At 46.4% G+C, this 60,969-nt stretch overlaps 1 pseudogene across 1 annotated transcript; it reads right to left on the bottom strand.

Annotated features, from left to right (window-relative positions):
* Positions 1–402: 402 nt before the first annotated feature.
* Positions 403–41,447, bottom strand: LOC144102454 (cytochrome P450 3A8-like; annotated as a pseudogene). The gene is made up of 14 exons (XR_013308211.1): positions 41,232–41,447; positions 30,080–30,179; positions 26,865–26,917; positions 26,633–26,729; positions 25,456–25,581; positions 16,044–16,302; positions 14,008–14,138; positions 12,019–12,085; positions 10,999–11,071; positions 9,991–10,099; positions 8,545–8,636; positions 5,934–6,074; positions 4,795–4,957; positions 403–724 (listed from the first exon to the last, which is right to left on the bottom strand). The product of XR_013308211.1 is annotated as a cytochrome P450 3A8-like (transcript).
* Positions 41,448–60,969: the final 19,522 nt, after the last annotated feature.

Genomic DNA, 60,969 nt, shown 5'->3' with positions numbered 1-60,969 from the left:
CTATAAAGAAAAACAACATCTTCACTGTATAGCAATGCCAAAGTGATCTCTCCGAATGTTTGTCTGCATAGAGGGAGCGAATCAAAGCCAAGAGAGCAGATTTGTGTATTATGCGCTGCAGCTGCTGGGTTAGCGACCAGTTCATGACCGCTTCACAGTAGTCAGTAGAAGCACATTAAATTTTCCTTAGAGTAATTGTCTGCGACGCTGTGATCAAATTTACTGGCTTATCCAGGAAAGTGCATGGCAGGCAGGAGCGACGCTTACGCCAGCGTCTTGTTTGGGCCTTCATTAAGTTAGGATATAAGGTTGGAAGTATTTGCTACTGACCTAGTTGCCACAGCACAGCCAGCAGTGCACGCACGCTTCATTCGAATGATTCAGTGGACCTTCATAGTGCAGTCCAATTGTATTGAAACTTTACAACGGTTTCCGAAAATGTTTAGATGGTAGGAACACAGGCATAACGTGAGCAGGCGAATAATCAGGTGGCGAATTTTATCTGAGCAGATCTCTTCCGACAACGGGGTGTGGCTAGATGGGATATTATTCTGTACAGTGAAGCGACGTTGTTAACGTCCTGCGATGCTGCAATGACGCACAGCCGATGAGTCGAAGTCAATTCCGATTTGAGGACGTGCAATCTTCAGATCTTTTCGAACTTTATGTACGGACCGTGCCGTGGCGCTGAAACTGTAGCGTGAAAGCGAAGCTCCAACTCGTTCTGCAATGAATTGAAAGGACACACAATCACGCTGTGGACTGGGCATTTCGCGCGGGCGCTGTATCCCACGTCCAAATAAATAACGAGATGTGGTGTCCCTGTAATGCACAAGGACTCATTTCGTATTGCTTTTTTTTCACACCTCTGTGCCTTTCAGCGCTACAAACGCCGTTTCTAAGGCGATGCGTAGAACCTACACCTCTCTAGACACGTTGTTTCCTTTGCTGGCTCAGAGAGAGCGAGAGAAACAACTTCATTACGACGCAGCATTAAGTGTCGAGAATGCGCTAAGCAAGCGAGCTATGGAAAGAAAAATGATAGGTGTAACGTTAAGATACCGCAAGCGGGCAGAGTGGGTGAGGGAACAAACGCGGGTTAATGACATCCTAGTCGAAATCAAGATGAAGAAATGGGCTTGGGCAGGGCATGTGATGCGAAGGTCAGATAACCGCTGGTCCTTAAGGGTAACGGAGTGGGTTCCAATAGAATGGAAGCGTAGCAGGGGGCGGCAGAAAGTTAGGTGGATGGATGAGATTAGGAAGTTTGCGAGCATACGGTGGCCGCAGCGGGCAGAGGACAGGGCTAATTGGAGAGACATGGAATAGGCCTTTGCCCTGCAGTGGTGCAGTCAGGCTGATAAAGAAGGGTGACCGAAGCCAGCTTGTGTGTCTGCTGGTCAAATGTCAGCCACGCCCACCAGGGTGTGGGAAGAAAGGTATGGGTAATGGTGCCGATGAATGGCAAGGGGACATAACAACAGGAAACGTTACAGATTAGGATACGGTTACGGACAATTTAGGTGCGCAGGGAGGCTCGGCAACGATAGAGGAAAGAACGGGCAGGCTTGAGGAGTGCATTTAAGTGGATGCCGCATAGGATGTTTAGTTGGGGCGGGGGGGGGGGGGGGGGGGGGAGAAGAGAGAAGCGTCATGAACAGGAGAGACGCGAAAAGTTTCTCTAATGTTGTCGCAGGGTAGATTTTACTTCTCGTTTGTCATTTAGAGTAGTGTCCCACGTTTGTGGATAAGGCCAGGGGATCTCGGGCACCTGGCTTTTGAAGTTCGCTGAGAAATCCACTGCAGTGAGACTGAATAGGGACGAAATTTGGTGAGTGTTTCTTGTAGATCATGTCTTAGTTGCCCAGGAATACGACCCATATGAATTGTGAGTACATGTAGCTTTCATCCAATGGGTGTGTATGGCAAAGCCGGACGGGTTAGCGGGTGCTTTGGAGATGTGTTGCATATTGGTGACTATCAGGAAGGTTTCTTGGGTAGCTGTAGGAAGGGGATCAGTGTAAGGACCCAGGGTGTAGGACACGGTCTGGTTTTTTTAGACATAATAGGCTTTATTTGAAGGGGGTGCGTTTTAATTTTACGCAATTGCAAAAATTTCACTTCTTTCTTGCCACTGCAAAAACATCTGACGGCGATGTTTTTTTGCGCGTCTCCATTTTCCCCACACAGGCGGGTCCTTGCCATGTTTCAACAGCGAACACTTAAAGCAATGTTTAAGGTGGGTTCCGGCAAATAAAACTATTTTCATTTATATTCACAAATTTTAACTAAATTGGCACGACATGGCAAGACATCGCTTATGCCATGCGCTCGCTTGGAGGACTTAGCCCTGCCGACCATTTGGCCACCGCTGGCGCCGGCCAGCGACAAAAATGCACCGTCTCCGTTTCATCGCTTTTCGGCATTTCTTCACCCACACCCAAGCTTAACGGCGGCATCTAATCTCATGTGGCAACGTGAGCCCATTTGAAGACCCGTTGGCCCACGTTGCGGCACATTATCTGCGGCACATTATCTGAGGGCCGGCTATTTGAACGGCACTTCCCAGCGAAGCTTCCGGGGCACGACATCGCTTTGGCCATGCACTCACACCCGTTCTAAGCACAGGTCAGCTATCTACAACCTTCTAAATTGCAGTGCCGTGCCCCACTGACTTCTTCTATACCTTGCGAAACTGTCGTGCTCAGTTTAATTCCGTTTTTGCTTCACTGCGTGATGATCTGTTGATGCTTTGTGGACATGCCGAAAGGAACCCTGGCTCTTATCCCGCAGTAAACGCAGCATGTACGGATTCCGACAGTGCCGATATTTCTGAAATTTATGCAGTGGTTAAACGTTTGGAACTGAATGAGGCTACATTGCTTCAAGAAGTGGAAGCTGTAAAAGAACAGCAAAATGCACTGAACGCGTCAGTGCAAAGTCTCTTTAGCAGAATGGCTGTCCTGGAAAGTGATATGCATTCACCGAGATAGATTGAAACTGATGGGGCAGCCACCGCTCCAGGTGCTGTTGTCGTTTTGAGTCAAGATTTGGTAAAACTTTAGAGTGTCGCTTGATGATGCGAACAACAGATCTAGAAGAAACAACTTGCCGATATTTTGGCCTGAATGATTCCTCCACGGAAACTTTGTGCGAATCAGAATAAAATGTGCGGGCTTTCTGCCAAACGCAACTGGGTGAACACGTTACTTCCGAATGCATCGAGCGCACTCACCGGCTTGGTAAATTCCAGAAAAGCAAAAACTGCCCTATCATCAATAAGTTCTGTAGTTTCAAGGATGATGCGCTCATTCTATCGCGCGGTATCAAATTTAAGGATACTAGGTTTACAATCCGTGAAGACTTCACTTGTGCCATCAAAACTGCTCGATCTAAATTTGTATACATCACGCAAAAGTCATGAAATGCTCTCAAACTACTTTGCGATAAGCTACTCGTCAATAAGATATGCTGCGTATACGATTCTGCTCGAGACATGATTGTTGAATTTAAAAATAGCAACGGGTGAGGCGCCTGTGCAATCGGTATTTAGTGCGAAGTCAGCATAAAGGGTGTTCAGCTCGCCATATTTCTGAGCTTATATTTTTTGGTCGTAAACTGCAGGAGCATTAAAAACAAGAACGATGAATTCGCTACTCTTGTCTCTTCCGTTAAACCACAGGCGATTATAGGCACAGAGTCATTGCTTGATGATCCTATTCTCAGTTCTGTAATTTTTCCACGTGGTTCTCACGTTTACCGTTTCAATCGCCTATACGTGGTGGTGATGTCTTTCTTCTCGTCGATTCGTGCCTACATTCACCTGCTCTGGTAATTCCAACTCAATGCACTGAATCTGTTTGGTGCAATATCCTTTTCACAATAGGCGGTTTCTGACAGCTGTTTTTTTTTACTGTCGTCCTGCTTTCACTTCCACTGAATCATATAGATAACTGTCTAATTTTCTGTCCACAATAAATAATGACCATAGTATCGGCGGTGACTTCAATATGTCTGACGTTCAGTTAGTGGCTGCAATAAGCCTGTCCTGATTAGCTTATCAGCACTTTCTTCAGCCTTTCACGAGTTAGTTGCAAATAATCTTTACCAGTTTGTTGCTGATCCTACTAGGCCTGGTAACAGCTCTTCTGTCCTAGACCTGCTTTTTTCAAACCAGGCGTCGCTTGTGGGTGACTACTCTGTCATCCCGGGTATTAGCGACCACGACTGCGTTGTTGCCCATGTTCGAACCATGTTGTTTTCATTTCCACACGTTCGAGGAAGGTTTACCTTTTTGATAAAGGCGATTTTACTTCACTATCAGATGAGCTTGACAATTTTCTGCCTGAATTCAGCCATTTAAGTCATTCCTTAGATTGTAGTCGTTTGTGGGAGACATTCAGCTACACCCTAAAGCAACTAATTGACTAGCACATTCCTTCCAAAGTTTTGAAAGCGAAAAGACGCAGAGATAAACCTTCGGTTACTCCGGAGGCTAATCGATTGATTAATAAGAGTCATCGTCTCCTAAATAGCTACAGGAAACATCGCATTTCTAGAATACGTGAAATCTTACGTTGTCTCGGAAAGGATATTAATACAGGGAATAGGGTTTCAAAAGAGAAATATTTTTTAGAATTAGGTCCGAAGTTGAAGAACACCAAAATAAATGTGGAAGTGTTTGAAAACAAACTGCAGACAATCAACTAGTATTCCGAGTCTAAACAATGACAATGTACTTATTACGAAAGATTTGCATGAGGCTTGAGGAGAGCCACAGTGTGGACTTTTTACCTTTTGTGACTCCCCGAGGGTTATTCTGTACCTCTCAAGGATCCTCGCCATTGTGTACATGATTTCCAGCAGTGCTAGGCGCTCGCCGATGCAGTTTCTGGGCCCCGCACCGAAGGGTTGGTAAGCGATAGATGGCCTGGCTGCTGAATTTTCTGGCAGGAACCTAAATAAAAAAAATATGCGATCTATCAATAGGGAATTATTCAACAAAGCAGTCAACAAATAAATCACAGTCAATCAATAATCAAGTAAAGTAATTAATCACACGCAAAGAAATGTGATCATGCCGACGAGCCTCCTGTCCACAGCATGTGTACTTGCTTAAGACTTGGCTAGTTTGCGCATACTGACGTCTGAAAGAGGCCGTCCTGTCGACCTCAGTGTCATCGTCCATGTAATTTCGCGCTGCATTTAGTCATGAGTAGAAGCATGTGACACTGGCTTTTATGTGTGGTTCTAGAAATCTAGCCGCACTTCTCGAGGGGGGAGCCGGCCACACAGCGGACCGAACACTAAATGTTCAGCTCCGAAAACCGTACCTAACGTGACTCAAGGAACGGTACAGCGCTGCGCAAAGCTCGTCCGTAGCGGTTCTGCGCACAGCGCGAGCAGTTTACTCATTCGCGTGATAGTTTCTGTTTAGAAATGACACGGTCCACCTGCGAATCCTCCTAAAGATTCCAATCAAAAGGAGGAGACACGCCGCCTAATTTGTCTACGACTACACTGCGCACCAGGTATTGAGCAACATTTTGGAGCGAGAGCTCCACTACGCCGTGTTTCGCCAAAGTCATCGGGTGTTGGAGCTTGACCTCCAGCAGCAGGAGCGCCGGAGGTGTGGCTGTGACGTCAGACCACGTGAGTCACCGCAGCCGCCGTGCCGCTGCTCCAACCGCGGTGCGCCGACCGCCGCTTCCCCAGATGTGGTCATGTGATTATGCATGTGACTTAGCGTTCGCTTAAGGAGGCCACGCCCCTTTCGCATGTAGTTTCGCCATGGATGGGAGCGCGGCTGACAGTGCGCCCGAAACGCCTCCGTTTCAAGCGCCTAACCAGGCGTAGCCAAGTGTAATGGAGCTTTCGCTCTGTCTAATTAGGTTTAGATGAGCCGAACCATTGCCAAATTTTTGTTCACGCACCTGTCTGGGTCGAACTTTTCAGGCTTGGGCCAGTAACGAGGATCCATGTGGATCTGCACTGTCGGAGCCAGGATAGATGTGCCAGCCTTGTACTTGATGCCGTTGTATTCGAAGTCGCCTACGGCGCGCCTTGTGGTGAATCTGCGCAGTACGAGTGATATTCAGAGAGTGTTAGTACGTAAACACAACAGAAAATTTCCTGTCATAACAACACATTTTCAGTAGTAGTTTTCTTATAGTAACCACAAATAGTTCTACAGTAACAACAGAATTTTCTGTTTTACTGCGCTACCTTTTTTTGTTACGACAGAAGTAGAAAAAGAATAGTACAGTACTACAGAAAAACATGTGGTTAGAACAAGGAATATAAAATTTTGTCGATATGTTTGGGCCCGATTTTGTGGTTCCTTTTTTGACTGGGAATTTACGCCACATCGGTAGAAGACTATGGCACACATTATGATTATAACCATTATACTAATAATCATCAGCAGCAGCTTAACCACGTTCACCTTCTCGAAAAACGCAACCAAAGCTTTGCCGTCACAGCACGTTTTTTTGTGGTATTTTTGGTGAGGAACTAATAACAATTTTTTGTAGTAACAGCATGACTTTCTGTATTAGTGTGCTGTCTGTTGTCGTAGCGACACAACTTTGTTAATATGTTGGAAAAAGTACTACAAAAGGACAAATTTTTGTCACATTTAGGGCTTGATTCTGTCCATTTTTTTGACGGGCCACTGTAGGAAAAACTCCTACATCGCTTCATTAACCGCAGCAGCACATCCATTCGGCCCAATATTAGAAATGTATTGGCAAATACCAAAGTGAAACCATCTGTATGCAATACTGGGTCGATTACCTGTGCTGCTTGGGGACCCTGTGTGCCATATGTGGCCACTCTATTCAGCAAAAGTCCTAATCTGGTCCCTCTATATGACACTCTGCCACACCCCGCTACACTTTCCGTACCTTAGACTCCACTCCGTTACTGTCTTTACATTACACACCCTGCCAATGCCCATTTCTTGTTGTTGTTGCCAACTAGGAGATTACCCTTATAGAATGGCCTATATACTTTATATAGACTTCTTAGTATAGGTTATAAGAAGTCTATATAAAGTCTATAGGCCATTCTATAAGGGTAATCTCCTAGTTGGCAACAAGAACAAGAAATGGTCATTGGCAGGGTGTGTAATGTAAAGACAGTAATAGAGGGGAGTCTAAGGTACGGAAAGTGTAGCGGGGTGTGGCAGAGTGTAATGCAGAGGGACCAGATTAGAACTTTTGCTGAATAGAGTGGCTACAAATGGCACAGGAAAGGGTCCCCAAGGAGCACAGGTAATCGGCCCTCTATCGGATACAGATGGTAATCTCTACTGCCTTCTTAAAGATATTTGCATGTCTATGCATAGCCTATAGACTGTCCATAGAAAAGTCTACTTAACGTGTATGGTCACTAATCTATTGATTGCATATAGACTGTCTATAGAATTTGTTAACAAAATATATATGCACAGAATTCTATGGACAATCTATAGGTGTCTCCAGAATATTCTGTGAGGGAATTAACTAGAATTTGTTCTCCGTCTCATTCTGCTCTCTTCCTGTCTCTTAACGTCACGCATAAAACTTTCCATAGCTCACTACGCTGTCCTCAGCCTAATTTCATGCGTTTTCATTGCGCTCCAAGTTTCCGCCGCTTTGGTGAACAGTTGAAAGATACGACGGTTATGAAATTTCCTGTTGAGGAATACTGGTAAGCTGGTACTAACCACGTGGTAGTACTCGCCAAGTGCACTCCAACAAAAGGAAACTAGTATCAGGCGCATGTCATTGCTAAACCAAAGCTGTATCGTTCAATTTGGGCTAAAAGCGGCGCGCAACCTGACGGTAATGTGTCGCACATAGCTTATTGTACGTAGATGTTCTAATTGACAGCTCGCGTCATATGAATGTAGGTTGACACCGTGCATCACTTTAAAAGCTAAAGCTATTTAATTTGTTGTCAAAATATTGACAATGACAACGTAATACCGATTAAGATTATTGCACTTAGTCTCTTACATTATACATAAAAAGAAAAGCGGCGTTTGCGAAATAATTGGTAGTGACGCTGAATTCAGGGCGCAGCTCACAAAATGCGCCAGGTATTTTTATAAACAATAGCTCGCTCACGTTGCTAGGAACGAAGTTAGGGCAATGTTTTGGCAGCCGCATTGAGAAATGGCCTTCCATTAGCTTTCATATGAGCTTATTTTTTGAAGCGAAAAGCTACACTACGCTAGGTAAAGCAGTCTTCGGGTATGCGGCACAACGACCTTGAACGACCTTCAGCCAAACCAAGGATAGCCATGTATTACCATATCTAGTACAGTTATGGTGTCGAACACTTCACCTCTGACCTTTACCCATGCCAATTAGTTGACCTTTGGTATTGGGTGACCTTTGGGTTGACCTTTGACCTTAAGAACATCCGATGGGGTGATGTGAAGCCACGTGAAGAGTAACCATGTGTGCAGCTTTTCCCTAATTCCAGGTTTACCCAAGTTAAGCCACTGCCAATTTTTGTGTTATGTGTCAGGTATAGTTAAAACAGCTCAGTACTTACACTGTGCCTGGTGAATAGATCCTCATAGTTTCTTGCACCACATTTCTCGTGTACTTCTTTCCCTGCATGACCGCCGTGTAATCCAGTTTTCCCTGTTGGATTAAATTGCAGTTAATATCCTGTATACTTTCGAAGAGAGTACCGAGGCCTACAGGCCCCGCACTTGTTATATTTGCATGCTTACATTCCTTCAAAGCGGGTCAGATCTTTAATTCGCCACTAGATGAGTAGCATGGAAGGTGCAGTTTCGGTGGTGCTATATTCTTGAATCTACTATTTATTCATTTATTTGGTTATACATAAGGCGAACCAAAAACTTTGGCCCTGTCAGGAGGGGCTTCGAAAGGGCCACAGACACATTATTTTATTGCGTGTTTTCATTTTTCAAACGGTGACTTAAAACATTAGAATACATGGATCATCCCGTGGTCTTCGTCTTCGACCGCTAAATAATTTCAATAGGCAGGGATTAACCACGGTTATACCCAAAGGTCGAACAATAGAATTTTGGAAATGACCTGAGCATAATCTTTAGGTCGCCATCGTGTCGGGCACGCTCAATTATTGTTGGACATACGTTTGGGTCCAAATCGGTCAAGATCAAATTTCGAGGGTGGGCCGGGTCAAACTTCTGGAAATTACCCGAGCCAAATTTGGAGGTGGCCATCATGTTGGGCACGCTTAGTTATGGCTGAACATCGATTTACGTCCAAATCGACCGAGGTCAAATTTTCCTATCCGGACCAAATCTGGATGTCGCCATCGTGTCGGGCACACTCATTATCTTCGGACATAGGTTTGGGTCCAAACGGGTCAAGGTCAAATTTCGAGCGTGGGCAGGGCCGAATTTCCGGAAATGACCAGGGCCAAATTTGGAGGTCGCCATCGGGTCGTGCGCGGTCAGTTATGGTTGGACATCGATTTAGTCCAAATCGGCGAAGGCTAATCTGTCAGTCTAAGTCAAATCTGTTGCTTTTCTGTATTACTCAATGTCAAACCAAGGTCAAATCAGGCATGGTATGGTGAGTGACTTATGTTTTCGGGAGAGCTACCGCGCTAATAGGCAGCCTTACACAGCGGTAGGCCGCAGCCGTCACCGGGGCATAAGCTGGCTATCCATCATTTCCCTGCGCACAGTGGTGTGTACACTGCTAATCATGTCATAACTCATTGCTGAATGACTAATTGGGACAAATCCGGGTGGAGGAGCTCTGCCTCATAGGGCTTGTGGTTTTCAGGGGAGCGTAGAGGGATAAAGCTGGCATCTCAAACGCGCCGCAGCTATAGGCGCGGGTATAAGCTTGGTGCACGAAGAAGTTTCATCTTGATGTTCACTTGAAATGAGTTACCAACACATAGCCACAGTATGTGAGATGTAAGGCTTTCACAGGAAGTGGGCAACTGCTTTCGGAGCACTTCCTAGTTGACATTTTTGAAGGTACTTACATGTTGGTTGATGACTGAGGTGACTTCGTCCCTGACCATGTCTTGTACGTCTTGGTACTTGGCGAGAACGTAAGAGACGAAAGCCAACGACGTTGACGTTGTTTCAAACCTATTATAAAAAAGATAGAACTACTTAAATTAGGCGTGGTTCAACCTGGCTGAACCTAGTAAGACGAGCGAAAGCTCTATTAAGGTAAGCACACGCCACACGCTGTTGTACAGCGAACGGCGCTTCAGGCGATTTCCGGCCGTTGCGAGAGTGCAGTCGGCTCCGCATACGCAGTTGTGGCGAGGCGCGGCGAGTCACGTGATTTGATAGTTACGAGGCGAGCGAGCGCCGTCAGCTCAACGGGGGCAGCTGTGGCGAGGCGTGGAGAGTCACGTGGCATGGAGTCGGAGCCAAGCTCCACTTTTCCTGGTTTGAAGGTCAAATTTCATACCCACGTGACCTTCGGCTTTGCACAGGAAGAGTAAAGCTTTCGCTCTAAAAAGCTGGAGGATGTTTTTGCCTGTGTGAAAACGCTGATCTTGCGCACGTCGGGAACGCTGCGACATTCAGCGGTTGGTAAATAAAGCGTTGGTAGGAATTAAAATATCTATGAAATGTTTTCCTACCGAAAATGCATCGCTCGCTCTGGCGTTCATGCTTGTCTTATGACGTGAAACTCAATTAGATGACACAAAAACACTTCGCTTGAGTGCACACGACAGAAGAGAAAGATTGACAAGATTGGTGCAGGCTACCTAATCTATGCCAAGCGTCAGCGATTACTGTAAGATATACAAAACAGCGCACTTGCTTTGAGACAAATGGAAACCTCACCACAATTACCGGTCACTCTCATATTCAAATACATGAAAAAAAAATTAGCTTACACCGCGCATGGCTGTCGAAGCCAGTGTTTCTTTTCGTTATGCGACATATTCAAGAAATTTCACCCACCTCACCACAAGTTACAACATAAGTCAACACAGACTGCTAGTCACCATAACGCTTTAAGTACTTACGCGGCCAGCATTGTCACGGTCGTGTTGACTTAGACTTCCAGCAGACTCATGCCGTTCGTGATCTTCCCATTGGCTGCATTTTGAGAGAAGAGAAAGTTTTTTTGGTGCGACATTTGGCAGTGAAATACTCGAGTGGTCAATGAAAAAAAGAGACAACAGTTGCCAGCATAAATTTAAGGGAGTATTTATTTTATTCCTTTGTACATATTGCAGGCCCGCAGAAGCTGCTGCAGAAGAAACGATAAGATATGCATGATCATCACGAGCAACTTTAATTATGCCTACAAGAAAGCCGCAATACAAATACACAATGCACAGACATCTTCGACTTTCAATGGCATCCACACAATTGCTGAAATTGCAGTGCAGGGCAAAGAGTTCCAGCTTTCTTTCTATGATACCTGGGAATACGCTGTGCCTAACAGTAACAGTGCATGCGAAAATAAGAGGAATATTTAGTAGAATGATGTGCCATGTGGCTGGTAGTTTGGGAAAACTAGCATATGTCTTGAGTGTTGGGAAACGTGACGAGTTATACAGCATAAATAAGTACTCTGCGAGATACAAAAAGTATTTGGCGTGCTTTGCTCAGGTTGGAGTGCTATGTTTCGACGAAGATGTGCTGCATATGAAAAGCCCTTGTCAGAGGGATTTATATTTGGCTATTCCTTCCAACAGGAAGCCACGAAATAAAAAAAATATTCGTTAGACCCGGAGCTCCTGCGGACGCTATTGTATCCTGTAGAGGCTGTTTTTTGTCTCCGCAGATCGTCCTATTTTATTCTTCTATCAGACATACTATCGAGGCTACAGTGGATAGCAGAGTTGTACTGTACTTAGCCCCATAAATCATTCGCATTTAGAAAGAAGGTACAACGAAGGCCAAGGTCTTTTTGTTTTTTAATCGACAGCATTGTGGACGAGATTTCAACACTGGTATCTACAGGGTAAATCTGATGACCTTGAGTTTGTGGTTAAACATTTCAAATAGCTTTCGGCGTGAGAAATAACAATAATTACCTTGCTTTTCCTGGGTATCTTCTTGATGCGCGTCGAGCATGACCTGAAGAAGGTCCGGTTTTCGTGCCTGAACACGGAAGGAAACCATTATAGCTGCCGTGGCACCTTTTGGTCAGAGACATGGTCACTCACTCATGCTATATGAAGTGTCAGTCGCAATTACAGCGGGAGCATGAACTCTTCAGATTGGAAAGTAAGCGCTGCATCTGCGAGAAGGACGTCCCCTTCCTGCTTCTGCAATTTGGCTCTAACCAACCTTAGGATGAGTTTAAGGAGTTTGCGGGGATAAGGCGGCCGCAGCTGGCACAGGACATGGTTAACTGGAGAGATACGGGTGAGGCCTTTTGCTGTGAAGTGGATGTAGTCGGACAGATGATAATGACGAACCTTCAGCGGTGCAGCAGTGAAGTTCTGGGCGTCTTTTAGACGCTGCTTTTCTTCAGCATGTGCTTATAGCTGCAATAGCTGAATGGCTCGTAGCCTATTGGACACTAGCGTACGAACATTTTTTGTACCCAATTTTTTTTTGAAAGCGAAATTTATTGCCCCAGGGCATCAATAATGGGTGAAGGTGTGATGAATGGTCTAATTGAATGAAAAAAGGTTAGCTGATTTGATGAAGTCCTTCCTTCACACCGGCGTTATACAAGCATATTTATGCATTTTTTTTTCGCAACTTCAAACATTCTTTGCTGCCGCGCAACCTTTCTTTTATTATCTTCAAACGTCGGCCTCTTCATGCCACAGGTTTCGACATGTGGCCGAAGAACCGACCACTGATATGCGGCGCTATGTCCACACACATCTGTTCTAATGCCACTTGTCCCCAATGCCACTTCCAATTCTGACGTAATGGGGACTCGCTTTCTTTTAGCTTCCCATGTCGAGCATTTTGGGGCCAAATTTTTGAAAATTGGATTACTTTAAGGCACTGTTATGGAAATATTAAGCTAATGGTCCATTATTCTCATAAGTAGAAAATCTCTCTTTTAAAGTGTTTCCATCAATCGCATCGAACAGTTAAGACTGCCATCGAAAACAAACGGAGAACGCTTTTGATGACAACAAAAACGTTAATAAAAAAGAGACGTCTTTAGCATTCCGTGTACCGTGTTATCGTTACCGGTACCGGAGTGCCGGGATCCCGCGCGCAGCCAATGCGCATGCGCAAATCGCCTTGACGGTGCCAGTTGGCGCCAGGTACTCGGCAGCCGCACGTAAGCGTGCAGCACTGGGACCAATAAGTGCGTGCTCACCGGCGGTGTGCGGGCTGCTAAAGGTGCCTAAATATACAAGACTGCCGTCAGGTGATGTACAGATATACTGATTGTTGTATTGAAATCTTGCATTATATGAAAAAATTGTGTTCATAAACGGTGTCCCGCTCAAAAATGCTTTTGTCCATATTTTCTGGGTGTGTTCTACGACAGGTTTAAGTTCCTTGACCTTTGGTAATCGATAGCGATAACGTTGTAGATCAGATGCCTGCGCGACCTGCGCCCGTTCTAGGCACATGCGGTGTGGGTTTCTAGGGATGCAGTCTGCGTCTGTTGTATTCGGCCTTGTCGTAACTGGTATCTTAACTAGCGATCAGGGAGGATGTTTTGACCAGCTACGCTCAATGCAGCGCGTAGCATTTTGCTCACGAGGTCCATTCGGTCTGCATGGATACCCACACGCAATGCCTCGATCTGAACCCTTCAAGCCGTTCCTCCTTTGTCAAACACATCCTTAATTAAGCGTATTTATTTTTAAACGTATATTCAACGGCTCTGCATCGTATAGTACTCACAGAGTTTCGCATAGTGATCTGTGCTGAACTGCGTGTTTTTCCTCTCATAGCCATGTTTATGTGCGGTTCCTAAGGACAGTAACATGGTTACAGTTTCCTACAGCCCGCGATTATAAAAACAAGTTTTTTTCCCCAGCTGTTAACCCTCATGGGTGAAGCAGCTCCTGGTCTAGTGGAAAGAAACACTGCTCACTCACCTTGGGGTTTCTAAGTCTAAGATCCACGACCCTTATGGTTTCTTTGTTGAAGGCGCTGTAGCTGAAGGAGCCGAGCTTTTCGTTCAGCCATAAGATCGGGGCTACCACATCAGACAAAGTCGTTGTGGAATCTGCAAAGAGACAGAAAAAGAATTAGGCGAAATGCGGATGTGTGCGCTAGCATGATATGTTTCAGTGCTGCGCAAATCTGATAGGTTATCGTGGTTGTTGGTGTGTGTGTTGTTTCATGCAAAAGTGAAAAGAGGACAGGGGAACACATGGACATGGTGGACTGGTGAGCTGTGGCGCAATGGCGCAAGGCAAGTGCTATGGCCGGTGTTGTCATTAGTGGGACTTGGTTTGCTTGGCTAGGGTTGCGACTCACGTTGATCTTCCCGATCAGCCTCTCATGATATAATCAGCTGCTGCCTGACAATGTGGGCAGGCAGGGCACTGCCATAGGACAGACAGACAGACAGACAGACAGACAGACAGACGGACGGACGGACGGACGGACGGACGGACGGACGGACGGACGGACGGACAGACAGACAGACAGACGGACAGACGGACAGACGGACAGACGGACAGACGGACAGACGGACGGACGGACAGACAGACAGACAGACAGACAGACAGACAGACAGACAGACAGACAGACATACAGACAGACAGACAGACAGACAGACAGACAGACAGACAGACAGACAGACAGACAGACAGACAGACAGACAGACAGACAGACAGACAGACAGACAGACAGACAGACAGACAGACAGACAGACAGACAGACAGACAGACAGACAGACAGACAGACAGACAGACAGACAGACAGACAGACAGACAGACAGACAGACAGACAGACAGACAGACAGACAGACAGACAGACAGACAGACAGACAGACAGACAGACAGACAGACAGACAGACAGACAGACAGACAGACAGACAGACAGACAGACAGACAGACAGACAGACAGACAGACAGACAGACAGACAGACAGACAGACAGACAGACAGACAGACAGACAGACAGACAGACAGACAGACAGACAGACAGACAGACAGACAGACAGACAGACAGACAGACAGACAGACAGACAGACAGACAGACAGACAGACAGACAGACAGACAGACAGACAGACAGACAGACAGACAGACAGACAGACAGACAGACAGACAGACAGACAGACAGACAGACAGACAGACAGACAGACAGACAGACAGACAGACAGACAGACAGACAGACAGACAGACAGACAGACAGACAGACAGACAGACAGACAGACAGACAGACAGACAGACAGACAGACAGACAGACAGACAGACAGACAGACAGACAGACAGACAGAGCCTGCCTGCCTGCCTGCCTGCCTGCCTATCATAATTGAAATAGAAGCCCAATTGCAGTAGATTAAGGAAGTGAAAGACTATGGATTCAGAATTGGAATAGAACCATGCTTGGAATAGACTGATGAGTGAAAGAACAATGCTATATCATTTACATCCCATCATTCCACTTGATCCCCTCAAATTTTTCGGTTTGATCAATTCCTGTCGGCGGCTGGTCGGTTCCACCGCTAATCGAGCGCGAGACCGCTAGCCGTTCACAGCGAGAGCTGTTGTTGCCAGTATTCTCGTTTACGTGACGTTGGTGCAATGTAACAGGTGGAACGTGTGACGCTGCCTGATCAGAATAGTGACGTCAGTGATGTCACGCATGACGTCAAGATAACTTACCACGATGATTTGTGGGAACATAATGACGTCCCTCATGACTTCACGAGGCATTCACTAGAACTTTCCGGACGCTAATGCGAGTGCAGCGGTTTAAACCCAGCAGACATCCCAGGCCCCCAACCAGAGCTACTCGTACTAAAGCCGCCCTACTGATATCGGCATTTCACACCATCCCAGAATCTTTTAGGCTAGAAGTATGGAGTTCGTTGGAGCATTGAGCGTCACTATGCAGCATCAGTCAGCTCGGCCATTTGGCATGCCCATAAGCTTGCTGCGCATTAGCCCCATAGACTTACGTGCGAATATGTGGAAAGGTCCCGACATGATAGCATGCAGGACGTTGCGGGCGGTGTTCAGGAACGGGTGCGACAGGTTCCTCTGGAAGCAACAGTCGAAGCCGAACTCTCCACGGCCGACGTAGTCCATGGCGAGTCCTTGGAACGGTTCCGCCACGCACCACTCGACCCCGGCGTTCGCCTTCTCGGCCACCGAGTCCATGAACAGGTCGGCCGATTCGCTCAGTGCAGATTCCGTGAAGGCAAGCGTTTTATGATGCTAAGCTAACACCTTGGGAGAGCGAGAAAGAACACCGCTGGGGGCTCACGTTCTAACAGAAAGACAGGTGCAAGGTTCCAGCGGTGCAGAACCGATTCCGGGCGGCGAAAAAACCGGTAGCTCGCCACCAGCCAATAGGAATGCGAGATGGAGGTTTCGCTGCCGCTTTGCCCGTTAACATGTACAAATCCGCGGCAGCACCGGCGGCGCAAAGGACTGCACTGAAATCTGCTTATGAGCGAAAACGTGAGAGCCTGTCCTTGTCCTCTCTTTCTCTTTCCATTTTTATTTTTCCCCATTTCGTATTTATTTCGTATTTCAATTTATCTCCGTTTTGTTTTCTTATTTTCTTTTTGCGTTTGTTGTTTTTGTTTTTATTTCGTTACACATATAGTACTTATCAACAGTTGCTTAATATATTTTCACATTTTATTTTATTACAATAAAGTTGATTGTCAGTACGTGCGAACAATTTCCATCCACAACTTCAGTCCAAAACTTCCATCTGCCAACTTTAGTCCACAAACATCTGTCCACAAACTTCCACCAGCAAACTTCCGTGCGCAAACTTCCGTCCCCAACTTTCGCCCACAACTTCTGCTCACGACTTCCATCCACAACTTCCGTCCACAACTTCCGTCCACAACTTCCATCTGCCAACTTTAGTTCACAAACATCTCTCCACAAACTTCCACCCGCAAACTTCCGTGCGCAAACTTCCGTCCACAAGTTTCGCCCACAACTTCTGCCCATGACTTCCGTCCACAACTTCCATCTGCCAACTTTAGTTCACAAACATCTGTCCACAAACTTCCACCCGCAAACTTCCGTGCGCAAACTTCCGTCCACATCTTTCGCCCACAACTTTCGCCCACAACTTCTGCCCACGACTTCCGTCCACAACTTCCGTCCACAACTTCCATCCGCCAACTTTAGTTCACAAACATCTGCCCACAAACTTCCACCCGCAAACTTCCGTGCGCAGACTTCCGTCCACAACTTTCGCCCACAACTTCTTCCCACGACTTCCGTCCACAACTTCTGTCCACAACTTCCATCTGCCAACTTTAGTTCACAAACTTCCACCCGCAAACTTCTGTGCGCAAACTTCCGTCCACAACTTCTGCTCACGACTTCCGTCCACAACTTCCGTCCACAACTTCCGTCCACAGCTTCCATGTGCCAACTTTAGTTCACAAACACCTGTCCACAAACTTCCACCCGCAAACTTCCGTGTGCAAACTTCCGTCCACAACTTCCATGTGCCAACTTTAGTTCACAAACACCTGTCCACAAACTTCCACCCGCAAACTTCCGTGTGCAAACTTCCGTCCACAACTTTCGCCCAGAACCTCTTCCCACGACTTCCGTCCACAACTTCCATCCACAACTTCCATCTGCCAACTTTAGTTCAGAAACTTCCATCCGCAAACTTCCACCCGCAAACTTCCGTCCACAACTTTCGCCCACAACTTCTGCCCACGACTTCCGCCCACAACTTCCGTCCACAACTTCCATGTGCCATCTTTAGTTCACAAACACCTGTCCACAAACCTACACCCGCAAACATCCGTGTGCAAACTTCCGTCCACAACTTCTGCCCACGACTTCCGTCCACAACTTCCATCTGCCAACTTTAGTTCACAAACATCTGCCCAAAAACTTCCACCCGCAAACTTCCGTGTGCAAACTTCCGTCCACAACCTCTTTCCACGACTTCCGTCCACAACTTCCGTCCACAACTTCCATCTGCCAACTTTAGTTCACAAACTTCCATCCGCAAACTTCCACCCGCAAACTTCCGTCCACAACTTTCGCCCACAACTTCTGCCCACGACTTCCGCCCACAACTTTCGTCCACAACTTCCATGTGCCAACTTTAGTTCACAAACACCTGTCCACAAACCTACACCCGCAAACTTCCGTGTGCAAACTTCCGTCCACAACTTCTGCCCACGACTTCCGTCCACAACTTCCGTCCACAACTTCCATCTGCCAACTTTAATTCACAAACATCTCTCCACAAACTTCCACCCGCAAACTTCCGTGCGCAAACTACCGTTCACAAGTTTCGCCCACAACTTCTGCCCATGACTTCCGTCCACGACTTCCGTCCACAACTTCCGTCCACAACTTCCATCCGCAAACTTCAGTTCACAAACTTCCACCCGCAAACTACCGTGCGCAAACTTCCGTCCACATCTTTCGCCCACAACTTTCGCCCACAACTTCTGCCCACGACTTCCGTCCACAACTTCCGTCGACAACTTCCATCTGCCAACTTTAGTTCACAAACACCTGTCCACAAACTTCCACCCGCAAACTTCCGTGTGCAAACTTCCGTCCACAACTTCTGCCCACGACTTCCGTCCACAACTTCCATCTGCCAACTTTAGTTCACAAACATCTGCCCATAAACTTCCACCCGCAAACTTCCGTCCACAATTTTCGCCCACAACTTCTGCCCACGACTTTCGTCCACAACTTCCATCCACAACGTCCATGTGCCAACTTTAGTTCACAAACAACTGTCCACAAACTTCCACCCGCAAACTTCCGTGTGCAAACTTCCGTCCACAACTTTCGCCCACAACCTCTTCCCACGACTTCCGTCCACAACGTCCGTCCACAACTTCCATCTGCCAACTTTAGTTCACAAACTTCCACCCGCAAACTTCCACCCGCAAACTTCCGTCCACAACTTTCGCCCAAAACTTCTGCCCACGACTTCCGTCCACAACTTCCGTCCACAACTTCCATGTGCCAACTTTAGTTCACAAACACCTGTCCACAAACTTCCACCCGCAAACTTCCGTGTGCAAACTTCCGTCCACAACTTCTGCCCACGACTTCCGTCCACAACTTCCATCTGCCAACTTTAGTTCACAAACATCTGCCCATAAACTTCCACCCGCAAACTTCCGTCCACAATTTTCGCCCACAACTTCTGCCCACGACTTTCGTCCACAACTTCCATCCACAACGTCCATCTGCCAACTTTAGTTCACAAACATCTGTCCACAAACTTCCAACCGCACACTTCCGTGCGCAAACTTCCGTCCACAACTTTCGCCCACAACTTCTGCCCACGACTTCCGTCCACAACTTCCATCCACAACTTCCATCTGCCAACTTCAGTTCACAAACATCTGTCCACAAACTTCCGTCCACAACTTTCGCCCACAACTTCTGCCCACGACTTCCGTCCACAACTTCCATCTGCCAACTTTAGTTCACAAACATCTGTCCACAAACTTCCACCCGCAAACTTCCGTGCGCAAACTTCCTTCCACAACTTTCGCCCACAACTTCTTCCCACGACTTCCGTCCACAGCTTCCGTCCACAACTTCCGTCCACAACTTCCATCTGCCAACTTTAGTTCACAAACTTCCGTCCAAGCCACTCATGAGTTAAGAAAGGCTTGCTGCTTAAAATTCAATTTGTTGCAACCTCATTGCTCTGGCCGCTCTATCCGCCGCGGCAGCTCGGTACAGGTTTTTGCACTGCGGCGGTAGAAATCGCGAGCGTTTTCGCTTGCTTGTGAAACAAACTTCAGTGGCTCCGCTCTCCAGTGGTGGCGAATTTCGATCGCCCATGACGCCGCACGCTCAACTTGCGTGAATGTACTTTCGTGAGTAAAAACGACGAGTGCAATAGATCCATCACTGGTGCGAAATATGCTCCACTCGATGCGCTCCAGTGCAAAAACAAAAACAATAACGCCATTACCAAGAATGTCAGGCCTTTCCCAATCCTCAGACGTGTGGGAGGCTCAGCAAAAATTCATCCTCTGCAAGGAATTTTATTTTCTGAACTTTTTCCGGCCTCCCTCTTTTTCGTCAAGCGCTTGTCTTTTTTACTCCCTACTCGGTGAGTGTAAAAAAAGGCAGTGAGAAATGTGTTACAAAGACTATGCGTTGCATCGTTTTTGTTATTACTACTGCTTTCCCCCTCAAGAAACAGACGAAAGGAAAAAAAGACACAACGGTCGCATGCCTTGTCGCAATGGCTCAGAAAAAGGGATGCATGGAAAGAAGGGGAAATTACGCTAATCCAATCACAAAGATATCAAATGAGATGGAGGAGAAGAAAAAGTTACCATCAGTTTACGCCCTCAACCTTACCGGGACCAGTGCAAGAGCTCTAGCAACGCTGTCGCTAGTGTTTAGCGAATATGTAAAACGCGTACAGTAAAGTCAAGAACTAAAGCTTTTGCTGCAACTTGTTGCAACTTTTTTTTATTGCCAATAGATCGGCTTCGCGGCTGGCATTGCATTTCTGCGTTAAAATCTGATCCCTTTGGGGCTTTTAGTCCACATGGTTGCTCCTCCATGACGCGACAAAACTGCGTAACTCGTTTGTGGTCTGTGGTGTCATCAACAAGGGAAGTTCACGCGCGATATTCAATGTGCGTACGATTTTGCGCCGAGTGCAGGGGAGCCGTTGTCACATCCCATTCACCCCCACTACAAGCCGAGCATCTCTCCGCACAGACGAGCTACACAGATGCTGACCACTGTCACCATCAGCGTTCACAACGAGCTGTAAAGCGTGACGTTGCTGAAGCAGCACAGGACGTGGGAAGTATTAAGAAGCGTAATTTTTAAAGCAAAAGCTTCACTAGCCTAGCGGCGTCAATTTCGCTGTGTCTGCACGAATTACCTTGAACAAGAGGAGCGCAGCTTCTTAGGTAACCACGTGACATACCACGTGACATGCCACGTGACTCGCAGCAGCTGCAGGGGCGCCCTCCGCCGTCGCCGCAGCCGCTGCGCGCTGCCTACCCATTGTGTCGCTATGGACGAAGCAAGTTAGCCGTAGCCGACGTCCTCGAGAGACGGTACTCGCAGACGTCGGACCGAGTCTGACCACCCGGTAGACATTATCAATCATGCGAGGGATTTAGCAATCGATAGGGAGCGTAACCGCGCTTAACGGGCAGCCGAAACCGATGAAGAGCTGGAGCTTCGCCTGGCTCAATGGCCAACGAAAAATGCCGAAAGGCAGGGACTTGCCTTGGAAGCAGCCGCAGCGGAGACTGGCCAGCCGCTAGAAGAGAGTTCTCGCAGTGCGGAACGTGCAACGAACCACGTGGTTAAGCAGGGTTTAAGCCGCAGCCATTTTTGTAGCGATAGCTACATTGCGGCAGCATTTCGAGCCTTCAGCGTGGCGGCGCCACCACGCCGTGGCTAGTGGCTACGCCGCCACGCTGTCACGTGGTTGGTCACGTGGTGCGGAGCAGCTGGCGGCGGCGTGGCGCCGTGGCTGATCACGTGGTTGATCACGTGGCTGATCACGTTGTTGGTTACGTGACCAAGTTCCACTCGGCCAGGTGTAGCTGTCGCGTCACTCCAGGTTTAACCACAGCTAAACCACCGCCATTCCCCCCCCCCCCCCCGTCTATTTTCACTTTTGAGAGCTTAAAGTTGGATCTCGGCAATCACCCACTGTTACTTCCCAGTTTACTAAAATTTTGTGGCAGGAGTGGCATAATGATTCCTAGAAATCTATCTGAAGTCGAAAATTGCCAATTTCGCATATACTGGATTTAATTAACTCATTAACGCTATCGCGTCATGCCCTTAAGGCAGAGCTTTAGTGTGCCCTCAAATTTTTTCAGAACACGAAGCTTGTGATGCGCTTCCTGTTGTCTGTTGACTCCACTCCGGAGAACGGGGAAAATTATTGGAAACTTTAGTCATACACTTACTTCCAATAAGTACATGCGATCTCTCTAATCCTTGCAACTTTTTCGCGTGCGCTGCCTAGCTAAGTTGAATTATTCTGCTTAATGAAAGAGTACTTTGTCGCAGGAGTAGAGGTCTCACTTCACTGATTATGTCCACAAGAATGCACTTTTGTTACTCTCATCGCTTTGGGAGAGCTGCGCGAATGCATGCATAAAGGTTTTCGTCGAGCTTCAACCGAAAATTACGTTCACTCTTCTGAGCTAGATATTTGTTTCTTTGCAGGCTGTCCAGAAACTAACACGAAATGTCACACCGAAAACCACTCTGATATAGCACAATGAGGCGCGCACTTGAACACAAGTTTTAAACTATAAGTAGCCGAATAACTTTAAACATCTAGCTCAGAACAGTGAAAGTAATTTTCGCTTGAATCTCGAGGAAAACGTTTTTGTATGCATTTGTGCAGCTCTCCCGAAGCCATGAGAGTAACAAGAGAGCATTCTTGTGGACATAATCGGTAAAGTGAGACCTCGACTCCTGCGACAAACTACTCTTTCATTACGCAGTATAATGCAAGTTATCTAGACAGGGCACCCGAAAAAGTTGCAAGGATTAGAGAGAGATTGGTGTTGCCTTATTGGAGGTAAGTGTATGACTAAAGTTTCCAATAATTTTCCCCGTCCTCCGGAGTGGAGTCAGCAGACAATAGGATGCGCATCACAAGCTTCGTGTTCTGAAAAAGTTGGAGGGCACACTAAAGCCCTGCCTTAAAAGCATGACGCGATAGCGTTAATGAGTTCATTAAAGCCAATATATGCGGAATTTGCCACTCTCGACTTTACATAGATCCCTGGGAATCATTATGCTTCTGCTGGCACAGTGGTGCAACAGTTAAGCGATGCGCCGCTGCCCTGACATGGCAGGTGCTGCCATAGGTGGGGCTTGTGCGAACCAGGCTGATCGCTCCAAGTGAGCAATCCTGAACATAGCTGCCCACTTGCCAATGTGGTCAGTTTGCTCACAATCCGGTGGGCGGTTTGTGACGGCGCCACGAGGACACGCGACCAAGGTGGCCCACCTGGGTGCTCCTCCGGCAATTTTTCACTCAGAACGCCGACGACGCCGTATTTTTTGCACAACGGGAGCTTTAACGCTATCGCGTTAAATGTTGCTTCGCGTCGTCCATTGCGTCATCCTCCTCCTTGCATGCACTATGAATCGGGTAAGTTTCATCGACTAGGATAGGACAGGATAGGATACACTTTACTGCTCTAACAAGGTGTTTCGGTCAGACAGAGGTCTTCATCTTCAAGCAGCTGTCTCCCTCCGTCTTGCAGAGGTCGGCGCCCCTATTCCAGGGCACCGCTGAGTTTGGCCGCTCGCTGGGCATGGATGACCAATCCTCTTTGGAGGATTGTGTTGCAGCTAAAGAGCACACTCTCCCCCTGCTCCGCACTCAGAATTTCTGAGTCATGTAATGCTTTATTTCTGTCACGTTCCCAAGTAATATGGTATAGGGTGGGTGTTGCACCGTACCATGGGCAGATGTCCCTGTATTGGTTCGGGAACATTTTGCTAAGGTGTAAATTGGAAGTTGCGAGCATTAGACGATTAGCTGCTGTCCATACCTATCGCTTTCTCGGTTTCATTTAATCAGTCAACGCTCACCCGCCTACCGTGGCTGCCAATAGGAGCGGAGAGGAAAGGCGAGGCGGGACTCCGCCTGTTGATTCCTTCGGGTGGACTGGCTGGAAAAGCGCAGAGCTACTCATCAAACACAAAAGAAAATGTTTTTAGCCTCAAGCAACGCACACGCGGGTTGGATTCGAAAGCAGCGTGGCTTGGAGCAGTGTCGGCACGCCGCGTGTTTAAGGCGTGAGCCTTCCTTGGCTCATGAGTGGCGTGGACGGAAGTCTGTGGACGGAAGTTGTCCGCTCCAACTTTCCATCATGAGTTGCGTGGGAAATAAAATAAAATGTAAAAGTTGATTAAGAAACCAGTTAACAAGCAACATATATTTAATGGGGTTAAAAAAAATCGAAACAGGAAATTATGGAGATCAAAATGAAAACAGAAAAAACTTAAAGAAAATAAGATAAAAATTAAAAATGGGGGAGACAGAGGACAGGGAAAGGCTTCCGCATTTCCGCTCTTAAACACAGTTAAGTGCAGTGCTGTAACTTTCTTAAGCCACTGCTTGAAGATAACAATAGGTCGCTTACGGCTTCGGCTCGAACCCAGGCAGTACAATTTTTGTGGGCAATTATCTCCAGTGGGTGTTTTTTCCCCCTCACACCTTGCCGATCCAGACCGCCGTTTCTCCTTTATTTACAAACACGACGCTTGTATGAAGGTTTGATGTGTTCTGTTTCCAACTAGAACGCGAGAAAGGTTCATGAAGACCCAACTGAATGGAACCAAAAAAAGTTTTAAACTGCAAAACGGCGGTTAAAGGCTTCCGTAACTCCTGTCCTCTAATACCGCTAACAGTTGCTCGCAAGAACGCTGCTGAAACAAGGTATGGTGCTATACGAATCCTACTGGCCTTTATTAGTCGTGGGTTGGATCCCTCTATCATGGCGCGTTCTACAGCCGCCATGTCGCCTTACACGCTTCAAAATACCTTGATCATTCATTGTCGCTCCTGGTTTATCGTCCATTCTTTCACCTCGATCACGCCGGCAGTCACTTTCTAACATAGTTTTCTGCAGTGTACTGTAAATGGAAGCCGCATTGTGTGCATGGAAGTCGGATTGTATCAATACCTCTTAAAAGTTAAACTGGCAGTTTCTTTTAATATGTAAAGTATGTCAACGAAATATTGTAATTTAAGCAGCCGCAGTGGCGGCCCAGTGGTTATGGCGCTCGGCTGCTGGCCCGAAAGACGCGGGTTCGATCCCGGCCGCAGTGGTCGAATTTCGATGGAGGAGAAATTCTAGAGGCCCGTGTGCTGTGCGATGTCAGTGCACATTAAAGAACCCGAGGTGGTCGAAATTTCCGGAGCCCTTCACTACGGCGTCCCTCATAGCCTGGGTCGCTTTTGGACGTTAAACCCCTATAAACCATAAACCAAATCTATTGTAATTTATGCAAAGTACCGTATCTCAGGTAAGGTGATCTGGCCATGAGAGCACGTTGTTCGAGCCTATTTGTGAATATTAGGTTAACGATTAGCCTGTTTTTGTGAACCTCCTTATTTTATAGTGTTAATTATGTGCATTGTATAAAATTAAACACCCTGTATATGATGCATAGGAGGGGCGTTTGTAATGCACTGCGCATCTTGTGCCGTGTACGATGATGGCTTCCGCGAGTGCAATCATGCGTGTCGCCTGTCGTTAATCGGACAGATAGAGCGCATTTTTCGGTGAGATTGACCATAGGCTTGGTCATGGGCTTTGGAATTTACCATAGGCTTTTGAATTTCGAAGAGGAATAACTCGAAAAACTGCGTCCACGCACCTGCTTGAGCTTGTTGGATGTGAACGCCTGCGAGAGGCAGCCGCGCGTTCGTTTCCAGTGCGCGCCCTTGGCGTGGATGATGCTCTGGCCTAGCATGCTGTGCTCCTGGTCAGTGCGCATGATGATCTGAAGAAGAGCGCAGACGAACACGTTCTCTACACAAGCGCAGCAGAGCTGATGCTGCAAATCTAAAGGCGCACCCATACTCTACAATTCTGCAAGAAAGCATTTTTGAGCGGGACACCGTTTATGAACACAATTTTTTTCATGTAATGTAAGATTTTACTATAACAATAAATATATCCGGAGATCACCCTACGGCGGTCTTGTATTTTTTTCTATTTACGCTTTTGCTATCGTCAAAAGCGTTTACCGCTGGTTTTATACGACAGTCTTTACTGCTCGATGCGATCGATGCAAACACTTTAAAAGAATGATTTAGCTACATATAAGAAGGACTGACCGTTGTCTTCAATATTTCTAAAATAGAGCCTTACAAATTTTCAGATTTCAAATTTTTATCCAAGAATGTTGGACATGTTGCATTATTGCGGTTTCTTCCTTACGAACAATCTGATCGCTCAACTGCCCTCCTGCAAACATTCTTTAATTATTTAGGGTTTACTGCTGAGAAGCAATTAAGGCTGTCATCAGCCTAAAAAAGTGGATTCCTACATACAAAGTCTGTCTTCAAAGACAAAGACAAGTCCACTTGCCGAATCGTTGGCAAGCACCCTGAGGCTTTCCCCTGCCTTGGTCACTTTGTGTGCGTCAAGAAATCATCTGCCTGCCCTCTCTCTACCAAAGTGTATTTCTGGTCACTTCTACATATTTTACATCATTGTAGGCTGTTCTCGTCATCTGTGATCACTTTGTACATTCCTTTAAAAGAAAGTGCTTCAAATTCAACGGCTGTGTATACGGTGACTCCAGAGACGGACTTCTCGAAGCCTGCAATAGGGACCTCTCTAAAAATAAAGTAAGCAATATGCAAAACACAGTGAAACAACTTGCAGAAGCTAATTACTTCAAACACTTCGCACTTGGTCCGTTTCCCAAGTTTATTTTACGTTTTCTCCACACAGACAGTGCTCAGTACAGAAAACATATTCACATCCTTCAAAACCGTATACAATGTGTTGGGACCAGTGGCCGCGGCTATAGCGTGGATACGTACGCCTCTGTCCGTAAAGTTCCGGAAGTTTTTTTTGAAGATATACGAGAGAAAGTCCAAATCCCTGACGACCAACATAGGCAGATCTCCATTGTAGAATCTGCAAAAAAAATGAAATTCAGAATGGTGTCCGGAGGTAAACAACGTTCGTGTTGCAGTGAAATCAAGAAAAAAAATATTCGGATACATTCGCACTGACGAGAAAGGCCCGCGAAGAATGAAACATTACACTCACCCAAACACGTCTCCATACTTGCTACACCAGTCGGTGAGCGCGTGGACAAAACCCTGCAAGAACGTTGAACATAAGCTGAAGACGCGTGCTCTGAGCTCCGGAGTGCAGGCGTGCATTGCACAACGAAAACTACAGCAGAGATATTCGAGGACAAGTCGTGGCACGCATTGTCATGAACACTGTTCCACAGCGCATTTGACAAAACATTGTTGACCCTCACTGGCTTGCCATTCGTGTTCGTTCACCGGTTCTACTGAGTGAACATATTTTGGCCAAAACTGGACAGACATTTCAGATGAACGAGGGGAAGAAGTAGTTACACGTTTACAGTCGGCAGCAAAGTGGGCAACTACTGCCTTACAAAAATGGCCTGTAAACAGTCTATAGACTTCTTATAGACTGTAATGCCTTCCTATAGATATTTCTTTTTGTCTACTCATAGTCTATTGTCTGTCTATAGACAAAAGTCTACTAAAAGTGTATGGCCATAAATGTGTAGATTGTCTATAAACTTTCTCTAGAATTTGTGTTGCCTCTAGACTGTCTCTACTGTCTGTCTATAACGAATCTAAAGACTTTATAAACAGAAATCAATGGACAGTCTATAGACTGTCTAAATAAATTTTTGTAAGGGCTGCCGGCATCTGGCAGCCATTGATAGCGCCTGGATCCAATGCTGGTGCACTGAGACGCTTCAAGGTAAGTTTTGAGCAATTGCTGATGTTGGTATAATCGATTACAACTCAAGATATCAGCGGGAAACGCCCCTCAAATGAAGCCTTCCATCCAGAGGCGTCGACCGACAGTCATGGCGGCGCGGTCCCCTTGCAACTGCCCGTGGGACATCGCAGGGTGCTGGCAGGTGCACGGAAATTAAGTACGGATTAACCACCATGTCATTACAATCGGTCGGCGCAATTAGCTGGAGGGCATCATGTGAGGGGTAATTGGCGCTGTGTTCTGGAGTTGTTCCCGGCTGTAGCAGTAGACCGCTGATCGGGGCTTGGAAACTTAGTGATAACTTAGCGTGTTTCCGCACCAAGAATGAGAAGTGAAGCGCTTTGGTGACGTCAGCCATGAACTGAAGATTGTTACTGCAGGGCAACAAATTGTTTCCGTGGTAATGACAGAGTATACGCTTCTGGGGGCTTAGTGTGCAAGGAGAGAAGCGATGCAACCTGCGATAGGCATCGATCAGTATTCATCAGACAGATGATATTCGCTAGTTACAATCTCGGTCGATCCCAGGGTGGAGATACACCTCACCAAAACGCTGAAGCCATGAGCGAAGTTTTGCAATAGCATGGTGTAAAAGCGAGAGGGCAGGTGACTTTCAGTTCCTGAAACAAACATTGAGATGACTCGCTGTGAGTTTTGTTTCTTCGTGCGTATATATGTTGATAAGTTGCAGGAAATCCGCTGCCACTGTGTATTCTGAACATGCGCGATTTCACCATGACGACACTAATTTCCCCGGTATGTTCCTGCTGTGCATGTTTCGATTTTCACGGCAGGTGGCTAAGTAGGAATTTGAAGTCTACTATAGTTCATCTGGTCAGCGGCAAAGGGGGAAATTAGCGAAATGACTTCAGGCGATGTCTGCACCAACGCAGGCTTCCTGACAAAATTGATGGAAGTGTCGCAATTGTGTACGGGACTTGTAATCTGCAAAAGTCGCTTCCGAGTGAGTATACTCGCTCTCAATTATACACAGCACGCACACTTTTCTAAAGCCTTTTCAAGTGCCGTATGTATTAGTAATTTAGTTCTTATGCCTTTGTTGGCTAACTTACAGTTCCCGCATTCCCGTTGCGGCGTGTACGCTTTCAAGGTCTGCTTGCTTCTGCGGGCAGCGAATTAAGCCGATTGCTGTGCCAGAATGGATATGAACGCGTACAGTTGTTATGTGCGTGGGTCTATATGAGCTGTGATTCCAATCAGGTGCATTCAGGGGCAGGAAAAATAGAAATGCCGGGGAGTAGACTGAAGATGAGTATAAAAGCGGGTAGGCATGGAATGTATTAGATGGCTTGAAAGAAAAATGGTCTAGAGACGGGAGTATTCACCAACCCTAACTTGTGCTCTCAATTGCGCATTTTTTATCCTTTTTATACTCCGCGACAAATTTTCTTCACAATGCAGCGGGAGTCACGGGGCAGAAACTCGACCTCTCTTCCTATAGCACTCTTAATCTGGTTCCACATAACTTCATGTTAGTGGCTGAAACTTACGTGGAACTTCCGTGATTGACATTGTTGGCCCAATATTTTCTGCGCAACCTCAGCGGTCATAGATGACGCTATTTTCTGACACGAAGCTGCAGTGTTCACGTGATGATGCATCTGCTTGCAATTTCAGGGTGTTATCAGTTATTTATACGAGAGAGTAATTACTCTTTATCATCCACCCGAGCGCAGCCGTATGGACTCAACGAAAAACTACGCATCTTCCGCAGAAACTTCGTGGTTAAAGGAAAAAAAAATTCGTTCATGTTTGGGGTTCGAATCCGGGACCACCGCCTTACATAAGCAGTTGCTCAACCAACTAAGCTAACCGGGACGGCTAGCACATGACAGGGTGGCAGCGATTTCAACAGTAACTTTCGCCTGAGAGCTGTGAATTAATGTTGGAGAGCCAGGGAATAAATTTGTGCAGAGTTTCACTGTCAGCCGCTGAAGCACTAACGACAACCACAGAAAAGAACTACAGGGGTTAGGTGAATCACAACGTGGAATGATTGATCATCATCATCAATCTGACTACGCCCACTGCAGGACAAAGGTCTCTCCCATGTCTCTCATGTTAACACTGCCTGTGCCAGCTGGGGCCACCCTATCCCCGCAAATATCTTGGCCTAATCCGGCCACTTAACTTTGTGACACCTCCTGCTACGCTTGCCTTCTCTTGGAATCCACTCCGTTACCCTTAATGACCAGCGGTTATCTTGACCTCTCATTACATGCCCTGCCCAAGCCCATTTCTTCCTCTTGATTTCGACTAGGATGTCATTAACCCGCGTCTGCTCCCTCACCCACTCTGCCCGCTTCCGGTTTCTTACCGTTACGCTATTTAGAAGTGTTATGCGGAATTCAGCTGACGAAAATATGAGGTGAATTTGCCTTTACAATTTTTCAACTATGCCTAGAAAATCTATGGGCCATGTTTAGGTTGTCAGGTGCACGAAACTAGAGCCACGAAAGTTGCTCTGTTTGCACCTTTGTGTGATACTCGGCCAAGTTGCCCCACAGAAGGCTTGGTTCGGGGCCTGGCACGCCGATGTCCTTGAAGTAGCTGAACGTTTTCTGGCGGGATCTGCGCAGAAGAAACAAAAAAAAGTGTTGATATAGCAATGCCACGCAATATTAGAAATGGTACCCGCGTGGATCGGAAACAAATAATTTCACTTTTGATTTTGGTTCTGCGGTCATTGTGCACACTTGACCCCGGACAAATGCATTTTCTTACCACTTTCAATGCCGGTCGCTACCTGTAGCGAAATGCTGCACCTTTTACAGGCTGTAGGCCATTGCTTTAGAACGCGTGAACGAATATTAAAAATCTCGAAAGCGAAATTTGAATGTAGTACTTGAATATTCGCATTTCGTCCGAAATATCGGTCACCTATGTTTTTTGGACATTTCTAACACACTAACATGCACGAACCCGAATATTCCGATGTGCATTCACTGGCAGTACTTTTCTCAGCGGGCAAGGCATGGCGAGGCTCAGCAGCAACCGCTCAAGAGCCCAGAAGCACAGCGGTGCTGCGCATCGTCCGGTCGGTAGTGCCATGGTGGTTAATGACATTTTGTCGTGTATTCTTTTTGACTAGCCATCCGACACCTTGGGACAAGTTCGCGCGCTCGTGTGACGGAGGGCAGAGCCGCTTTCGGTAAGCCATATGAGATGTGGAGAAAGGAAGAGGTAAAGCCTGGCCTGTGAGCCTTTTCGTAATGCTTTTCTCAGAGCACTGGCATCGATGGCGCTGTGCATGACATGAACCATTCTATTGCTTAATGTGTACTCCGCCTAGGAGGTTAAAGGCCCACTAAAGAGGATTCTGAGCTCGTCTTTTCACCGCGGGAACTCGGAACTACACGCTCCAAGCATTCTTAGAAACTTCGAAGTATAGTCCTGTAAGGCCGATTTTCCATTAAATCAGATTAAACATCCCGGCTTCCGCCTTATTCTTTTTGAACTCACCTCCGAGATCTGGAGAAGTCAACCAGCGCGTGGAGCTTCTTTCAGCCATTCTCGTGGCGGCGTCTCTTTCGCTTTTATTTTTTTTTAGGTTTGTGGGGACCTGCCCTGCAGCCCCCTGTGTTTGCTTTCCCGCGAGGCACCGTGCAGCAGCACTCTCACCCCGCGGATGAACGCATTCCCTTGCCAGTTACATTAACTGGCAAGGGACGTGGCGCTCGCAGCTCCGCTCTTCGCTGGCGGAGCGAGGTTGTAACGGGGAGACCCGCTCCCGTATATCGTCCCGTCCGGCCTTCGGAGGATATATCCCTTGCCCTAGCACGGGCGAACATTCGCTCGGAACCTTGCTGGTGAGTCGGACGACCTTGATTCATTAGCGTACCTTGTTTCTAGCTGGCGTTATTGTTGCTGTAGCAATAAATGCCTGTTTGTGTCAGCCAATGTGTCGTTCCTTTGGTCCCTCAGAGCAAGGCCTGCCGTGGTTGGCGTGCGCTCGGTAGCGTACGCTATCATGGGGTGGGGTCCGGGCGCCTTTGAACCGTGCCAGTCGCGATTGAGTGGGGAGAACGTATTTATCTCCCCATTCAACCCCACAGGTTTCGTTGACTAAATAGTTTCGATCGTAGACAACACAGTCGCAAATTAGGCCCACGGAAATAAAAATTCGCGTGAAGTGATTGCTTTACGTATCACTCCGCCGATGGCAGAGCGGCAAGCCGCCACGTGACTGGCTGAAAGGCATGCCTTGGTTGACTGGTCCTCTTTTCGGAGGTGAATTCAAAAAAAATAAAAAGGCGGGAGAAGGGACGTTTAATCAGATTTAATAGGGAAATCGGCCGCACATGACAACAATTCGATGTTCCTAAGAATGCTTGGATCGTTAGACCGAGTTCCCGCGGTAAAAAAAGTGAGCTCAAAATCCTCCTTAGCGCATCTTTCAGTTAAAAAAAAAAGACTTCAATGTTAAAGAAAATGGCAGCGATATTAGCGCCTGATTTGGAACGTTCCTAAGTACAGCGTTTTTACGGAACATGACAGTAGCAGTCGCTATCGCCTACCATGGAACTTTGCAGTCGCGCGTGTGCCTGTGCCGCGCATACAAATACCTTTATTTTCAACAGCGTGGATGTTAGGAGTGTACCCAAAATGCCTCTGACTTGCTCACGGACGGAATGTCAACAACAAAATGACTATTGGACATAGCTACAGATTCGCTTGTAAGTCATAACAGGTCAGAATAGTAAAAAAATAACGGTGAACAAAACATGATAAGAATGCATGAAGACAACAAATTAAAAGCAAAATAAGTATAAAAGGTAGAAAGAAATTTTTGCAGAACATGCGCAGCATGCTACACTGCTTAGTAAGGCGCTCAACGCTCCCAATGCAAATTAAGCAGGTTTGGAATAATATACTCAAGCATTTGACGGCCCTAGTTCGTGCGAAAGGATGGGACGTACCAGATTTTTTTGTAACGTGTTGAGTAATGATTAGCCTTGAGCTGTAAGTTATATAGGTCACCAAAAATGTGTCGTGATTTTTCTGTTTTCTTTCGTAGCGTTTCTTTAACAATAAACTGTAGAGGCCACTGACTGATGTTACTTTCAGTGACGTGAAAACAGGTTGAGTATGAGCCTTAAAAGGTGCATTAGCAATAATACGAACGACTTTTATTGTATTTTCTGCGAACTATCAGTGTTTGACCATGTTGTCATGCTCCACACCAGGTGGCAGTATGAAATGTTTGACAGAAATAGTGCATTATAAATTAAAACCCTAACACTGAGTGGTGTTAAGAAACGAACCTTGCATAACATGCCTGTGTTTCTGGCGAGTTTGTTTACACGATTATCGATATGCAGGTCCGAGGACAAATTACTCTGCATTATCACACCCATGCACTTTACCGAAGAAGCTATTTCAATACTTCGTGAACCAACCGTAAGATTAGGTAAAGATTCTAACGGTTTGTTCTTGGTTCTGAAAAGTACCGCTTTCGTTTTTGTTGCGTTAATCTTGAGTGAAGATTGTGTACCCCATGCGACCAGCCTGCGCAATGTGTCGTTTGCTTTTGATGTCAAATCGCGTACTGTATTAGCTGTGAAAGATATGCTCATGTGATCTGCATGCATGACATATTTAACACTATTGTCAATGGTCGCGGCGTCGTTAATGTAGAAGTTAAGCAGTGTGGGTCCAAGAACACTGCCTTGTGGTACGCCGTACTGAAAAGATTTTAAGTGTGATGAATAACTGCTAACCGTAACCAGTTGCCATCCGTGCTCAACATACGTTTTTATAAGCTGAAGGAAATTGACGCGGAAACCATAGTGCTCAAGTTTTATGAATAAAATTTTGTGAATAATGGAATTGAAAGGTTTTGAGAACTCCACAAACACCCCAAGACTCCAAGAGTGATATCATTTCTTGCAAAAGACACTAAAATAATTCCTTCATGGTTAATAACGCTGCTTCAGTTGATTTTCGATGGATAAAACCAAACTGTGAATCAGAAAGAAATTTGTGCTTCTTGATAAAACTATTAATACGAACCTCTAAATGTTTCTCAAAGCATTTAGGATAATCTGGAAGGATATATATAGGTCGGTAATTAGAAAAGTTATTTTCGTCACCTCCTTTAAAAATTACCGTAGCCTTAGCAATCTGTAGCTTTTCTGGAATGGTTCCTGGGAAATGCCAGGTTTACATTATGTTCTAATATTGGTGCGAGTATGTAAGATGTGTATTTTGCCGGTAATATTTGGACGTCGTAAATGTCCTTACTTTTACTATTTTTCATAAACAGCAAGACCGACAAGACTTCATTGGTTGTAACAGGACCAAAAATGCGCCTTCGCTAACTATTTGATTGATATTGCTTAGAGATTGGTTTAAGTGTTTGCCGTCTGCACAAAGACACAAAGTAATTATTAAAAGCGTCTGCTAGTTGAGAGCCGTACAGGTGAGTGCCATCTACAATTAATTTATCTGTTACAATTTTCTGTTTTAAGTTCAGCAAGTTATGGAGTCGTTTCCGGAGAATATCAGAGCACTTGATTACTCTTTAATTAAGTTAATCATGTAAGTTATTTTCGCTTGACTATTGATGCTATTAGCTCTATTTCTTGCAGCCTTGAACTTTTCAGGATCGTCTATAGTTTTCGTTTTAGAAAGCGTTTAAAGAGTGCATTTTTAAATCGTATATTTGAGGAAACGCGAAGACAGGTGTATGTGTAGAGAAACTGGGCTTTTGAAGGTGGCATATCAGCTGTTGTGCGTGCACATTACATAGACATGCTAATTTGGGAAATCTCAGATAGAAATAGCGTTCTGAGCACAAGGCGTTGTAGCGTTCCCATTGGGTAGAAAAATCTACAGTACCCCAACAGAACACCTCCTACTATGCCGCGCACAACAGTTGGGTTTTTACGCGGTTGAGGGTGGTAGTGCCAACGCCTATTTTTCTCCGAGACAATATTATAATTTTTTTAACTGCAAACAAAGTAGGGGTGTTCCAAGCTGCGATATCTTTGCGCACTGCATCAGGACCTTTGTAGCTAGGACCTGATTCATTTTATTCAGATCATTATCGCTGTGTTGATGCTGCGTGTCATCTCCCTTCTCAGAACCATGCCTTCAGCTTCATCAGCGCTGAGTGGCGATGAAGCGCTTCCCGTAGATCGCAGCAGCTGCGCCTCTCGTCGGGCAGTGATGAAGCGCTGCACCAAGACCCTAATATTGGGTACGAAAGAGCCAGACGACTATTCTTGCAGCAATGATGTCTGAGTCTCGTCTGCTTTGTCCCAGAGGCAAGTGAATTGACATTGTTTGCCCATGAAGCAGTGCATGACCAGACGCACTATACAGGGGCTCACACCGAGCTGGACGCCCGTAAGTTCTTTTAACATAACGGTTACAGCTTTCCTTTAAAGCTCATAAACCATCAGCGATTAGGGGACAATCGACCAAGGCCGCCCATTGTTTACTTGTTACTAATGGCGCCCTTTTGACACAAGCACCGCATTGCACTGTATTCTTTTTACTTGACGCCACTATGTGGAAAGCTGAGGGTTGGGAGCACGCTCGAAGGTATTTACCCTCTTGGATCTCTTGTTTGCATATGCACACGACCTGCACCATCGTTTGAAGGGTCAGTGCACTGTGGCGGTCAGTGATAAGTATATGCAACTGAAAAAACAAACATGCAACCGTCCAAGGTCATTGCTCAGTTGCGGCGAAGGCTGACAAGAAGCAGCCTCTAAAGTGGGTGCAAGTTCAGAGCGACTTGCCATTACTTCATCATATTTCCGATAATATATTCAGATTGGCTATAAAAATAAAAACATAAAACACGCCGATTTACGGATAAGGCTATTTCAAACAATCGGCAGCTTAATTTGAGAGAGCTTACTAATGCTGGTAAAGTTTGTCTGCACTGTGTACAACAATCATTTGCGCCAAGAAGTGACTACTCTAGAAGCGCAGAGCCAGTGTCTCCGATTTTTATAACCAATGCAGCGGTTATAAAGTAGTTTATAACCACCAGCTAACCAAGTTAACAAAACATGCCACAGAGAGTGCCAAAGGTAAGTGGAGGTTACAGGACCGATTCCGAGTTGTACTGGACATTGAAGATTTCTCCAACTCACGTATATATCCGCATGCAAGATGCCGATGCCGTTGCATGACTCCGCATTCGCTTTGCTTGGAGCCCCTTCAGTACGACTTAGAACTTATCATGTAATTCCATTTCTCAAAGAAACCGTCCCTGGATTTCTTGTTAGGCCGCGCAGAATATTTAATGTCTATGCGACCAAACTGTAACTGTCTGTTGCCCGCCCGCTCTCTACTATAGACCACTTTCTCATGGGCGCCGCCATATTGTTAGCTGGCGCCCTCAAGTGACTAGTCTGGAAACGACCGCCATGCTGGTATGTGCGATCGCATTCGCTGTGCACATACCAAACAGGACGTAGGTTTCACAAGTCGGCAATGCGGAGCTTCCCCAGTCATTTTTTCGCGCTCTAAAATTGCGCACTAAAAAAAAAAAGCTCTTCAAGCAGCTGTGATGTCCTTCCGTCAAGAAATGGCCGGAACACCAGTGGATTATGGCGTCGCAGGCGATTCTTCCAGCGGGATGGCGACTCACATAAGTGAAAAGAAATATGACGAGTTTGGTGTAACCTACGTGGTGAAGGGCAACTCTCAAGCGACTTTCCGTGATATCTGACTGAGCTTGAGAGAGAAATTAGGGTAACCAGCTAAGAATATTGTTGGAAACTAGCGAAGCTAGTCCTTCCTTGGCGGCTGTTTTAAGTGTGATGTTAGTCGCATTTTGTTTGTCAAGTAGGTCTAGTGTGTGTACACTCAGTCTACTGTCCGAAACGCTAACGGTGATGAATTTATTTTGTGATGGCTGGCGTCGGTATCTGAGAAGCGAATTTTTCGCCTCTTCCATCACTCTTACAGTGGAACATCTTGCGGTCACGAATCGATTGTCGCGCCGAATAACGGAAATATAGACATAGGCGCTAGGCAGGGGATACAAGTGTGTTCTTTAAGATGTATCCGCGACTGACAGAGAATACGCGGCAGTGAGCTCTGGCCCAGTGCTTTTGGATCTGAGCACTTGTCACAATTTTGAAACGACGAAAAAGCGCGCCGAAATCTTTGATACAAACACTCATTAACAGCACGACGCCTTCACATACGAAAAACAAAACGAGGTCAGGGCATCTCCTCCCTTTTTTTGTCAGTATGTAGTCAGCTCTCACGATACGCCTCCCGCAAATTTTGATCTCTGTGAAAGTTACCTTCATGTACGGTGATTTTCTTGCGCATTTGATGCAGACAAATTCCCCTGTGAGAACGAATGATTCTCGTTTTATTTTACATACCCGCATGCGCGCGTACAATCGGCACCAGAAATGAACGGGGCGGTTGTTCTCGGAAAAGAAATGTTCTATCGCTGCCTTGCGACTAAGTCGCCTTGAATTATTAACACGGGTGGAACATGCATGTTCTCATACGTTCATAAATTCTGGGCGATCGGCTTGTGTGACTGCACCAAAATATTTTTTCCCGCTCACCCTCTTCCAGTAAACATCTGCTGCCAATTGTTCCTTCCGCGGAATTGCGTTCTTGAACATTCGCTCCCATCAACAAAGTGTTGAGCGCACTCATGAAACGCGACCGACAGGAAGAAAATCGTTTGGTTGATGCTTGCAATTCAAAAACGCCCCTCATATGGGAAGCGGTGCAAATGAAGCAGCATGCGCCCGCGCCCATCCCGGGGCTTTCGATGCTCTTCGCACTGTACCGGAGGTCATTTCTCACGCTTCCGATAGTTGTTACTACAGCCGACAACAGCACTGTAGTAGCCGGACGACCCTGTGACTCGATTCGTGGCGACATCTATAGACGCAAAGCGCTTTTTAACTCCTTCGTTGCACAAAAGACCGCGCAGCACACTCGCATACACTGAGCTACGCCTTGATGTCCCTGCCGCCAGCACATACCAGAAAGGAGGAGCGGCGCCGCGCGCGCCGAGTTGGAGGCTATTTTCCTCCTCGCCGTGAAAACGGTCTATATGTAATGCTCCTTGCAAATGTCGCCACGGGCAAACGGGAGGGAAAGCACATATAATCTCGAACACACAAGCTGCCTTTGAAGCTTGGCCACACCTATAGGGGTCGCGGGCCGAATCAAATATGCCATTACTTCTTTCTGCATACTACTTTCTCCAAACTGCTTTCTCGATAATCTAGCTGTAACAACCACGTGCAGCCTGATGGAAGGCGACAGTCTCACCCACGCTGCATGTGCTTTCCGGATACTTTCGGACATCTTACGGGGCACAGACTTGGTCTGAAGTCTTCAGGCGAAAGCCTTTTCGGGTGAGGCACATAATGCAGCCATCAGGGCGCCATTAAAGACCAAAGAGCCTTGCAATGCTAGCAAAAGGTTTACTCTCGTGATAGAGAAGATTTCTGCTTAACATGTGCTTTGAATTATCCTCTACAAAAAGAATTTTTTTTTTTTTTGGGGGGGGGGGGGGGGTGAAACGTGTGCATGCACTAGATGCGCCATCGTGGCGGAGTGGTAGCGTCTCCGCCTTAAAGGCCTAAGGCCCTGGTTCGATTCTCAGCCTCGACATAGGTTTTTTTATGCAGCGAGTGTGCGGGGGGTTTCAGCGGCTCCCGCCACCGACCAAATGGTTGGTCACGTGGTGCGGAGCAGCTGCCGGCGGCGCGGCGCCGTGGCTGGTCACGTGGTTCGTCACGCGATTGGTCACGTGGTGCGGTGCGACCACGGTGGGAATGCGAGTTCGTGGCCAGTGTAGCTTTCGCTACAAAATGACCGAACTCTTGGCCCATCTTTACACTCTCACTAGCGGTGAGATTGCTGCGAGTCCAAAATAGTCCTGGCAGATGTGAAAGTGCAATTCAGAAATATTGTAGCGTAAGCTACGCTGGCCGAAGTTGACCAGCTTCGCGTGCATCCTGGAGAGCCGTGCTGCGCATGTGCGAGGAGCAGTGACGTCACAAAGGTGAATAAAAAAAGCCCTGTGTCGAAGCTCAGAATCGAACCAGGGCCTTTGGCGTTTGAGGCGGAGACGCTACCACTCCACCACGACGGCTTTTTTATGTCTTTATTGCCTGTTTCGACAGTTTACGACAGATCACAAACATGTTCTGCGCTACATTCTCAAATATCAAGAGCGGACAAGTGTTTCACTAACGTGAGAAAATCAAAACTGTTTCAAAGAACACAACTCTCCCATCAACTGGATAACTTCATCTCCAAAACATAGCTCCTTGTACACAATTCACGAAGCTTAAATATGTTTTCTTTGAAGCAATCTCGGACAGACCGCGCATCTTCACCGCAGTGTCGTACAGCCATCCTGCTTCGCCAAATGCTGTGCAGGCCAAGAAGGAAAACTACATCGTATTTGTAAAGATCCGGCTCAACGTCCAGGAATCGTATGCCATAAGGCGTCAAGGGTAAGTCTTTTTTTATTGTACGCTGGAGCACGTCCCAAAAGAGCAGCGCATCCCAGCAATCAACAAAGACGTGTTCTATTGACTCTGGTTTGTGACATAACAAGCAGTCAGCACCCCATGGTAAAAACAATCCCTTCTCCTCCATCCATGTTTTAACCAGCAACGTACCAGTGTGCAACTTGAAGAAAAACGTCTTTAAACCCGCTGGCACCACCATTTTCCTTGCTCTTTTTAATAAATTTCCTCCTTGGCCTACACTATACACAGATCGATATATTCTCTCAGGGAAGACACAGTCGAGCAAATCTGTTAGCAATTTCTTACGCGTGGCATTTGAAAGGTATTCCAAACTGATCCGAGTATTCAGAAACCGGAAAGCAAAGACCACTTGTTTCAAAAATCTACTTGCACTGTGTCGCATCCCGTCTACAATAGAAATAACATAGTTTGGCAAAGCCGAAGAAAGCCTGACTTGAAAAAAAGTCCGCAGAAAAGGGTCGCGTTGGTCTCGAAGAAACAAATATTGACACCACTTGCCTCGGGTACAAGTGTGGCAAAGAAAGACCCCCTTTAAACGTTTTTAATTTTTAACCGTGAATAAAGGTCCAAAATAAATAAACGCAAGGTATCCGACATAAAGAAGTTTAATATGGAGAGAATCGAGCATGCTCTAAAGAACGGAGGTAAAAGCGGTGAAGAGGAAACCAGGCATTGGGAAAAACCAGATGTATGCGTTAAGAGAAAATGACGGCAATGTCATTAGCAATATGGATAAGATAATTAAAGTAGCCGAATGTGGTGGAGCGCATATGGCAGGTTCTCTCAGATCATGAATAACAGGTTACCAATATCCCTGAAGAGAATATTGTACAACAGCTGTATCCTACCGGTACTCACCTACTGGGCATAAACGTGGAGGCTAACGAAAATGGTTCATCTTAAGTTAATGACTACGCAGCGAGACATGGAAAGGAAAATGATAGGTGTAACGTTAGCAGACCGGAAGGTGGCGAGTGGGCGAGGGAACAAACGCGTGTTATGACATCCTAGTCGAAATCAAGAGGAAGGAATCGGCTTGGGCAGGGCATGTAATGCGAAGGCAAGACAACCGCTGGTCCTTAAGGGTAACGGTGTGGATTCCAAGAGAAGGCAAGCGTAGCAGGGAACGGCAGCAGTTAGGTGGGCGGATGAGATCAGGAAGTTTGCAGGCATAGGGAGGACGCAGCTGGCAAAGGACAGGGTTAATTGGAGAGACATCAGAGAGGCCTTTGCCCTGCAGTGGGCGTATTCAGGCTGATGAAGATGATTATGATGATGATGAGTGAATGTGCGCCTTTCATATATTAACTCTTCCGAACTAGATGTTACGTATATCCTAGAGCTACGTATATCCTGGCCTAGCATGGCTAGGCCACCATCAATTTTTATTAGATGGATAGATTGAAGCGGCATGGGGCAAGTGCACAGTTTTAAGCAATAATATCGGTCACCGTAATCAGGAACCTGTTCCAGCCTTCCGCCAACCGCTCATCAGAATGGCTACAGCCTCAGAAGACCCGCCTTGGAGGCTCAGCGCTTACTGCATTTTTTTTTGTCACATACTGTAAACCATCCACTACGACGTGCCCCATAGCGCGTAGCGCTGCTTCGGAGCGTAACAGTTAATCTTTATTTATATTACAGTAAAAAAAATCATACATGGTTTGCATTCAGAGGGTACTGGAGCCTCAAGGACTTAAGCAGCACCTTCGCCTGAACTTCACAGCTCAAAAACGTTAGACATGGCTGTGCACACTTTCGCCTGCCCATACAGCAAACGCATACCTGACGAGCTTAATAATAATATAATAATAATTGGTTTTGGGGGAAAGGAAATGGCGCAGTATCTGTCTCATATATCGTTGGACACCTGAACCGCGCCGTAAGGGAAGGGATAAAGGAGGGACTGATAGAAGAAAGGAAGAAATAGGTGCCGTAGTGGAGGGCTCCGGAATAATTTGGACCACCTGGGGATCTTTAACGTGCACTGACATCGTACAGCACACGGGCGCCTTAGCGTTTTTCCTCCATAAAAACGCAGCCGCCGCGGTCGGGTTCGAACCCGGGAACTCCGGATCAGTAGTCGAGCGCCCTAACCACTGAGCCACCGCGGCGGGTAATGACGAGCTTGAAGAGCACGCAGACGATGAGAGCCACAGACGCCGTCCAGACATACGTCTCGAAGTTGAACAGGAGGACCTGGTCAGCCATGTCTACCGTTTCGATCCGACTGCGGAGAAAGAGTGGAAGTGAATCGATAATATGCGCGGTCTCTCTCGACCTGCGTGCTTTAACTGACAAGGCGTTTTATCTGTTTCTCCGCATTTTGTCCTTATTATTTGTATTTCTATGGCTTCTTCCTATCTCCATGAGCATACACCGTTAGCCTTCGATTACTCGCTCCGGGCAGTCGGTAGCGTCGTACTCACCCTGATAAGATCTGCCTCATAGCAACTCTATGTGTCTACAGTTTCAAGAGAGCGCGCCGTCTATTGTCTCAAGCTTTGCTGCCGTTCCAGACACCGCAGGGCGACTGTCTAAGGTGCGGTGTTCCTTGTTTTTGCCAGACATACCACAGAATGTTTTGATGGCGTATAACACACTACAGTGAATTCTGTGTACTATCGGGGACAAAATTTTGCGGGACGCGAGTTCTTGAAAAAACGTTTATTGTAGCTCCATCTCGCAACCCAGTCACCTGATAATGTGTGAAAGTATTAAAGGCTCAAACGCTCCTTCCTCTGCCAACTATATCAGGCAACTGGGTAGCGAGGTGCAGCTAAATTAAACGCTTGTCCAAAAAGTCGGGTCCCGCAAACTTTTGTCCTCGATAGTATAGAGACTGAAATTCTGACTGGACAACTGAGCGCATAGTTATCTTCAATTCTACTCAATTTGAGTGAATGCGTGAATGGAATCCTTGCGCGTAATAGTAATATTCTTTTATTTCTACCGGCTACTGATGAGTTCTTCAAGTAACAGGTGGCAGTTTCTGCGACCAGGAAACATCTTCAACATTTCTGCGTTTTTATTAATGTTTTTTTTTCCTAGCAAAACACTATTGCAGCAGAAACAGCGAGTTTGCCCAAAAATGAAGAGAGAAAGGCAGAGTCTTCAGATACTGAAATGATAACTTCGACCCCATTGTGCGGCGGTCCGGGGGGGGGGGGGGGGTATTCTTGTTGCACACGTAGTATGTGCAATTTACGCTTGCTCTTCTACATAGTGCTCAGTGGGTTGCAGTGCATTGTTTCGATACGTAAGCGCTTTTTCTTTGTTCTGCTGTCTTTTGAGTTTTTGTCGCGGTTTCGGCTCATGAAGGTTGTTCAGATTGCATTCTACTCTAGCGGGAGCTTGGCATAGGGCTGTCACTTCAGCCAAGGACAACGGAAGAAAAGAATAGAAATGTGGTAGGATAACAATCGAACTCTTATGCTACTGCGTTCCTAGATAAGTGGCTATCCGTGCCTGAGTGCGCTGATATATTTTAAATCTAAAGTGTGCTTCGTTTCATTAAGGAGGACATAAAACACGCATTGCCCTCTACCTGGCTTACGCCCTCAGCCGCATTCTCTTGGCTTCCTCAGTAGCTCTATCTTGGAGCCCCTACATGCAATCTTTTTATTACGCATCGATATATTTAGCCTGCTTCAAAAAGAAGCTGATACCCTTGCGAAAATAACAGGAGAAGCGTCGCACTACATGCGTTATCTGGCGAAGGCCCACCTGAAGGATCACCCGAGGGGACACATCCTTGGAGTGAGACCGGACGCAAGAACCGGTGCCTTCATGGGAGTGTCGCGCTATGACGTCTGAAGCGGGCTGCTGTCAGTGGGCCCTTGCTGCTGTCAGTGGGCTCTTGCTGCTGTCAGTGGTGCCGGTAGGCTAGGACTGGTCGAGGCACCTGAACAGTTGTAAGAATGCGTGGGGAGAGGGAGAGGGAGCGATGGGTGAGGGCGAGAACCCCGACAGCAGATGTTGGTCATAAAATTCGCCTACTGGCTGAAGGGAAGATAAGTTACCGGATCGGATAATTCCCATTGGCTGGAGGAAGCTGACGTCATTATAAATGCATAAAAAGCTTCTAATACTATCGCTCTGCCAACAGTTATGTTGAGGGGCACGTACGATTTTTGACGCGACGCTGTCATGAATCCTGCGCTGCAGCAAAATCAGTGTCGTCGTTAGCCGTTACAGAAAAATCCCAATGGAAGGAAAGGATTAAAAAAATTGAGCTGGAAAAATTGGGTTGATTTGGGTTCGGGTGGGAATTTAGCCCGGGACCTTCGGATTGCGAGTCGGGCACACTGTCTATAGCCCATAAAGACCCCCCCCCCCCCTTTTTTTTTCTTCATTTCATGGAGGTAAAGCACTGAGAGAGTTCTGGTTTGGCTTATGAAGTTTAACGTCCCAAAGTGACTCGGGCTATGAGGGATGCCGTAGTGAAGGGCTCCAGAAATTTCGACCACCCGGGGTTCTTTAACGTGCTTTGACATCGCACAGTACACGGGCCTCTAGCATTTCGCCTCAATCAAAATGCGAAAGCCGCGGCAGCGATCGAACCTGCTTCTTCGGGTCAGCAGCCGAGCGCTATAACTGCTGAACCTCCGGGGCGGCTGACAGGCTTCGAGCGTTACTTAATCAGGCCGTATTTTCCGAAGAAGTTATACGTAGTCGCACCAACATCCTGCTATCACCCTGCCAACACATCAAAATTTAAGGATGCACACACATGCGTTGCCCCGCCGCGGTGGCTCAATGGTTAGGGCGCTCGACTACTGATCCGGAGTTCCCGGTTTCGAACTCGACCGCGGCGGCTGCGTTTTCATGGAGGAAAAACGCTAAGGCGCCCGTGTGCTGTGCGATGTCAGTGCACGTTAAAGATCCCCAGGTGGTCGAAATTATTCCGGAGCCCTCCACTACGGCACCTCTTCTTCCTTTCTTCTTTCACACCCTCCTTTATCCCTTCCCTTACGGCGCGGTTCAAGTTTCCAAAGATATATGAGACAGATACTGCGCCATTTCCTTTCCCCCAAAAACCAATTATTATTATTATTACACACATGCGTCGAGTAAAGGCAGCCAGACAGGTTGTCTATCCTGCGCAGCATATACCCGCTTACCAAGCACACTGCTCTCTGAATAGAGACTAGGAGAACATGGGGGCTCTGCGTCGAGATATGTCGTGTGGCTCTTGCACAGGCTAGGAAGGCCCGTGAGCACGAAAAATCCCATGAAACTTTAGAACCTTCCATTGTAGGCAAGAATTTTATAGTATAGGGCGTGAACTCAATGTCCTTTTCGAAAGTTCGTTGATGAATATCCCGAAAGGACACAGCATCAGGACAAAACGCAAATCAATTATCAATAGGCTTTAGCTGCTGACACAGGTGGCGGTTCAATGAACCCTGGCACAGACGTTCCCTGAGCACAAAGCCACGTTTTGACAGGTAAGGTCGACATGTGAAGTTTGAAAAATAAGGTGTCCGCAGCCGATTGAACACAGTTCTGTTGCACCTACTTCAACACACTGTTGTCTAAACTGATGAGGTAATGTTGCCAATACATTGGTACAGGAAATAACCTCTCAATCAGAACTTGCGTCATCTTTTTTCTGGAGGGACTGTAGAGGTAATTTCGGGAAAAACATACAGTCACGAAATGGAATGTGTCGGCAACTTTCTTACCCGCCGTGGTCGTCCAGTGGTTAGGGCACTCGGCTACTAATCCGGAGTACCAGGGTTCGAACCCGACCACGGTGGCCGCGTTTCGATGGAGGCGAAACGCTAAGGCGGCCATGTGCTGTCCGATGTCAGTGCACGTTGAAGATCCCCAGGTGGTCCAAATTATTCCGGAGCCCTCCACTACGGCACCTCTCTCTTCCTTTATTTTTTCATTCCCTCCTTTATCCCTTCTCTTACATCGCGGTTCAGGTGTCCGCCGATATGTGAGACAGATACTGCGCCATTTCATTTCTCAAAAAAAAAAAGAAAAGCAATTCATTTCAACTCTCTTTAGAAAACCTCACTAAGGCCTCTAATAGTCAAGTGGGCATCTATTTGTCTGTTAAGCACAACTACAAGAACGGAATGGTATGCAGTTAAAAAAAAAGAACCTTGAAACAAGCTGATGGACAAACATTTCCATTACGTAGATGAGCTGTGTTTGTCGTCCGAAGGACGATATTTAAGAATCTGAGTGAGGCCCACTATTGTGATAGTGATCCAAGGAAAAGCCCAAATACTGTGTCTTCGGATTTCTACCTGATAGTACCAAAAAGGCCTGATTTCGTGCTCCCGTATACTAGCCAAAACCCCTTTGATTTAAAGAGGTTAAGAGCCCCACTCAAGCTCTCACAAAACTGGGCAGTTACATGCAAAATTCGAGCACATTCGTTTTGTCAGAAGAGAAAAGGGCAACGTCATCAGCATAAGCCAAAATTTTGATTTCACTTGCGATAGTCATAAGCCACGAATTGTGTTTTTGTTGGTACTCAGGCATAGGAGCTCAAGATAAAACGCAAATAACAAAGGCGAAAGCAGGCTGCCCTGTCGAGCCGATTATTTAGGTGGAATAGGTTTGGTAAGCTTTCTGTAGAAACGCTCAGTCTTGTAGTGGACGTTTTGTAGCATAGTTCTGTGCCTTTAAGCAATATGTCACCAGTGTTTGTGCTCTTCAAGACTGCAAAGAAAATCTATTAGTCACTTTGTCAACAGCTATTGCCGATCAATACAAATAAGAGCCACTTGGCTAACCTCACCTGAAACAGTCTTCAAGACCGAGCGTACGCTAGGGATATGGTTTTGGATACTGCGGCCTTCGATACCGCTTCTCGGGGTTAAGTGGGCGTTCCTGTCATTATTCCTGGTGACGTTTGGTGTAGAACAGAGCACCGATCTACACGTACATCCTTTATTCTAGCGCATCCGTCACGGACGTCATCCGACAGCTGTGACGTCCCGCTTTGCAGAGGTAAATCACACAGCCGCTAAAAAGCCTGGGTAGGTTCAGCATTTTCCGAATTTAAGCAGTAGGAAATTTTTGACAAAATCATCGGAGTTCAGCACCATTGCCCTATTCAAGAGGTGACACGGGTATTGTGGAGAAAAACAAGCATTATAGTCCATTAGATCACAGTGATACTGGTTCCGGGGAAACCGTGATGCGGCTGGACAAGAATGTCTAAAAGGAAATTTCAATTTTTCAACAGTATCACTATTTTCATCAGGGCCGAATAATAGTGATCGAAATTCTGTTGCTTTGTCTGAATTGAACAACATAGAATAACCCCTTTATTGTGTAATGATAAGTATGGCAAATTACCAGAACAGATTATGTCCCCCTTGACTATACAGAGAAAAAAAGCCCAGAAACCCCGCTTCTTGTACACCCTACACACAAGTGATTCTCCCCACCCCTTTTTATTTAAGCAGATATATTCTAAGGAGCACACCTGTCATGAAAAAAGGTCAGAAAAAGCGAGCCGGATTCTTCGATACAATCCGTTGGGTGAATAGGTTTTCGACTTCCATAACTAAAGCGCATTTGACAGCACAGAAGAAGGCACGGGAAAAAGACACACGACACAAAAAGCGCTGAACACACTACACTTTGTGTGTTATGTGGCTTCTTCTGTGCCGTCAAATGCATTGTAGTCGTGGAGGGTTCTCCGCCTTGCTTACAAAACGGACGCACTGGCGACAGCCCGGGGCTAACTGATGTTGACATCGCGCATAAGTACATCCTTGTGTATGCATGCGTAAAGTATAACACTCAGCGGGCGCATTTTTTTTTTCATGTTTGGCATATTTTTTGAGTGTATTCCAAAAGAAGGCTAGCGTAGCAGGGGGCGGCAGAAGGCTAGGTGGGCGGATGAGATTAAGAAGTTTGCGGGCATAGGGTGGGCGTCACTGGAAAAAGACAGGGTTATTTGGAGAGACATGTTGGAAGCCTTTGTCCTGCAGTGGGTGCAGTCAGGCTGATGATGATGATGAAGAAGACTATTTTACCCGGAAACATTTGCGCTTCTCGTCATCTTCCATTCTGCGAAATACTTCGCCGCCGTCATTATGTGTACAATTTAATTTGACATGAGCAGAAGGTTCTAATTTATTCTAAGTTCGCGTTCCTTGAGCTTTCTGGGCATTTCTCCTGTGAGAGGTGGGTTGCCATGGTAAGGATACTGCTCAGAAAACACGAGGAACCCAAAAGCGTTGATCCTGTTCAAGCAAGCAAGTCTGGGACCAGATTTTCTGGGGTTCCCTACAATCATTCCACATCCCACGATTTGAAAAAGGTGGGAGCACTGGCTGGCGTCGCAGTTTCATTGTCCGCTCCGAACTGTCTTGGAATGGTTTTTGCAAAGTTGAGCGCATAACGTAAAAAAAGAAAATAGGTTTGTGTTGAGAAACACTGCCAGAAGCATGTTAGCTCCCTAATAATAATAATAATTGGTTTTCGGGGAAAGGAAATGGCGCAGTATCTGTCTCATATATCGTTGGACACCTGAACCGCGCCGTAAGGGAAGGGATAAGGGAGGGAGTGAAAGATGAAAGGAAGATTGAGGTGCCCTAGTGGAGGGCTCCGGATTAATTTAGACCACCTGGGGATCTTTAACGTGCACTAACATCACACAGCATACGGGCGCCTTAGCGTTTTTCCTCCATAAAAACGCAGCCGCGGCGGTCGGGTTCGAACCCGGGAACTCCGGAAAGAAAGCAATTTATTCAGCTCCGCTGATATGTGGCACAACATAATTTGAAAAAAAAAAAACAGGCAGATATTTAAATGACAGATTGTATGAGCATTGTTATAAAAATGAAATTAAACTTTCGGGGCAACGTGAGTACCCACTGTGGGGCACATAAATGTGCACCAGACTAAAGACTTTCGTTCTAGAAAGGGCTGAAAATCAGTCAACAAGAGAAATATTTCAGGCTTTGGAAGGAAAAAAGCGTGGTGAATAATGGGTCATCGATCCCAAAGTGTCTTTATTGGTGACAGAGCTATCGTACTTTGAGTGCAAATTTGGGAAAGTTTTTTCGCTTCTATAATTCTACAGCGCGAAAGACGGAGATAAAAGGAAAACGGGGCGAGACAAACACGGCGCCGTAGTTTCAGTGCGTAAACGGAAAAGTGTGCTGCATGGCGAGCTTTTTGTCTGGCGTGAATGTCGGCACATATTTTTGTATGTTTATCGCTTGCAAGCATAACCAGGCAAAGATGTGTGGCAAGCTTAGCTTTTATGCTGCCTCCGGAGAGTTTGCATTTCATAGGCTTTTTGACGAAGCTTACTGGAGTCGCCGATACGGGGAGGTCTACGTGAGCGGACACTCACATTGGCTAACTTTGCGTTTTTCCAAATACACCCACATTAAATAGAATCATTGGTTAGAGTACAAAAAAGCGGCCAAATCTTATCTCACGTCTTTAAGGTCAGCTTAGTTTTCATTTTTTAAACACTACTCTTCCACAGTTACTAAAAACTAATCCAAAGCGATTTTGGAATGTCATTCGAGGCAACACAAATCAGAGTGTCTTATCACTACTCACCAGTTCTGGGGACTCAGTGCCGCCTCATCTCTGTTCAAATGTGCTTAACAACACATTTATTATGTCATTTTCGTCCCCAGTACTCACCACTCTGATGCCGGTTTTTAATGCTACCAATTATCAGATCACGGACCCCATAATATTTGAGTCAACAGGTATGAAGGCTATAATAAATAACTTAGAACCCAAATTATCTTGCGGAGTGGACGCGATCAATATTAATTTTTTTGCAAAATACGGTGGAATACAGTTCAATAATACTAGAGTGCATTTTCTCACAATCGTACAACTCTGCCACTATACCTCTTGACTGGAAATCTGGAAAAGTAATCCCCGTCCAGAAGTCAAGTCCAACACATGATCCCCTCAACTACAGGCCCATTTCCCTTACATCTGTACCATGTAAAATCATGGAGCACAATATATACACACATCTTGTTAACTCTCTTGAAAATAACAACTTTTTCTCAAGTGCCCAGCATGGATTCCGTAAACACTTCTCTTGCCAAACTCAGCTTGTCTCCTTCACTAATGATTTGCATGCCTATCTAGACTTTGGTTTTTCAATTGACTGTATATTTCTTGATTTCTCTAAAGCTTTTGACAAGGTTAACCATGCGCTACTTCTTCATAAACTAAGCATCTTAAGCACTGACCCTGCAGTAATTGATTGGATTCGCGCTTTCCTCACGTCCCGCGTTCAGTTTGTAACTACTAATGAAGTGAACTCACCTTCGGCCCCAGTCCACTCCGGCGTTCCGCAAGAGTCGGTTCTTGTCCTCTCTTATTCTTGATTTACAAAACGACTTGTCTTCTTGCGTTTCTTCCAAAATTTGCCTATTTGCTGATGACTGTGTTCTGTACCGTAAACTTACTGATAATTTCGGTGTCCTATTAGTTCACAATGACCTTAATAATATTAACGAATGGTGCAGTGCATGGTGCATGCAATTAAATAATAACAAATGTAAATCAATGAGGGTATCTCGCACTAACTTATCAGATCCCACGTATACGCTTAATAACGTCTTATTAGAGTCTGCGACATCATACCGCTACCTTGGTGTAACCATTACAAATGATCTCTCTTGGAAATCACATGTCAGTTCCATCATCGCCAAAGCCAGTCGTACTCTTGGATACATTCGTCGTAATTTCTCTGTTGCACTATCATCCTTAAAATTATTAATGTATACAACCTACATTCGTCCACAAATCGAATACGCATCATCTGTTTGGGATCCCGGCCAAGTAACTCTCATACAGTCCCTTGAGGCAGTACAAAATCGCTCAGCCCGGTTCATCTTAAATAACTATCAAAGGACAGCCAGCGTTACTAATATGAAAGCATACTTGCATCTTCCGCCCTTATCAACTCGAAGAAAGCTATCTTGCCTCACACTTTTTCATAAAATTTACCACTATAACTCAACATTGCGCTCCTTGTGGATTCAACCCCCCTCATACATTTCATATCGCCGTAACCACAGTCAAAAGGTCTGCATTCCACACTCAAACACGGTTGCCCATTCTAACTCGTTTCTTCCCAGGACTTGTAATGATTGGAATAACCTATCCGCATCACTAACAAGTATAACTGGAGAAGAAAACTTTAAATCCGCGTTGCAAAGCTTCTTTCTCGCATAGTGTTAAACCATTTTTCATTTGTCTATCTTCATTGTGTACAGTCTTCCTTGTTAAATTTTTATTATATTTTTGACACCAATGCCGCCTAAGAAATTATTTTTTATACCTTGTTGTTCTATTTTCTTTTGTTTTATTGTTTTCTTCATGTGCTAACCTTACTTTGTATATGTATCCGCCCCTCCCTTCTGTAACGTACATCTGTACCCTGAGGGTATCATAAATAAATAAATAAATAAATAAATAAATAAATAAATAAATAAATAAATAAATAAATAAAAATAAATAAATTGTGTAATACAAGGTGCTGTTTCGCGCACCGTATGCGCAGACACACCGGTAAGGGCAAAAAAATGTCTGAATGATGTCTCCTGTAAGCGCTGCATTTTAGTCGAAGCGGCCGAGAAGAGGAAGAGATATTTACTGAGTGTGGACATAAGTGGACTAAAAAGGTTGTATTCTTTCATTAGGCAGTTCCACGTGCTCCAAAGTCCGCGTGCGGAAGCTCAGTTGGAGACTTCAAATCGAAACCTTTTGATTTTGAAACTCCCCTTTATCTTAATCGTTCTCTTCATCGGTGTAAAGGCGAACAATACGATGCAGTAAACTGTCAATCAGCAAGTCAGACCTGAGAACCTGGAGTGACCCAGATGTTCTTAGGGCCACGAGTAGCGCGTTGTGCTCTATACCTAAAGGCCGAAAGTATGGCTAGTTATTCGAAATGTAATATTACGGCAAAGCCGCAAAAGTGCACTGGCTGAGTAAATTCAAGGCAACACTGAGCGCTTTATTCTTCCTTTCATGTGCCACTTGCCTTTTCGGTGTAGCAATGCTATGGAGTTCTTCGCACCTTTAGAGAGACGTTTACACTAAGGCTCCGCTTTTAACTTTTTCGCGCATGTTTCGAGAAATTCGAAAGGAAAACTGCCGTTCAGCTGATAAGTGATGAGTGACGTCAGTCCTAACGATAAATACTTTCAACTGTCGCCAACTCTGGTGGCTTGTACAAGTGATCCAATTTTCTCGCGATGCGTATGTGGTCGGGTCACAGCCGGTGGAACGTGATGTACGGACCGTCGCCTGGTGAGGAGACCATGGCATAGTAGCTCATGATCATGCGGTCCTTAAAAAGGAGAAAAATGTGAACGAGAAAAAGTTACTTCATTATCGAAGACTCTCTCCCATAGTGGGTGCATCATGCAGCAGCGCAGTAATCTTGCCTTCCTTGGTAATAGCTCTAATGCTACTGTACGCATTGGTTTATAGTGTTAGAGCGAGAGCTCTAATCCTCCTCCTCTTCCGATTTTGATGTGGATGAGACAGTGAACTTCAATGCCTCACAAGGTCAAACAGAACTTAACTGTGTGGTTGTATGACCCAGTCTATGGTAGTATGACCACGTGATCGTATGACTACGACCATTAGGCACCTGGCCATTACCTTTGACCTTGGCATTTGATTTGAGACAGTGCGCACCACAACGACAATGACCTACAACGCCTCACAAATTCAAACGGAATTTAACTGCGTGGCGGTATAGCTCAAGCTGTGGTAGTATGACCCCGTTATAACATGACTTTGACCATTGGGTACCTGACCTTGACCTTTAACCTTGATCTTGACATTTGATTTGAGACAGTGGAGACCATTCTTAGCAGGCATATTCGCTCGTCTAACCGGGTTCAAACCACGTTGAACACCAGCCATTTTTTTGTTAATTACAGTTTAAGCGTATTTAACTTCATGCTTATTTGTGCGATAGCAGTAAGCGCGGTACTTGGGGAAAATAGCGACCTTATTTGTGTGAATCCTCGGTCAGTGAAGCCTCCACGCTTCAGAAGCTCGTCCCACGAACCACCACCCCACAGCCAGGCGGATGCCCGCACACCCCTCTCGACACTCACCATTAACCCAAAAGCCCACCCTCACCCGTTTACACCTTCCAAAACCGCAATACACTACCAACCCAGCCAAATTTACCTTCTAGAGGCACCACCCACAACCAACCCTCCTATCTCCGCCCTCTACAAGGCATCCCCCAATGCAAGCACCACCCACTGGCCATCTCTTACCGAAACCAACCACCACCATCGTCCAGTACAGCCACCTTCCTCTGCCCATAATCACCGCCCTGACCAACCCAGCCAACTTTACCTTCTAGAGGCGCCACCCACAACCAATCCTCCTATCTCCGCCCTCTGCAAGGCATCCCCCAATGCGAGCACCACCCACTGGCCATCTCTTACCGAAACCAACCACCACTATCGTCCAGTACAGCCACCTTCCTCTGCCCATAATCACCGCCCTGACCAACCCAGCCAACTTTACCTTCTAGAGGCGCCACCGACAACCAATCCTCCTATCTCCGCCCTCTGCAAGGTATCCCCCAATGCAAGCACCACCCACTGGCCATCTCTTACCGAAACCAACCACCACCATCGTCCAGAACAGCCGCCGTCCTCTGGCCATAATCAACGCCCTGAAAAATTCTGTTGTGCGCGTGAAGCTTCCGCTTAGAGTAAAATCATTCATAAGAGCAAAGGGATCAAAGAAATCATCGAAGATAAATCAAAATGCTATCACGTCTTCCTCGCATCAGCTTCAGTTATACTTCTATCACATTTTTTTGATCAAATGATTGTACGAATTGCTCTCCTAATAGGTATTGCTTTTGTCGGTTTGGGACCGCGCAGGCGGTCATTATTTTTATTTTATTTATTTAACCCTCAGGGCCGAAGGCATTAAAGGAGTGGTTACAAATTACAATATACATGCTATGTTTCCTTGGACGGCGTCCGGAATTTGCATTTCTCTGCAATACCTTTGGTGAATTTAAATATAGGTTTCTAACTTTGAGGAAAGACCGTTAAAATTAGCAAACACAATACTAACACCTGGCTGACGATTGTGAAATACGGGGCAGAATCTGAAATGTTTGATTATTTCGCTGAATACTTTGGGCTACAGCTCGTTATTTTTAATTTCCGGGGGTGCTTGCTGATGTTACATGCATGTGGATCAGTTAAATGCAGTGGCATCATAAATGTAAGAAGCAATCGTAAACGAAAGTATGAGAAGAGCTAAGGCCAAAACTAGTATGCTTTCAATGATTTCGTTCTTCAAGTACATTAAGCTTACTCTCGAACAAGGACTATACATTTTTCGCACAACTTGGCATTTTGACCAACACTGTTTGAAACATTTGACCAACACAGTTCTCACTTCGAGTTATTGATCAATTCGCTCTCGTCCTACCATAAGCTTGCCGTTCCGGTTAGCTCAGTTGGTAGAGCGACTGCTCGGTGAAGCGGTGGTCCCGGGTTTGAACCCCGGACCAGGACGAATTTTTCTTTTACTTCAGAGCATCTGAGAAAGCTGTGTAGCTTTCCTTTGTAGCCGTATGGATGCGCTTGGGTGGATGCTAATGCACCCTTGTTACAGTAGTTGCAACAGCCACCTTTTTATCATAAAACATTTTTATGTCCCCACATAGCTTGAGGTTACTTTATAACACTTTAAAGTTCATAAGAAGCAAACGAAGCGCCAGAAGTATATGCCTACCTTCTGAGACCCTCCCAAAGTGAGCTTGAATTTCTCGACCATCCTTGCACCCGTGTAGATGATTTCGAGGAGCGCCTGACGCTTGCCGATGCAGTTCCTTGGACCATCACCGAAAGGCTGGTAGGCAAAAGTCGGCATAGCCGCTACGTTCTCTGGCAAGAATCTAGAATCATCAGGAAGGAAAGTTCTGTTTCAGACTTAGGACGCCTACTTTCTAATGTAAGCATTTTGTGGCTTTAACGGTTGCTTTGACGATTCGCCAGTTGCCGCAAAATGACGCCAAAGCTGAGTAGGGGGAACTGGGAGAAGTGAAATACTTTCAGTTAAAGAATTTTCAATCTACTCTGTTTGGAGCGCACGAAAAGTTGCAGCCTTATGAATTTGAATATATCCAACCTCCAGAACCAATGAAAAGTGCAGTGACCTAACGTAATGGGAAGCTCACACACACAAAAAAAATCTCACGAATACCTTTTTTCTTTTACTGCCCGCACAGGTGGGAAGAGTTGAACGCCCAATGGAAAGAATGAGACGACGCTAAATATAGGCGGACATATTTTTGTTAACCCCCCTTACAGGCAACAAAGAGTATTCAAAACAGGAAGCGCGAATCGAGTCGTTCTGGACGTCGAGATTTTACAGACATCTTTATGCGTCAGATAGTGGGCGTTTCTACTGTCAAGATTTCTTTGTCATGAAATTCGCAGTTACAAAATCTTATGCACTTTGAACCGTGGCCATAAAGACGCCATCTCATGTTTACTGTCATGGGAGACCTCGTGACGGGATGGGAAAAAATCCTATTCCTCCTTTCCCTTCATCCTCCCACTCCTTTCAAATGGCTCTTGTACAAAATAAAGACTCTTCCCAGCAACACATCTGCAGCTGCGTGCACAGTTTTAGTGGAAATAATCCTATTCCTCCTTTCGCTTTATCCTCCCACTCCTTGCAAATGGCTCTTGTACAAAATAAAGACTCTTCCCAGCAACACATCTGCAGCTGCGCGTACAGTTTTAGTGGAAATAATCCTATTCCTCCTTTCCCTTTATCCTCCCACTCCTTCCAAATGGCTCTTGTACAAAATAAAGACTCTTCCCAGCAACACATCTGCAGCTGCGCGTACAGTTTTAGTGGAAATAATCCTATTCCTCCTTTCCCTTTATCCTCCCACTCCTTCCAAATGGCTCTTGTACAAAATAAAGACTCTTCCCAGCAACACATCTGCAGCTGCGTGTACAGTTTTAGTGGAAATAATCCTATTCATCCTTTCCCTTCATCCTCCCACTCCTTCCAAATGGCTCTTGTACAAAATAAAGACTCTTCCCAGCAACGCATCTGCAGCTGCGTGTACAGTTTTAGAGGTCTACAGCCCTCTGAAAGATTCTGTTTCAGTTACTAGAGCTCATACAGTGCTAGAGAGAGACGGGGTGCAGATGTTAAGAGTTTGCGATGCTCACTTTTTTGGATGGTTTTGATTTGAGCATCAGGGACAGTTAATAATATACGCTTACTTGTGAGCGCTGAAACCCCACATCTTTTATACAAAAAGTTTCGCGCACCTCAAAAAGGGCCGCCAATATCTCGCTGCCATTCACTTGTCTGTTTGTCGACTTGCTGAGGCTACTCGTGGAAGGAAAAATTCGACTGCCCCAGTCCACCCGCGGTCCCATACCTCCTGGTTTTTTCCTATATCCAGCTCTCTCGTCGAGCACTCGTTTACAATTCTAGGAACATGAGGTTTTGACGCCCCGTCAAGCTTGGAGGCGCTAGTGGCAGCTTTAGTGCTTTTCGGCAAGAGTAGCTGTGTTTTTGAAAACACATGACCGCCCTAATAAGTGAGGGTGCACAAAGCACAGCCTTTTAGTAGTGCTTTCCATGCACTTTTGCAATCACCAGGTGTCCCAGCCAAAACTAACCAATGTTTTAGAAAGGATGGAGCGTCCTATCTGAAGGAAAGCAGTTGAGTGCTGCTGAGATTCCCGTGGCCTAGTCAGGAGTATTTATTTCATTCTGGAAAAGAAATTCAGGGAAAGATAACAATACTGGTTTCAGGAATCAAGTTCTCATGCTAAAGTTGTATATCAACCTCGAAAAGTGTTGGCTGAAATTTTTTGGCACTGAGGTATTACGCAGCTTAACTTACCGGCCTTAACAGAAAGCTCGCGAATTCCAAAAGCTGCGGAATACATCTCAGGAATACAGCTGCAGGAATACATCTCTCGCCCAGTACAAGCAAAAAGAAAAGGACACCGACTTGGCAAGCCGCATTTTGGGACGCTTATATAGCACCACTGTCACGTAGTTCGTTTTATTTCGAAGGCTTTCTGTTAAGGCCGGTAAAACAGACATACAAATGGTGACTTGCTGCCGATCCAAAACATACGCACAAGAACCTTATTCTTGACACGGATACTTAGAAATTTAGCTAATTATTTTTGCCACATGTTTCTAGAGTGAAAAAAAAATTGACTACGACATGTGCCTCTCACCCACCCTTAATTAATTTCAGTCGCATGGTACACTACTTTTCTGAAATCTTGTCTACTTCTAGCTGGGACACCCAGTATACATGTACCTGTGTTTCCTGTATCATTTCCCTCTTTCTGATAGCCGTGTTAATAGTATATTACGAAATGCACAGCAAAAAAACAGAAGCCCGAGCTGTACTTCCTACATCAGAGAACGTGTGCATGTGTATTAATCAAGTAGACATGCACTACTAGCTCGATATGTCAGCGAAAGCTTGACGGTTGTCTCTATTTACAGTCTGCTTGTACCACGCGTTCAAGAGGGATGCAGAGAAAGAATAGCAGAAAGTCACAGAGATTATAAGCAGGCGCAGTGCAGGGGAAGGGGATAAAAAGAGTGAAAGAAGAGAATGAAGAAAAGGAAAGTCGTTGGGCTTGTCCTATTCATGGCACGTGACCGCGAACGTAGTTCTTCGTGATTGAAGACCTTTCATTCTATTTGAGCTCAGCTCAGTTGTGCAAATTTATGCATGGATATTTTCTAAACGTTTTCACCTGTCGGGGTCAAACTTCTCCGGCTCAGGCCAGATTCGGGGGTCCATGTGGATCTGGATAGTGGGAGAGAGGAAGCTCGTTCCGGCCTTGCACTTGATGCCGTCGTACTCGAAGTCATTAATGGCACTCCTCGTTGTGAATCTGTGAGGGCAAGCACGTGAGATCAGAAAATAATTAGCGGTGGTATAGCTCTGGTTAAACGTGGAGTGACGCGATAGCTACAGCTGGTCGAGTGGAACTTGATCATGTGACCAACCGCGGCACGAACCCCGTTATTAGCCACGGCACCGCGCCGCCGGCAGCGGCTCCGCATCAGGTGACCAACCACGTGACAGCGTGGAGGCGCAGCCACAGGGTGACGCGCCGCCACGCTGAAGGCTCGGAATGCTACCGTAATGTAGCTATCGCTACAAAAAAAAGTGGCTGTGGTTCAATTCACCTGAGCTAGAATATACAGAGCGAAAGCTGTTAAGCATGGTTATACATGGTTTAGCTTTTGTTCACCTTTATTTTTTCAGGACTCCAGCGAGAGCAAATCACGCGGTGCATCACTTGCCACAAGTGCAAGAGCGAGCGTCCAGAGCGGCTGTCGGCGCAATGGCAGACGCGTTCCTTGGAAGACGAAGACGTATTTGTCCGGCAAAACAACACAGAAGTTCTCTCTTCCTCTTGTTTGACACACATTGACCTAGTTGGTTGGTAATCGAACACTCACCGCAGGAACTGAAAGGACAAGACATTGCACAAGCGCTTGTGTTCCTGATCTGGATGTTCTGTCAGCTCCTTGTCTTCTTCCTTTCTTCTTTTCCGTTCTTCTTTCCCGATGGCTCTGTACGAGGGCCTGTCCAGGTAGCGAGGCTCCTCGGCGCTGCACAAAATCTTGAGTCCCTAGCTACGGGAGAAGGAGGTTCTTTTTGGGAGCTCCCCAAATTCCACCGCCGCGCTGCTTCGCGACGGTTCCAGCGGGGCAACACTCTCGCCTGGCGACTGCGGCTGGGCGATGCGTGACTCAGCCGGTGGTGCGAACGGGCTTTGACTCATTGCCGAAACGCGTGGCCGCTCTTGTCTTGCGCCACCGCCCGCGGCCACCAGAGGGACTCCTGTACCGACGACTGCGTTCTCGTGGCTGCCATGAAATGCACTGTGCCAAAAGAAAAACGAATAAGAAAAGAAAATAATCCCATAGTCTTTGTTCTCTGTCGAGGTGATAAAGTGACTGCGATAGGTTTGTCGCATCCTATTGTGAGCCCTCCCTGGTCGCATGACCGCAGATGGTACAGCCTTAAAACGAACCCGACAGTAGCGCGGGTTTTGTTCATTGTATCCGAAGTTCGAAGTAAGTGGACTTCCCATATTACAGAATAATTTGTCTGACAAAAGTGCCATTACAAACATTAGGTACTTATTATCGCGTCTCTTTCTTGAAAGCAGACCTTATCAGGCGTTTCCCATGCTCTGCAACACGGTTACATGCTTCTTGCTTGTAGATTTCCTACCAACATGTTTATTTAGGAACGGAATATCATGCCAGCTAGTAGTACGTCGGCTTTCCCGTCTTCGTCTCAAGAAAACCCTGGCAGTCGGGGAGTGGTAGTACTTGGCGCACATTTGCTTCGTGAGGGCATGACTCTTGGATGTGAGGATCAGGCTCACACCGCTGGGCAACGCCAACACGTTGCCACAAATCCACACCAGTGACGACATCGTCATCAACAAAAAAGCTGGACATGAAATAGAGCTTCTTTGGACTTCCATTTTTTTCTGCTGATTGCTGGTTTGCATCCATCTTAAACAGACATCAATATCAAAGACATTTCACTTCTATTGCGAAGGCTTGGCTTCGGATACAAATAAACTTTCTTCGACGAACCGGCTGCACGCGGCTATATGCGTGAACGGTCTAGTCATGAAGAAGAAGCCATTGGGAGCAGTCAGCGTGCATATGCTGGACGACATATTATTGAAGCTCTTCTGGATTCAAAAAAGTGACTTAGAGATTTCCGAATCCTTAAGGATGAATGACACCTCTGCGTCTGCTCAGATACCTGTCATCGGCTCCCCTGCCACTGGGACACCTGCGCCTGCGTTGCAGCACGAACCGCCACTAGTGCAGGCAGCGCGGCCACCATCCAAATCGCCAGCGCTGTCTTCGTACAAACCATCACCGCAGTCGCCACCGAAATCACCTCCCGGATTTCGCCCAAATCGCTTTCACCATCTTGGCAATCGCCCCCGACACCGAAGCGATCCGAACAGATTCCAAAGCCTTCGCCCAAACTGCCTCCGCAGTCTTCGCCCCGGTCACCACCACTCTCCGCCCCCAAACCTCCACCACAACCCGCTTCCAAATCGACGCCAAAGTCTTCGTCCAAATCACCTCCACTGCCGCCATCCAACTCGCCACCTGGGGCGTCACCCAAGCCGCGGTCTAGGAGCACTAAGCCTTCACGCTCTGGTGGCGATGGCAACGGCGCTGGGGGCGGCGCAACCGCCTCGCCCTCGCCCTCGGTGGTGCGCATGCTCGACTGGCTCGAGGAGCGCCGGATTTTCATGTGCCGCTTCAGCCTCTCCAGCTTCCTCGCCATGGTGGCCGTGGCCGTGCTGATCATCGTCCACGTCCGCAAGGACGTCGTCTACCCGAGTGAGCTGAGTAAGCTGCCCTTCCTCTGCTCACAGGCCGCGGAGGAGGTACGGGCGGCCCTCAACTTCTCCGTGGATCCTTGCGATGACTTCTACTCGTTCGTCTGCGGCGGTGTCCGCCCAGGCGACGACGAAAGGCGAGTACACAATAACTCGTTCCTGACCGAGTTGGCAGTTTCTTTTGAAAGCACTGAACATATTTTTATTATTTCTTCTTATGTAGTACAGAAGGACGCGTACGTATTCGGAACCGTATTGAGGGTGCTATATTCGGATACAACTCAAGAATGAAGCGGGTTTTCCCCGTCAAAGAACCCCCTTCCAGCCAATAGCGACTGCCGATTATCATGACCCTGCTAGCGTATTAATTCAGGGAGTGGCATAAGAAACGGGATAGTCACCTGGATCCCGCAGTGGTCGGGAGTAGTGTCCTCTCTGCTTTATCACTCTAGCACGTTCATGAGAGTCGGCCGACGCCACTGGCTGGAGGGGAGTCCGGCTATAGGCCTGATCACACACGTCCGCACACCACACACACCACAATAGCATTAACACACTCTGTCTTAAATTGGTTGTGCCCATGGTTGCTGTACAATTTTATAGCGGCAGCTGTTTTAACCCAGCCGCTGCCTCCCTCTGCACGGATGCAACGACGTCAGCACATGGCAGGACTTTGGCTCATGCGACCGGACCCTTGAAGACATTGTCTTGCCACTTCGTTCCCTTATCCCTTATACATGCACCTGACGAAGTCGTGACGTTAAGAACGCCTTTTTTGCAGCGAAGATGAACCATAATAAGGCAACAACAAACCTGAGGGAACATACCACTTCAAGTGATCGGATCGTTCCTTTGTGCGCTTTCACCTTTGCGGGAGAAGTATTTTCAACACCGGGTGGACACTTGCTTTATTTCGGCTTACGGCAATAGCAGTTAGTCGACCTTTCGCCATGCAGACAGACCTGCACTAGAAGGGCATTTTGTCGCATTCAGCTTTGGCACTGTGCTGCGTATTATTTTAACATATCAATATGATGTGAAACCGACGCCATCGAGTAATCGCGCAGACCGCTGCAGGTCGGCGGCCAAGGAAAGTCCTGCAAGATTCTTCCTTTTTCAGTACCGTTTGCACTAGCCCTGATTTAACTGAAGCAGGAAGTCAAACAGAGCATTCAGAGAATGGCGACTACGTCGTCGAACCTGCAATTAGGGCTCAAATACACCGCGGCAGCCAAAGTATCAAGTCTACATCTCTTCTCAGTGAAGACAAGCAGAAAAGATCTCGTTCTGCCATCGAAGGCGACTTCATCAACACATTCCTTCCACCTACGAAGTACATAATACACGTGAGCAATTTAGGAACCGTCCGAAGAACCGTGCGCGCCTTTTTCTTGGAGCTGAGCTCAACAGAAACCGCCACATATCTTCTTGCCTACATGT

This window comes from Amblyomma americanum, chromosome 8, assembly GCF_052857255.1.
Source record: "Amblyomma americanum isolate KBUSLIRL-KWMA chromosome 8, ASM5285725v1, whole genome shotgun sequence".
Classification (NCBI taxonomy): domain Eukaryota; kingdom Metazoa; phylum Arthropoda; class Arachnida; order Ixodida; family Ixodidae; genus Amblyomma; species Amblyomma americanum.
This window is presented reverse-complemented; position numbering and strand designations above follow the sequence as displayed.